This window comes from Ziziphus jujuba, chromosome 9 (assembly GCF_031755915.1).
Source record: "Ziziphus jujuba cultivar Dongzao chromosome 9, ASM3175591v1".
Taxonomy (NCBI): Eukaryota; Viridiplantae; Streptophyta; class Magnoliopsida; order Rosales; family Rhamnaceae; genus Ziziphus; species Ziziphus jujuba.
In genome coordinates this window covers 18,682,674-18,754,762 of record NC_083387.1, presented here as the reverse complement: position 1 = coordinate 18,754,762, position 72,089 = coordinate 18,682,674, and positions in this window count along the sequence as shown.

Sequence of the window (72,089 nt, the reverse complement as noted above, 5' to 3'; positions counted from 1 at the left end):
CGGGTTTAGGAGCAGGTCGTCCTAGGTTTGTATCAAATTCAAGAGGAGGGGTGTAGGCTCACGGTTTGGGGGTGTTTCCAATAGTGGAAGATCAAATCCAAGTGGCAGGACAAACAATCATACCTTTGAAAACAAGCCAAAGCCGAAAGTTGGAGAAGAAAGTTCAAATCTGCCAAAAAGGGAGTCTAAAGCTGAATCTGTCCAAGCACCAAAGAATGAGATAAAATCTGATCCTAAACCTTCAAGATCTAGAGAAATTATTTGTTGTAAATACCAGGGATGAGGACACATTGCTAAGCCAATGCCCTAATAGAAGAATCATGGTGTTGAAGGACAATGGTGAGCTAGAGTCCGATAGTGATGAAGCTGAAATTGAGTCTGAGCAAGAAGACGGAGACTTTGAGGAGGAAGTCGAGACTTTGCACGCATCCAATGCCAAATTAAACTTGGTTTCTAGGAGAGTATTTTCTGTATACGAGGATGAGGACCAAGTTCAATGAGAAAACATCTTCCACACTCGATGTGAAATCCAAGGTAAGATTTGTAGTATGATAATTGATAATTGAAGTTGTACAAATGTAATTAGTAACATTGTGATTGATTACAATGGCTTAATGATAGTGGTGAGATGAAAGTTAATAAACAAGCCAAGGTAAAATTTAGCATAGATAAATATTTGGATGTTGTTTTGTGTGATGTTGTGCCTATGCATGCCCAACATATTCTATTAGGTAGATCATGGCAATTTGATAAAGATGCTACTCATTATGGTCGAGAGAATTGTATTATTTTTAGATTTAAAGATAAGAAGGTTAAGCTGGAGTCATTAACTCCAAAGGAAGTATTTAAAGATCAACTTCAAATGCAACAAAGGAAGGAGGCCGAAAAGCTTAAAGAAAGGACTAGTATGGCACCCACGGTAACAACACCAATCCAAGTAGGCAAGGCCAAACAAAACCAACTAGGTAAGTGTCCTAAACTCAAACTTGAGGGAAAAAAGAGAGAGAAATCTGAGAGAGAGAGAGAGATAGCAAAACCTGAGAGTGAGAGTGGAAAAAGTGACTCCGTGAGTGGGAAAGAAAAAGAAAGAAAAGAACAGAAAAATTAAAATTTTTATCTTAGCTTTGTTGATGTTAATAAAGAACTTTTGAACAAGAAACCATTGCTGGTTATGATTTATAAAGATGCTTATTTAAAAATGCTTTGTTGTATAGAACTTTATCTGCCTTGTTGAGAACTTTACATTGTGGAAATTTGAAAATTTAGAAGAGATTATTTGGTAACTTTAAAAAGTGTAATTTTTGCCATAATGAGCATGTATTTCTAGAAAGTCAAAGCTTATGCTGTGCGTGGATGGACATTTTCAAGTTTTGGAGCGGATTAATGAAAATGCTTAGAAACCTAACTTATCGGGTGAGTATAATGTTAATGCTACATTTACTATTGCTGAATTATCTCCTTTTGCTACAGGTGATGACTTTGATTTGAGGGAAAATCTTTTTCAAGAGGAAGGAAATGATGTGATTTCGCTCGTGCCAGTTCAACCGACTACCCGCTGGGTTACAGGTCTTATACAAATGAAGATGGGGCCAATCAATAGGGCACAAGTTAAGAGATTTAAGGACAACTTGGCTGGCTTTATTCATGGAGTGATTCAATCTCAAGAGGGCATGACAATAACTGAAGATACAAGACCCGTTTTAAGCTTCCAAGTGGTGGAGCTTAATATGGACCTGGCTCGCTATTTTCGTGCAAATTTGGACTCCAGCAGCAAGGAATGGTTATAGCACTTCATGAACTAAACGAATATCATTAAGAAGACATGGAATCCAGCCAATTCATAATGAAAAGAAACTAAAAACGACTTGTACGGACAGCCTCTCAATTTGGCCAAAAATGTGCTGTTTTGCCGCTGGCTTTGACTTTTCTTCTTGTTTGACTTATTCCAACCAAAGGGAAACATATGGGAATTATTATTAATCATATTTGGCATCCTTCATGGCATATGAAAGCTGATTTAAAGCCCAAATAAGCTGGAGATTGATCAAAGATACCTTAGTAGACAAACTAGTCAACTAGTCATTTATTTTGATTTTTATTTATTTATTTGCTGAAAAAATAAGTTTAGGAAAGTTATTATTTTAGTATTTCAATTGTAAATTAATTAATTTCTAATTCAAAATAAAGAAATTAATTAATCCAAATTAGTTTAGGAAGTTAAGAAAAATTAGGCACTTTCCTTTTCTCAACTTTCCTTTTCTCTACTTTCTTTTTCTCAACACTTTGTGTCCCGTTTTGAATTAACTTTTTAGGGATTTTTCTTTGTAATCTAAGCCTATTTAATGGATTATTTTAAATTAGAAATTAAGCTTGAAGTTTATACAGAAAATTATTTGTGAGATTGAATTTTCTTTATTCTTTTGAACACCTAAAACACCATTAGTGAATGAGCATTTTAGGTTGACTTATCAATAGGCCTTCCATCACATATTGTGGCATCTTTATTATATACCAAGGATTCTAATCATAAGTTGATTAGGGATCAAGGTGACCATTACAACTTGAACATAATTATATCCGAGCTAATATAATATGGGTTGAGGCGCAGGTCGTCCTAGGTTCATATCATTTCAACACCATGATTCTCTTATTCGTGCATTGACTAGCAATGTGTCCTAATCCTTGGCACTTAAATCATACAATATCACGAGTTCTAGAAGGTTTAGGATCGATTTTACCTTCAAACTTAGGTGCTTGGACAGATTCGGCTTTTACTTCCTTGGGCCATTAGTACTTTCTTCTCCAATTTTTGGTTTTGGCCTTGTATCATATGTCGGATTGCTTCTCCAAAAACTTGGATTTATCCTCCCACTAGTTAAACCAACTCCAAACTGTGAGCTTGCAGTCCTCCTCTTGAATTGATTTTCAATCTTGATGGCCGCGTGAAACATCTCCTTAAATTCTACATATTGTTGTAACTCCACTTGGTTGGCTATCTCACGACTCAAACCACCCAACAACCATGCCATGGTTGTATCACGATCCTTATTCATGCTCAACCTCATCATGAGCATCTCCATCTCCTTGTAATAGTCCTCCACAGTCTTACTTCCTTGAGTTAATGATTGGAGTATTTGATGCAGCAACCTATAATAGTGGGTCAGTATAAATCTCTTCCTTATGGCTCCTTTCATTTGTCACCTAGTAGTATTCAATTAATCACCAACTCTCTTTCTGGTACTTTGCTCATCTGTCCACCATTGGAGTGTATAATGTCAAATTCTAAAGCAACCAATTTAACCTTCTTAGCCTCTGAATAATTATGACAATCAAAAATCATCTCCATTAGCTCCTCCCACTCTAAGTAAGCCTCCGAATCACTCTTTCACATGAATGGTGGTATGTTGACCTTAATGTTTCTAAGATCATCATCTTCCCCCCTTACCATGCCTCCTATGGGTTGGCCTTCCTTGGTATGCAAAAATATCATCAACTCCCTCTTCAAAATCATCTCCAAAATTACCTCATTCAAATTATTCTCTAGGTCGTCCACAGCTTCCTCAACCTTGACCTCGGCCTCCATGTGCATCAAATCTCGAATTAAACCCACCTTGTGATATTTCTAACCCGTCCATCCTTTGATCTAAATGATCAAAGTGAGCATTCATCCTTTGAAGTTGTTCCAAAATTGCCATCATGTCAGTAGGTTCACCTCCACTTCTTGTTGCACGAGAATCTCCCTCGAACCCAACGGATTACTCTTCATTAATTCTAAATGAACCATCTCCTCTTCTCATACTTGAATCTGCCATGTTAGTATAAATAACATAAAAATTCTCACCAAAATCACTCTCTCACGTGTTTCACTTAAACAAGGTTTCGACACCAGTGTTTACACACCAGTTTCAACTTTTAACCTTCTTTTAAGCTCACACCCTCTTGCCTTTTTCTATTCAAAGAATTATCTCAAAGTTCTAATTAAAACATGCACAAACAGTAACTAGGTCACAAGTATGCCTTAATTTAACTTATCAACAAGACAACAACTAAAACGACCAAATACCAAGTGAATTGGCAAAGCCTAGTCTCAGCCTAACTAATACAAAACAAGGTCAAATATCAATGAAATTTTGGAATCAATAACTACTGGTCCAAAATATAAGGAAACCTAAAATTTAAGGGTAAAATTCAGGAAAAGATTCAAACAATGAACAAGAATAATTTTGAACAAAATATGGAATAGTTGTTGGTTGTAGTTCTTATAATTTAAGTCTTTACATCAACACCTTTATCAATTTAATCCAAACAATTTTAGCACTCAAAATTCAAATTTCTAGTAGTAAAATTGAATTTCCAACAACTCCAAATATCACAATTCAAAATTTCTAGCTTAAACAAATTCAAACTCCAAACTTCAACCAAAACCGGCCTTTTACAAACTTTTTTTTTCGTCTTTTTGGCTTTTTTTTTTTTAATTACTCACGGCATATAAACACAACTCTAGTAGAAAGAATCAACACCAAAAATTGAAATTCCAACACCAAAACATACCAAACCCCGATCCTTCCTTAAATAATAACAAATTGCACAATTTTTATTTTTATTTTTATGCAATATGCTTTCAAAACTTTTTTTTTGAATATATGAATGTAAATAATTTAAGGTTAAAAGAGAAACGAAAAATCAACGATAAACTAAATTAAAAAGAACATTGATGAACAAAAACCAACAAACTAGGAAGCAAAATGTAGTAAAACAAGGAAACCTAATGTGACTAGGAAAAACGATTTTAAATTTATTTTTTTATGCGTAATGTGTATGAACTAAGAACAAGCTTAACCTAATGCTAAAATTTCAAAATAACAAGGAAAAAAAATAAACTAAGATAGATCAAACTTGAATAGAATCTTGGCCCTTATACCAAATGATACAAACCTATATCGACTTACGCCTAAATCCGTATTATATTAGCCCGGATCGAAAAATAAAGTTCAAGTTCTTATGATCACCTCAACTCCTAATCAACTTGTGACTAGAAACCTTGATATATCGGAGATGCCACAATAGGTGATGCATATCCTACTGATAAGTCAATCTAAAACACTTGATTTCTGTTAAGTGTTTTAGGTGTTCAAAGAGAACAAAGAGAATTCTTTCTCACAAATATTTTTTTGAATAATATCTAAGCTGCCTTCTCATTGAAAAATAAGCCTTTAAATAGGTTTGAATCAACAAAATAAAACCCTAAACAATTACGTCAAAACCAGACATTGAGAATAGGAAACTATGCTTGGTCAAATTTCACCTTCCTTTCCTAAACCAAAATAAAGGAATTAATTAATTTACAATCAAAATAATACAATTATAACTTTCCTAAGTTGATTTGTCCAGTAAATAAACAAATAAAAACTAAAATAAAAGATAGTTTCCTAAAACAAAAAGTTAAACTCGAATTAGGAAACTAGTTGACTAGTTTAACAACTAAGCAGCTTTGACCAATTTCAAGCTTGTAAAGCTCCAAATAAGCTTCAATATGCCATGTAGGATGCTAAATATGATTAATTCTGATTCCAATACATTTTCCTTGATTGGAACAAAGAGAAAGAGCTTACTCATTAATATATGTTAATCCCAGCGGCAAAAGGTGCATTTTCGGCCGAAAATGTCCTCCATGTGTAAATGGCCTCTTTAGTTGCTTTTGCTTATGCATTGACTTGATTCCATGATCTCTTAGTGATATCAATTGAGTTCAAGAAGTGTTGAACCAATTCCTTGCTGCCCGGAGTCCACAAATGCACTAAAATATCTTTAGGGATCTATATCGGCCTCCACCAGTTGGATGCTTAAAACAAGCTTTGAATCTTCGGGTATTGATATGCCCTTTTGAGAATTGATAACACCTTGTATGAAACCAGCCAAGTTTTCCTTAAATCTCTTGGCTTGTTCCTAGTTGTTGGCTCGGTCTTCAACTGTATAGAATCAGCACCTTAATAGGTAGTCGGTTGTGCAGGTACGGACGGATTCTCATCACTCCGCTCCTCTTAAAAAGGAGTTGCCCTCAAATCAAAGTCAACTGTAGGGCCCATTTAGTCAACCTTGGTCAACCCTTATCAAACTTATCAAAGAGAGTCAACGAAGACTACATGGAATATTTGGTCACGTTATCCTCGGTACCCTAGATAAGGCTTAATATCGTGGGAAATACTACCAGACCATCGTATAGAAAATCAGATAGCATCTCCCCTAAGGGTTCAACATGCCACAGAATTTTCTACATAGAAAATACACTTCTATACAGTATCACCTTATCCCTCCTACCTTACTACAATCAATCCCACCAGTTTTCAGGACTTCCATAAAAAATAAAAAAATACAGATATGTACTGACAGGAGAAATGACTTAAAAATAACACAAATATCTTTTTATTCGTGTTTGTCTACACCACCCACTTAGTGTTGTACTACATTTCATATCGTTTTACAAACGTACCAATACATAATATAGATAGGAAGGTAATAAGACAAAAATAGTAATATTGATAACAATAATAGCACAACTTGCCCGAAGGCTATAACACTTGCCATAGGGAAAACATACTTGCTCAAAGGCTTTCACACTTGCTTGGAGGCTAACATACTTGCCCAAAGGCTTCCATACTAGTCTGAAGGCTAACACTTGCCCAAAGGCTATCGTACTTGCCCGATAATGATATCCATAGGCTGTGATATTTATTCGAAGGCTACCATATAATAATAATAATTATTATTTATAATAATAATAATAATAATAATAATAATAGTAATAACAAGTAATAATAATGAGAAAAATAATAATGAATAAATAATAATAATAATAATAATAATCTCAATAATTAATAATAACGACTATATACAATTGTCAAAAATTTAATGGTAAATACATTGATGATAAAAATAGTAACAACAATAATTATAATAACGATAATAGTAAATAATGGAAATAACAATAAAAATTATCATAATAAATAATAGTGACACTAACAATAATCATAATAAACAATAACAATAATGATATTAATAATAATGATAATAACAATAAAAAAAATAATATTAACAATAATAATAGTAACAATATTAATAACAACAAATATAAAAAACAACAATATTAAAAAAGGAAAATAAAGGTAATATTAGAAACTTAAGTCCTAAATGGATAAGGTAATATAAAATAAAATAAAATATTAAAATCTATAAATATAGTATGAAATATTCACACTCATATTAGAGGTGTACGATATCATATTACATGCTACGTGATCCATGATATGAACTGTCGTCGGTAACCTACAATCAATATAGCCCATGATGGTTGCCTATAATAGTTGTCCAACCTCATATACTTGTGGGCAACATAGTTATGAGATTAGGCTATTCATGGACCGAATCTGATCGCTACCCCCATAAAGTGTGGTACATACAATATAACATAGTATATCTATATATATGTATACTCTCATATATATATATGAAAAAGATACTTGATGCAGCATACTATACACTAGTGGTGCCAAAAAGTTTCTCGCATCCCGAGTACTACCTAGCATGGAGGTTAAATAAAAGCAAGTTATAAATGGTCACTTTGGCATCCCAATAGCACCGATACTACCAACAGTCATCGTTGCTGTTAGGGGCGTGGCTAATGCTTACTGTTATATACTTGCTGACACTCAGGTCCATGGATCCCATAGGAAGACCCTATATACTTGTGCAATAACAACAGATACAATATAGAATATGAGTACAATATGTTGCATCTAAAACCATAACAACCTAATGTACCACACTATATACCAGTGGTTCCAGGCAGTACCCAGCGTCCCAAATACCACTTTGACAGGGAGGTTAAAGAGAGAAACTTGCAAATGGTCGCCTTGGCATCCCAACGGCGCCAATGCTTATAACAATCATCCTGGCCATGGAAGGGGGAAGCTGATCTCATTGTATAATACTTGCCAACTGATGTGATTCCGCTCGAGCCCGCACAACCGATAACCCGTTGGGGTGCCGACCCGATACAGATGAAGACCGGGCCGATCACTAGAGCTCAAGCTAAGAAGTTTAAGGACAATATTGCTGCTTTTATGCAGGGAATAATTCATACTCAAAAGGGCTTGTCCATATGTGAAGAGCCAAGACCTATCCTAAGCATACAAGTGATGGAGGCTGGTATGGACCCGCGTAGCGGTTTTGGTACACAAATGGAGATCGGGCAGCATGAAATAGTTCCAACTCTTTATGGATTCAATACATATTTCTAAGAGGATATGGAATCAAGTAAAGTGAGCTTCAAAGGCATTCAAAAAGGGGTTGTACGGACAGCTTCAAATTTGGCATGTTTTTACTGTATTTTGTGCTGACTTTATTGTACTTTGCTGAGTTGGCTTTTTCTCTTTCTTCCAAGCAAGGGCAACATGTGGGACTTCATGTTCAGCTTATTTGGCATCCTAAAAAGCATATTGAAGCTAATTTGGAGATCAAATTGGTCAAAGAATGGTCAAAGTCAACTTAGTCAAAAAGCTAGTATTTTAGTTTCCTAATTTGATTCTACTTTTTTGTTTTAGAAAATTACCATTACTTTTTAGTTTTTATTTATTTATTTTCTGGAACAATAAGTTTAGGAAATTTATTATTTTATTATTTTCATTGTAAATTAACTAATTCCTAATTCATAATAAAGGAATTAATTAATCCAAATTAGATTAGGAAAGGAGTGAGAATTTCGGCCACCATACGAAACCACTTTGTATGGTCGGTTTTGCCTTTGTTTTTTAGGGTTTATTTCATGACGTTGTAGCCTATTTAAAGGCTTATTTTTCAATAAGAATGAAGTTCTACAGAAAATTATTTGTGAGATTGAATTCTCTTTGTTCTTTTGAACACCTAAAACACCATTAAATAGTGACTGTTTTAGTTTGGCTTATCAATAGGACTTCCATCACTTATTGTGGCATCTTCCTTATATACTAAGGTTTCTAATCACAGGTTGGTTAGGGGTCAAGGTGACCATTGGAACTTGAACATAATTAGGTCCGGACTAATATAATACAGGTTTAGGAGCAGGTCATCCTAGGTTCGTATCACCAACCCTCAGATCTATCGCATCTAATGGGATGACTGTACAAACTTACGCGCTAATTAACAATATAGTACAGAACATCAATACTATATGATGTATCTTCAAAACTATAAAAATTTTATAATATTATAATTAATACATTTGGATTTATATACTAAATCTGTCAAATTCCATATTTCTCTTCCCATTAAAATAAATCAATCAATTTAAATATATTAGCTTTTAGTACCATAAAACAAATCCATAATTATTTGAATGCATAAATATAATTATTAAGCACGATAATTTAAAACAATATTTTTCTCAAATCTTCAAGATCAATTTATACCAAAAATACATTAAAATCACATGAAATTCATATACAATTAAATTCATATAATTACATTTCAGTATACGTTATAAATTCAACAATAAATTTAACAACAATTTAAAATCCATAATTTCCTTAAACCCAAAGTTATACATCCTATGCAACATATGTTTGATTTGACATAATTATTGGAATCATAAATTTAAATAACAATTTTAATTGAATATCCATATTGTGTTTATGAAATTTATGGAAAATACACATATTCACATATTTACAAAATATATATATGTATGTGTATATCAATCTAACACACATCAATAGTATACACACAAACATACACACACACACACACACACATATATATATATACGAAATGTATATATATATATATACGAAATGCATATATTTACAAACATACACATACATATTTGTTCATATACATGTATATATACATTCAACCTAATTTAAATTTTCCCATTCTTTCACATTTAATTTAATAATTTATTAAAAAAAATGGAAATTTTCCAACTGTCCCACCACAATTCAAAAATAAGGTACCAATAGAAAGCTAAGAGGATGAGGAACATGAAACTAACCTTCATTAGGCTCAACACCACCGACTTTGGATGGAAAATAGCCGGGAAGTTTGGCCAAATTCCCCTCCAATGGATCTCACAAACCATTTGAAATTTGGACCAATGGAGACTGTTTTTGAGATTAGGGAACCCAAAATAGTAGGGATTAGGCATGAAATCAAATTGGAACCATCGAAAAATGGTGAAATCGACCCAAAAAAAAAAAAACTTTACAGTCATCACCGACTTTGTCGGCCAGATTTGGGCTCATCGCTGATAGGCTGCCTGTCAAATTTTGCGATCGAGCTCAGCGATGTCTAGACTATGCTAGTGGCCAATGTGTGTAAGCAATGGGTGGCCAGAAATTCAACAATTCCGGCCAACCCAAGAGAGAGATAGAGGGAGAGAAAGGGAGCCCGTTGAAGGTGGGTTGTGGAAGGAGAAAAAAAGAAAATAATTTTTAATTTTTTATTTAGGATGACATGTGTCCTTATCTTGTAGTGACACATGGAATTTTTGTAACGTGGCACATGCCATTTTTTTCTACAAAATAAAAATTCAACTCTGGACTTATCGATCAGTCTAGACCGCATATTGTTTTGAAAATAAATTTCTATTCTTAGCTCCGATTTTGGTTTACTACAAGTTACGAACTTGTGTTGACGAGTACTTTGACATTGTACCTTGGCTAACATGAAATTCATCCCATAATAAAAAGTCAACCTTGGAGCCCATTTGATCAATCCCAATCAACCATGTTGAAACTTGGTCAAAAATTCAAATTCGAAGCATTTTCTCAGCTCGGGGTGTTACAATCTACCATTTTTATAAAAGTTTCATCCTCAAAGTTTAAAAGACCCAACTAGGAGTAGACTCAACCTTGCACCCTCTGCCAAGACTATTTGGTCACATTATCCCTTGACCTACCATAACTATATGACGATGACTAACCACCCGGTGTACACCACCACACCATATCTCGAAAACTCCCAGGGGCAATGGAACCTAAAGTTTTGATACCATTGTATTATGACCCATCCAGGATCCTTTTCTGGAAGCCTAGATAAGCCTTTATCCCATACAAAATCCTATCGGACTATACTACAGAAAATCCGACAGAATCTCCCTTAAGGGTTGTACCCCAAAATTTTCCTGCAAAAAAAAAAAAAAAAACATTTCATACAGTATCACCTTATCCATCCCACCTTACTACAATCAATACCACAAGTTTTCAGGACTCCATAACAAAATGTACAGATATATATAGGCAGAAAGAATGACTTAATAGTAACACAAATACTTTTTTAATTCACGTTTGTCCACACCACCACTTAGTGTTGTACTACATTTCATATTGTTTTACAAACGTACCAATGCATAATGTAGATAGAAGGCTAACAAAACAACAATACTAATATTAATAACAATAATAGCATAACTTGCCCGAAGGCCACCACACTTGCACAATGGCTAACATACTCGCCTAAAGGCTTCCACACTTGTCCGAAAGCTAACATACTTGCTCAAAGACTTACATACTTTCTTGAAGGCTTCCATACTTGATCAAAGAATAACACTTTCCCATGAGCTATTAATGAGAATCAGCCGTGCCAGCACAACTGACTACCCGTTGGGGTGCCGATTCGATATGGATGAAGACAGGGCCAATCACTAGATCTCAAGCCAAGCGATTTAAGGAAAAACTGGCTGAATTTATATAGGGAGTAATTAATTCTCAAAAGGGCTTGACAATATTCGAAGATACAAAGTCTGTTTTAAGCATGCAAATGGTGGAAGTTGATAAGGACCCGGGTAGCTATTTCAGTGCAAATATGGACTGCAGGCAGTAAGAAATGGTTCCAAAACTTCATGGCTTCAATAAATATCTCTAATATGCCATGGAATCATGACAAGGCAGAATCAAAAGCACCTAAAACCAGCTTGTATGGACAGCATCTCAATTTGGCCGAAATTGTGATGTTTAGCCGCTGACCTTGACTTTTCTTCTTGTTCAAGCAAGTTTGATTTATTTCAATTAAGGCGAGAATCATTATTAATCATATTTGGAATCCTATATGGCATATGAAAACTAATTTGGAGCTTAAACAAGTTGGAGATTGGTCAACGTTAGTGTAGTTGTCAAACAAGTCAACTAGTTTCCTAATTTAAGCATTGTCTTTTGTTTTAGGAAACTAGCTTTTATTTGTTTATTTTTTTGAAAAAATAAACTTAGGAAAGTTATTATTTTATTATTTTCATTTTAAATTAATTAATTCCTAATTCAAAATAAAGGAATTAATTAATACAAATTAGTTTAGGAAAGTAGTGTGAAAATAGGCCAACATGTTTCCTTTTCTCTTTGGTGGTAGGTTTTAACCTAAATTTTTATGGTTTATTATTTTGTGACTCCAACCTATTTAAGGGCTTAATTTTGAGGAAAAACAAACCTTCAATATTATTCAGAAAATTAATTGTGAGATAGAATTTTCTTAATTCCCTTTGAACACCTGAAACATCATTAGAAAATGAGTGTTTTAGTTTTGACTTGTCACTAGGGCTTCCATGACCTATTGTGATGTCTTCATTATACCATGGTCTCTAATCAGATGTTGGTTGGGGTTAAGATTTTTTTCCATAAGAACTTGAATCTGATAGAGATCCGGACTAATATAATACGGGTTTAGGTGCAAGTTGTTCTAGGTTCGTATAAGCTATTGTACTTGCCCAATGGTTATCGTTTGTGCCCGTAAGCTGTGATACTTTTCTGAAGGCTATCATATAATAATAATAATAACCATATTAATAACAATAATTGATAATAATAACAGTAAGAATAATGATAATGATAGTGATAATAGTAATAGTAATAAAAGTAATAATAATGAGAAAATAATAATATTGAATAAAGAACAATAATAATGATAGTCTAACAATTATAATACTCTCAAGAATTAATTGACAACAATTTTAATGGTAAATACCATTGATCATGAAAATAGTAACAACAATAATTACAGTAATGATGATAATAATATTAATAATAATAAATAATGGATATAACAATAAAAATAATCCTAATAAATAATATTGACAATTAGAATAACAGTAAAAAAAAATCATAATAAATAATTGTGACAATTACAATAACAATAATAATAACAGTAACGATATTAATGTTTATGATAATAATAGGAAATAATTGAATAATAATAATAACAATATTAACAACAACAATATATACAAATAATAATAAAGGCAAATAAACGTAATATTTGAAAATCAAGTAATGTAAAATAAAATAAAATTTATAAATTTATAAATATACTACGAAATATGTACACTCATATCGAAGGTGTACGATACCATATAACATGCTATGTAATCCATGATATCACTGTCGTCGGTACCTTGCTACCAATACAGCCTAGGGTGGTTGCCTATGATGACCGTCCAACCCCTTGGACTTGTAGGCAATATAGTTACGAGGTTAGGCTATTCATGGACCGAATCTTATTGTTGGCCCCATATGGTGTGATACATACATCATAATATAGCATATCTATATATATATATATATTGTGTATATATATATATATATGAAATAGATACTTGATGCACCATACTATATACAATGGTGCCAAAATGTTTCTGGCATCTCGAGTACTACCAGAAGTGAAGGCTAAAGGAAAAAGGTTGCAAATCGTTTCCTTGGCATTCCAACAGCACTGATGCCATCAACAATCATCATGGTCGTGGAGGGGGCTCGCTAATGCTCACTGTATAACACTTGTTGGCCCTCAGGTCCATGGCTCCCACAAGAAGACCTTATATTCTTGCGCGCTAACAATAGATATAATGCAAAACACCAGTACTATGTGGTGCATATAAAACCATAACAACCCAATGCACCATACTATATACAAATGGTGCTAGGTGGTCGATACGAATCTAGGACGACCTGCACCTAAATCCGTATTATATTAGCCCGAATCTTATTATGTTCAAGTTCTAATGGTCACCTTGACCCCTAACCAACTTGTGATTAGAAACCTTGGTATATAATGAAGACGCCACAATAAATGATGGAAGGCCTATTGATTAGCCAAACTAAAATACTCGTTCATTAATGGTGTTTTAGGTGTTCAAAAGAACAAAAAGAGATTCAATCTCATAAAATAAATTCTCAATATTCTTAATGGTATGTTCTTCCTTAAAAACAATCCCTTATATAGGCTATGAGAAAACAAAATAAAACCCTAAAAACTAAAGCAAAAACCAGCCATGCCTTGATGTTTCCTAATGTGGCCAAATTTTCTCTGTCATTTCCTAATCTAATTTTGATTAATCAATTCATTTATTTTGAATTAGGAATTAATTAATTTACAATGAAGAGAATAAAATAATAAATTTCCTAAACTTATTTTTCCAGCAAATAAATAAATAAAAACCAAAAGTAAAGGTAATTTTCTAAAAGAAAAAATAGAAATCAAATTAGAAAACCAAAATAGTATTCTTTTGACAAGTTAACTTTGACCAATCTTTGACCAATTTAAGCTCCAAATCAGCTTCCATATGCCTTGTAGGATGAAAAATATGCTGATCATGAAGTCGTACACATTGCCTTTGCTTGGAGGAAAGAGAAAAAGACAACTCAGCAAAATACAGTAAAGCCAGCAAGAAAAAACAGTAAAACGGGCCAAATTTTCATGCCATGCACACAACCCCTTTTTGGTTGCCTTTGAAGCTGCCTTGAATTGATTCCATGACCTCCTAGACATATGTATTGAATCCATGAATCATTGGAACCATTTCATGCTACCTGGACTCCATAAATGCACCAAAACCACTATCGGGTCCGCATCGGCTTCCACCACTTGTATGCTCAAAACAAACTTTGTATCTTTGGGTATGGACAAGCCTTTTTGAGAATGAATTATCCCCTAGATAAAGGCATCAAGTTTTTCCTTAAACCTCTTAGCTTGAGCCCTAGTGATCGGCCATGTCTTCATCCATATCGAGTCAGCACCCCATTGGGTTGTCAGTTGTACTGGTTTAGGTGGATTTGCATCATTCCTCTCCTCTTGTAAAGGATTTGCCCTCAAATCAAAATCATCACCTTCAGCAAAAGAAGATGAATTAGCAACATTAAATGTAGGACTAACACTATATTCACTCGGCAAATCAAGTTTGTAAGCATTGTCATTTATCCGCTCTAAAACTGGAAAAGGTGCATCTCCACTCGGCATAAACTTGGACTTCCTTTGCTCGGTAAACCTTTCCTTTCTTATGTGTAACCGAACCCAACCTCCAGGTTTAAAGTCAACTTGTTTTCGGCCTTGTTTAGCATTCCTTGCATATTGCTCAGTCCCCCTCTCAATATTTGCCTTAGTCTTTTCATGAATCTGCTTCATAAAATAAGCTTTTTGTTTTCCATTTAGATTATCACGCTTACTTAAAGGTAATGGTGTTAAATCTAATGTAGTCAAATGATTAAACCCATAAACAATTTCAAAAGGAGTAAATTTAGTCACTGAATCCAAAGACCTATTATAAGCACATTCAACATGTGGCAAACATTCCTCTAAAGTTCTCAAATTTCTACCAGTTCATGCCCTCAACAATGCAGACAAAGTCTTATTCACTACTTCGGTTTGTCCATCGGTTTGTGGATGACAAGTAGTTGAAAATAAAAGCTTAGTACCTAAATTAGCCCGCAATGTTTTTCAAAAATAACTTAAGAACTTAGCATCCCTATCCAAAGCAATAGTCCTAGGCATTCCATGCAATCTCACAATTTTTTTGAAAAATAAATTAGCAACATTAGATGCATTATCAGTTTTATCACATGCAATAAAATATGCCATCTTAGAAAATCTATCCAGAATAACAAATATTGAATCCTTACCTGTCCTTGACTTAGGCAAACCAAGAATAAAATCCACAGACAAATCTCCCCAAGGATAGGAAGGAATCGACAATGGATGGTACAACACGTGCGTTTCAATCTGGACTTTGTCTCTTGGCATTTCAAGCATCTTTTACATATTCTCTCAATATCTCTCTTCATGATATGCCAATAAAAATGTTCTTGCAGCAAGGATAAAGTTTTAAAAACACCAAAATGACCCATTAAACCACCCCCATGACCTTCCCGAACTAATAACTCTATAATGCTACAATTAGGCACACAAAGTTTGCTTTCTCTAAACAAATACCCCTCAAATATGTAAAATTTATTAAATCCATGTTTTAAACAGGTTCTAGATATTTCTCCAAAGTCACTATCATGCTCATAAAGTTCTTTCAATTTTTGAAATCCAAGTAATCTAGCATCTAAGGTAGAAAAGAGTATATACCTTTGGGATAATGCATCGGCAACCACATTTTCCTTACCGTCCTTGTAGCGGATCACATATGGAAAGGTCTCAATGAATTCAATCCACTTGGCATGCCTTTGGTTAAGCTTTCCTTGACCTTTAATGTGCTTTAAAGATTCATGAACCGTATGAATCACAAATTCCTTTGGCATGAGATAGTGCTGCCACGTTTCCGAAGCCCTCACCAAAGCATACATCTCCTTGTCATATGTCGGGTAGTTTAGTATGGCTCCATTTAATTTCTCACAAAAGTAGGCTATGGGCCTTCCTTGTTGCATTAATACAGCTCCGATACCTACACCCAAAGCATCACATTCAATTTCAAAAGTCTTAGAAAAATTTGGCAAAACTAATAAAGGTGCATTACATAATTTTTCTTTCAACAAATTAAAAGATTTTTCTTGTACTTCCCCCATTTAAAGCCAACATTCTTCTTTACAACTTCATTCAAAGGTGCTGCGATGGTGCTAAAGTCCTTGACAAATCCTCGATAAAAACTTGCCAAATCATGAAAGCTCCTCACTTGAGTGATAGAGGTTGGTGTCGGCTGCTCCTTGATTGCCTTAACTTTTGATTGATTACCTTTGATTCCTGCAGTATTTACTACAAATCCGAGGAAAACAAGCTCATCTTTGCAAAAATCACACTTTTTCATGTTAGCAAACAACCTTTCTTTCCTAAACATATTTAAAAATTGCCTAAGATAGTTTACATGTTCTTCTAAGTTTCGGCTATACACTAAAATGTCATCAAAGTACACAACCACAAATTTACCAATAAATAGACGCATAACAATGTTCATAAGCCTCATAAAAGTACTAGATGCATTAGTTACACCAAAAAGCATGACTAACCATTCATACAGCCCATATTTAGTCTTAAATGCGGTCTTCCATTCATCACCTTCTTTCATCTTAATTTGATGGTATCCACTTCTAAGATCAATTTTAGTAAACATACAAGCACCATATAATTCATCAAGCATATCATCTAATCTAGAAATTGGATGTCTATATTTAATGATGATATTATTTATAGCCCTAAAATCAACACACATTCTGCAAGAACCATCGTTTTTAGGCACTCTTAAAATAGGAACAGTGCATGAACTCATACTCTCACGAATGTAACCTTTATCAACTAACTCACTTACCTGCCTTTGTAGCTTCTTTGTTTCTTCGCGATTACTTTTATATGCATGTTTGTTTGGTATGGCAGCCCCTGGAACAAATTCAATTTGATGTTCAATCCCTCTAATAGGTGGTAATCCATTTGGAATTTCACCGGAAAGACATCTCCAAAATCTTGCAAAAGAGAAAGAATTGAACTTGGCAATTCAAGTTCTTCAAAGTTAGCTTGATCATTAAAATAATTATCTTTATAAATCATGACCAGCAATGGTTTCTTACTCAAGATAGCTTTATTAACATCTCCAAAACTCAAATAAAAATTTTATTATTTTTTTCCATTCTCTCTTTCCCGTTCTCTCTCTCAGCCACCACACATTCTTCCTCTCTCTCAAATTTCTCACTATACCTCTTGGCTTTCTCTATTTTTCTCACTCCACTTTTTCCTTTCTCATGATTTTTCCATTCAAATTGTATTTTAGAATGCTTACCTTTTACAGCAAGCTTAAACTTACCTTATTGGATGGATGGTGAAGCTGTAGGCGCCATACTATCTTTCTCTTTGAGCTTATCGGCCTCCCTCCTTTGTTGTATTTGCAATTGGTCTCTATATACTTTCTTGGAAGTTAATGGCTCCAGCTTGAACTTTTTACCTTTAAATCTAAAAACAATACAATTTTCTTGACCATAATGAGTATCATCTTTATCAAATTGCCATGATCTACCTAATAGAATATGTCTGGCATGCATAGGCACAATATCACACAAAACAACAACCACATATGTATCTATGATAAGTTTTACTTTGGCTTGTTTATTTACTTTTGTCTTACCACTATCATTAAGCCATTGTAATTTATATGGTTCGGGATGTTTAATAGTTGTTAAGCCTAATTTATCAACCACAATGTTACTAATTACATTTGTACAACTTCTACTATCAATTATCATGCTGCAAATCTTACCTTTGAATTCACATCGGTGTAGAATATGTTTTCCCTTTGAACTTTATCCTCATCCTTGTATACAGTAAGCACTCCCCTAGAAACCAAGTTTAATTTGGCATTGGATGCATGCAAGGTTTCGGCTTCATCCTCAAAGTCTTCCTTCTCTTGCTCGGTTACATCTTCACTTTCCTCACTTTCTGATTCTAGCTTACCATTACCCTTTAACATCATGATTCTTCTATTCAGGCATTGGCTAGTGATGTGTCCTCATCCCTGGCACTTAAAACAAACAATTTCTCTAGATTTTGAAGGTTCAAGATCAGATTTTACCTCATTCTTTGGTGCTTGGACAAATTCAGCTTCTAGAACTTTCCTTGGCCAATTGGAGCTCCCTTCACCTAGCTTCGATTTTTGTCTTGCTTCAAAGGTGGGTTTGCTTCTCCAAGCACTTGCATTTGATCTTCTGCTGTTGAAAACACCCCTAGTGAGCCTACACCCCTCCTCTTGAATTGATGTTGTAATTTAATAGCCACATGCAACATCTCTTCTAATTCCACATATTGTTGTAACTCTAGTTGATTGGCTATTTCACGATTCAGACCACCAAGAAATCTTGCCATGGTTGCTTCTTTATCTTCATTCATGTTTATCCTTATCATGAGCATCTCTATCTCCTTGTAATAATCCTCCATTGACCTACTTCCTTGAGATAAAGATTGAAGTCTTTGATGCAGCAACCTTTGATAGTGTGATGGTATGAATCGCTTCCTCATGGTTCCTTTCATTTGTCACCATGTAGTGATCAAGTCATCACCTACTCTCATTCGGGTGTTTTGTTCGTTAGTCCATCATTGGGGTGCATAATGGCCAAATTCCATTGTTTCTAATTTCACCTTCTTAGCCTCCAAATAGTTATGGCAATTGAAGATGATCTCCATATGCTCATCCCACTCCAAGTAAGCCTTCAGGTCACTTTTCCCCCTAAAAGGTGGTATGTTTACCTTGATGTTGCCAAGATCATCATCTACCTTCTCTCTCCTATGCCTCCCATGCCCTAGCCTTTCTTGGACAGCAAAAGTTTCATCCATTCCTTCCTCGAAATCATTTCCAAAATTTCCCTCTTCAACCTCGTCTCTAGGTCATCCACGACTTCCTCGACCTCCATGAATTTAAAATACTTAAACTTCGGCTTTTCTAGGCAAAAATAAGGCAAATTACAAGAAAATTTTGGAATCAATAAGAACAGGACTAGATGTAAGAAATTAAAGATTGAAGAATAAAAATTAGAAAAATAATTTCAAACACGAACAAGAATCAATTCGAACAAAAATATAAGATAGTTGTTGGTTGTTGTTCTTGTAATTCTAGTTTTGTATCGAATCCTTTATCTAATTTTAATCCAAATAATTTAAGCACCCAAAATTCAAATATCTAGCAACAAAAATAATTCTCCAAAAACTCCAAATATTGAATAAATAATCAACTAATCAGCAGCTCTAAGAAATTTCCAGCAACAAATTTCAACAATAAATTCAATAAAAAATTCAACAAACCGAATTTTTTTTTATTCGGCTTTTTCTTCTTCTTTCTTTTTTTACTCATAGAACATAAGAAAACTGCAGTCGCAAGAATCAACACCAAAATTGCAATTCCAACACCAAATAATCACCAAAACTGTGACCTCCAAAACAAAATACAAATTGTGTAGTTTTTTTTTTTTTTTAATATGTTGCTGCAAACACAACTCTTTTTTTTTTTTTAATATATGAATGCAAATATTTAAGACTAAAACAGCAACGAAAAATAAATAAAAACCAAAATTAACAAGAACAATGATGAAGAACAAGCAACAAACTAGGAAACAAAAATACGGTAAAACAAGGAAAACCTAATTTAACATGGAATGAATTTTTATTTTTTTTAATTAGTAGAACCTGTATGATGATAGACGAAACCTTAAACTAATGCTAAAATTGAAAAATAACACAAAAAAAAAAATGAAGCAAATAAAGATAGATCAAACCTTAACAAAATTCGGCTCTAATACCAAATGATATGAACTAAAGACGATCTGCGCCTAAACCTGTATTATATTAGCTAGGATCTAATTATGTTCAAGTTCTAACAGTAACCTTGGTCCCTAACCAACTTGTGATTAGAAACCTTGGTATATAATGAAGACACCACAATAGGTGATGGAAGGCTTATTGATAAGTCAAACTAAAACACTCATTCACTAATGGTGTTTTAAGTGTTCAAAACCACAAAGAGAAATTCTATCTCACAAAATAAATTCTCAATATTATTAATGGTGTGTTCTACCTAAACAAACAAGGCCTCATATAGGCTATGAGAAAACAAAATAAAACCCTAAAACCTAAAGCAAAAACCAGCCATACCTTGATGTTTCCTAATGTGGCCAAATTTTCTCTCTCCTTTCCTAATTTAATTTTGATTAATTAATTCCTTTATTTTGAATTAGGAAGTAATTATTTTACAATGAAGAGAATAAAATAATGACTTTCCTAAACTTATTTTTCCAGCAAATAAATAAATAAAAACCAAAAGCAAAGGTAATTTCCTAAAACAAAAAGTAGAAATCAAATTAGGAAACTAAAATGCTATCTTTTTGACTAAGTTGACTTTGACTGATCTTTGACCAATTTAAACTCCAAATCAGCTTCCATAGGCCTTGTAGGATGCCCAATAGGCTGATCATGAAGTCCCACATTTTTCCCTTGCTTGGAGGAAAGGAAAAAAGCCAACTTAGTAAAATACAGTAAAGCCAGCAAGAAAAAAATAGTAAAACCAGCCAAATTTTCATGCCATGCACATAGCCCCTTTTTGGTTGCCTTTGAAACTGTCTTGACTTGATTCCATGACCTCTTAGACATATGTATTGAATTCATGAAGCATTGGAACCATTTCATTTAGCACGGACTCCATAAATGCACCAAAATCGCTACGCAAGTCCATATCGACTTCCACCACTTGTATGCTCAAAACAGGCCTTGTATCTTTGGGTATGGATAAGTCTTTTTGAGAATGAATTACCCCCTAGATAAAGGCAGCAAGGTTGTCCTTAAACCTCTTAGCATGAGCCCTAGTGATCACTCGGTCTTCATCTGTATTTGGTCAACAACCCAGTCAGTTGTCGGTTGTGCGGGTTTGGACGGATTCACATCAGTAGTACCCAGCATCCCAAGTACCACTCTAATGGGGAGGTTAAAGAAAGAAACTTATAAAGTGATGAGAATCTGCCTGAGTTCGTACAACCGACAACCAGGTGGGGTGTTGACCTAATACAGATGAAGACCGGACCGATCACTAGAGGTTTAAGGACAACCTAGGAGCATTTATACAGGGAGTAGTTAATTCTCAAAAGTGCTTGTCCATACCTGAAGATACAAAGCCTGTTTTAAGCATCTGAGTTGTGGAAGTCGATATGGATCTAGGTAGCTGTTTTCATGCAAATTTGGACTCTGGGAAGCAAGGAATGGTTTCAACACTTCATGACCTCAATGAATATCATTAAGTGGACATGGAATCTAGCCAAGGCAGAATCAAAAGCGTCTAAAAAGGATTTGTACGGATAGCATCTCGGCCGAAAATATGTTGTTTATCCACCGGCTTTAACTTTTCTTCTTGTTTGACTTATTGTAATCAAGGGACAATGTGTGGGAATCATTATTAATCATATTGGAAGCTGATTTGGAGCCCAAACAAGTTGGAGATAGGTCAAAGATGCCTTAGTAGTCAAACTAGTAAACTAATTTCCTAATTTGATTTTGACTTATTATTTTAGGAAATTAGTCTTTTATTTGGTTTCTACTTATTTATTTGCTAGAAAAATCAACTTAGAAAAGTTATTATTTTATTATTTTCATTGTAAATTAACTAATTTCTAATTCAAAATAAAGGATAATAATTAATCCAAATTAGATTAGGAAAGGAGGTGAATTTCGGCCAAGCTAGGTTTCCTATTCTTTAGTGATCGATTTTGCCTAGTTAATTAGGGTTTTATTTTATAACTTTTTAGCCTATTTAAGGGCTTTTTTTATCAATAATATACAGTATATTATTCATATGGAAAATTATTTGTGAGATTGAATTCTCTTTGTTCTCTTTGAACACCTAAAACACCATTAGTGAATTAGTGTTTTAACTTGACTTATCAATAAGGATATCCATCACCTATTATGACGTCTTCATTGTACCAAGGTTTTTAATCACAAGTTGGTTAGGGGTTGAGGTCAATCCATGAAAAATTGAACATAATTAGATTCGGACTAATATAATATGGATTTAGACGCAGGTCATCCTAAGTTCGTATCACAAAAGGTCAATTTTGCGTTCATGGCATCCCATAGGATGACCATACAAACTTGTACACTAATCAACAATAAAGTACAAAATACCAGTACTATATGGTACATCTTAAAAACAATAAAAAATTAATAATATTAAAATGACCAAAATTAGATAAACTACATTTGGATTTATATATTATTACTAAATTCGTTAAATTCAATATTTCTCTTATCGTCAAGATAAATCAATCAATTTAATCTATCAGCTTTTAATACCATAAAGAAAATCCATAATTATTTGAACCCATAAATATAATTGTTGAGCATAATTGATACGAACCTAGGACGACCTACTCCTAAACCCGTATTATATTAGCCCGGATCTAATTATGTTTAAGTTCTGATGGTCACCTCAACCACTAAGTAACCAGTGATTAGAAACCTTGGTATATGATGAAGACGCCACAATAGGTGATGGATGTCCTACTGATAAGTCAAACTAAAACACTCATTCACTAATGGTGTTTTTGGTGTTCAAAGAGGACAAAGAGAATTCACTCTCACAATTAATTTTTTGTATAAAATTCAAGCTTGATTTCTCATTGAAAATAAGCATTTAAATAGGCTAAGATTACAAAGCTAAAACCCTAAAAAAAATTAATTCAAAACCGGAGTCAAAGTGTGGAGAAAAAGAAAGTAGAGAAAAGGAAAGTGCCTAATTTTTCCTAGTTTCCTAAACTAATTTGGATTAATTAATTCCTTTATTTTGAATTAGGAATTAATTAATTTAGAATTGAAATACTAAAATAATAACTTTCCTAAACTTATTTTTCTAGAAAATAAATAAATAAAAATCAAACTAAAAGACTAATTTTCTAAAACAAAAAGTAGAATCAAATTAGGAAACTAAAATACTAGCTTTTTGACTAAGCTGACTTTGACCAATCTTTGACCAACTTGAACTCCAAATCAGCTTCAATATGCTTTTTAGGATGCCAAATAAGCTGAATATGATGTCCCACACGTTACCCATGCTTGGTAGAGGAAGAAAAAGCCAACTCAGCAAAATACAGTAAAGCTAGCACAAAATACAGTAAAAAAAAAAAAGGCCAAATTTGAAGCTGTCCGTACAACCCCTTTTTGAATGCCTTTGAAGCTATGTTGCCGTGATTCCATATCCTTTTAGACATATGTGTTGAATCCATAAAGAGTTGGAACCATTTCATGCTGCCCATTGTCAATATTTGCACAAAAACTGCTACCTGGGTCCTTATCGGCTTCCACCATTTGGATGCTTAGAATAGGCTTTGTATCTTCTAGTATGGACAAGCTCTATTGAGAATTAATTACCCCCTGTATAAATGCTCCCAGGTTGTCCATAAATCTTTTAATTTGAGCTCTTGTGATTGGCCTGATCTTCATGCTTGTCGGGTCAGCACCCCAGCGGGTTATCGGTTGAGCGGGCTCGGGCGGAATCACATCAATAATATTTTAGAATAATATTTTCCTCAAATCCTCCAGATCAATTTATTCCAAAAATAACTTTGAAATCCCATGAAATTCATATAATTACATTTCATTATGCGTTATAAATTCAACAATAGATTTAGCAACAATTTAAAATCCATAATTTCTTTAAACCCAAAGTTATAAACCCTGCGCAATATTTGATTCGATGTAATTATTGGCATCATAAATTTAAATAACTATTTTAATTAAATATAAATACTGTGTTTATGAAATTATGAAAAATACACATATTCATATATTTACAATATATATATATATGTGTGTGTGTGTGTTTTTATCAATCTAACACCTATCGATAGTATACACACAAACTTATACATGCACAAACATATATTTACAAACACACACATACATATGTGTACATGTACATGCATATATACATTCAATATAATTCAATATTTCCCAATCTTAATATTTTTTAAAAAATGGAAATTTTTCAAACAACCTAGCAAAATTCATAAATAAGATACCAATAGAAAGCCAAGAGGATGTGGAACATGAATCTAACCTTCATTAGGCTCAACGCCGTAAGCGTTGGCTGGAAAATGAGCAGGAAGTTTTGACAAAATTTGCCTCCAATGTATCTCACAAATCATTTGAAATTTGGACAAATGAAGGCCATTTTTTAGATCAAATGACCCAAAATAGGGGGGATAGAGTATGTAATCGACTTTAAAACCGACAAAAAATGTGGAATGGACCTGGAAAGGTGGTTTATATAAGTCTTCAGCTAATTAAAATTTTCTCAAGCACTAATATTGATTGAGTCTAGGTGATGCAAACCTGCCCGAGCTTGCACCACCGACAACTCACTGGGGTACTGATCCGATACGGATGAAGACTGAACCGATCACTAGGGCTCAAGCTAAGAGGTTTAAGGACAATCTTGCTGCCTTTATCCAGAAAGTAATTCATTCTCAAAAAGGCTTGTCCATACCTGAAGATAACAGACCTGTTTTAAGTATCCAAGTGGTGGAGGCTGATACATCGGACACCCATCTCTCGGACATCTGATCTCGGACTTCGAACATCGGAGCCTTGCCTCGGACATCTGATCTCGGACTTCGGACATCGGATCGGATGTAACTTAGCTCGGACAGACATCAGTTTGCTTAGACAGACATCAGTTAGCTCGGACAGACACAAGTTAGCTCGGATAGACATCAGTTAGCTCGGACAGACATAAGTTAGCTCGGACAAACATAAGTTAGCTCCGATATCAGGCAGACATAAGTTAGCTTGGTTGAAGACATAATTCAGCCTAGATGTCAAAGTAAACTCGTTAGCTAATTTGCGATTGACTTTATTTCTTTTTGGGGTTTTTATTTATTTATTTTCTAGATAAATAACTTTAGGAAGGTTTTTATTTTATTCTTTCCATTGTAAATTAATTAATTCCTAATTTAATATAAAGGAATTAATTAATCAAACTTAGATTAGGAAAGGAAGTATAGTTTCGGCCAACTAGGTTTCTTTATGTGTGTGGCCGGTTTTACCTAGGGTTTTTAGGGTTTATTTTGTTTCTTCCAAAGCCTATTTAAAGGCTAATTTTTCAATAAGAATACAACTTGGATTTGATGAAGAAAATACTTGTGAGATTAATTATCTCTTTGTTCTTTGAGAACACCTAAAACACCATTAAAGAATTGGTTGTTTTAGCTTGACTTATCAACAGGCTTTCCATCCCCTATTGTGGCGTCTACATTATACCAAAGTTTCTAACCACAGGTTGGTTAGGGGTTGAGGTCCATTCCATTAGAACTTTAACTTAATTGAGATCCGAGCTAATATAGTATGGGTTTAGGAGCAGGTCGTCCTAGGTTCGTATCATTTGGTATCAAAGCCGAATTTTGCTCAAGTTTGATCTATCGTTATTTGCTTTATTTGTTTTTGTGTCATTCTGTAATTTTAGCATTAGGCTAAGGTTGCATGCATCCCATACACATTCTGCATCTTTAAAAAAATAAAAAACAAAAAATTCATTCCTAGTTGAATTAGGATTTCCTAGTTTTATCATATTTTTGTTTCCTAGTTTGTTGGTTGTTTTCCATCATTGTTCATATTAATTTTGGGTTTTGTTGATTTTTCTTTGCTGATTAATTTTAAATATTTGCATTCATCTATTCAGAAAAAAAAAAAAAAAGAGTTTGCGGCAACATTTAAAAAAAAAAAAAAAACTGCACATTTGTGTTTATTTGGAGGTCACGGGTTTGGTGTTTGTTTTGGAGTTGGAATTGCAATTTTGGTAATTATTCTTGCTACTGCAGTTTTTTATGTTCTGTGAGTGAAAAAAGAAAAAAAGAATAAGAAGAAAAAAAGAAAGCCGAATATTAAAAATATATATATATATATATATCGGTTTGTTGAAAATTGGTGTTGAAGTTTGTTGCTGGAAATTTCTTGTAACTGCTGCAGTGTTGATTATTTATTCCATATTTGGAGTTTTTGGAGAGTTGTTTTTGCTGCTGGATACTTGAGTTTGAGTGCTATATTATTTGGATTAAAATTAGTTAAAGGATTTGATATAAAACTTGAATTACAAAGAACAACAACCAACACTTTTCTATATTTTTGTTCTCTTTGATTCTTGTTCGTAATTGAATTTCTTTTTCTAGAAATTTATTCTTGAACTCATAATCTATTACCATCTGGTCCAGTTCTTCAAAATTCCAAAGTTTTTCTCATTATTTTGCTTTATTTTGTCTAGAAAAACCGAAAATAGGTATTTTCATTCCGTTCGATATTTGTTTATTTTTGCTTACTATTTTGTTGATAAGTTTAATTAGAACATACTAGTGATCTAATTACTGTTTTGTGGATATTTTAATAAGAACTTTGAGATAAATCATTGAGTGAAAAAAGGCAAGAGTGTGTGAGCTTAAAAGAGGGTAAAAGCCGAAACAAGTGTGCAAACACGAGTGTCGAGTCCTTATTTAAGTGAAACAACTAAGGGAGTGAAATTGGTAAGGTCCTATTTTATTTCTATTGCATTATTATACTAACATGACAGAATCAAGAATGAGGAGAGGAGATCCACCCTTGAGGATCAATGAGGAGGAGTCCGTAGCATTCCATGGCGATGCCCGAGCTACCGGGAATGGAGACCAAGTGGACATGAGAGCTGTTTTGGAGTCAATACAGCGGGTTAGTGCTCAAGTTGAGCATGTGAATCAAAGAGTGGGAAGACTAGAATCCTCACAAGGAATGCCGAACACAAGAAATAGGCAAGAATTCCATGAAGGATGAGGCCGAGGACGAGGAGGTCGCGAGAGATCGAGAGAGGAATTTAATGACGAGCCATTCGGTGGAGACTTTGAGGAAGGTATGGATGAAACTTTTGCTGTTCAATGTAGAGCCGGCCGTGGATGATATAGGAGGGAAGATACAGATGATGATTTGGGAAATATCAAGGTTAACATCCCACCTTTTATGGGTAAAAGTGATCCCGAAGCTTATTTGGAGTGGGAAGAAAAAAGCAGCAATGGAGTTTGGACAATATGCACTCCAATGGTGGACCAATGAGCAAAATACTCGGTGATGATTTAATCTCGGCATGGCGTCAAATGAAAGGAGCCATAAGGAAACGGTTTGTGCCATCCCGTTACCATAGGTTGCTGCATCAAAGGCTTCAATCTTTGTCTAAAGGAAGTAGGTCCGTGGAGGATTATTACAAATAGATAGAGATGTTAATGATGAGGCTGAATATGAATGAGGATAGGGAGGCAACAATGGCAAGATTTCTTGGAGGGTTAAACCGTGACATTGCCAACCAGCTTGAATTGCAACAATACTTGGAGTTTGAGGAGATGTTGCATGTTGCCATTAAGCTTAAGCACCAATTCAAGAGGAGGGGTACAAGCTTATGGCTTGGAAGGGTTTCATACAGCGAGTGGACGAATTTAACTAGTTGGAGGAATAATCCAATGTTCGAGCCAAAGATCAAACCGAATCAAGATGAAGGATGTGTTACTTGGCCAAAGAAAGATAATCAAGCCGACCTTGTTCAAGCACACAAATCTGAAGGTAAATCTGATCCTAAGCGTTCAAGGGCTAGAGATATTGCTTACTTTAAGTGCCAGGATCAAGGACACATAGCCAGCCAATGCCCAAATAGAAGAATCATGGTATTAAAGGGAGATGGTGAGCTGGAATCTGTAAGTGAAGAAAGTGAAGCTGAAACAGAGCAAGAGGAGGATTGCAATGATGATGAAGCCGAACCTGTAGATACATCTAATGTCGAGTTGAGCTTAGTTTCAAGGAGAGTTCTTGTTGTTTACAAAGATGAAGAGCAGATACAAAGAAAAAACATCTTCCACACTCGCTGCGAAATACAAGGTAAAATTTGTAGCATGATTATAGATAGTGGGAGTTGTACCAATGTGATAAGTAATCTTATAGTTGATAAATTAGGCTTGAAAACAATTAAACATCCAGAACCCTATAGGTTACAATGGTTAAATGATAGTGGTGAGGTGAAGGTAAATAAGCAAGCCAAAGTTAAATTTAATATTGGTAGGCATGAGGATGTTGTCTTGTGTGACATTGTACCAATGCATGCCGGACATATTTTACTAGGTAGACCATGGAAATTTGACAAAGATGTTACTCATTTTGGTCGAGAAAATAGTGTTGTTTTCAGATTTAAAGGGAAGAAAATCAAACAGGAAGCATTATCTCCTTAAGAGGTTTACAAAGACCAATTACAAATGCAACTAAGGAGAGAAGCCGAAAAGCTCAAGGAAAAAGCAAGTATGGCACCAACGGCTTCACCATCTTTTCAAGTAGGTAAGAATGAGGTTGTTGATCAAGGTAAGGTTTCTGAGACTCATATTGAGTGGAAAGATCAAGGAAAAACTAAAAGAGAGGGGAAAGAAAGTGGCAAACCCGAGAGCTTGGAGAAGGAATAGAAATCCGAAGGTTTGCACCAATCCAAGGGGGAAAAAGAAAAAGAAAGAAAAGAAAGGGCAACTAGCAACTTTTATTTGAGTTTAAGGGATATTAATAAGGTTATTGAGAGTAAAAAACCTTTGCTGGTCATGATTTATGAAGAAAATTATTTTAATGATCAAACTAATATTGAAGAACTTGAATTGCCAAGTTCAATGTTTTCTCTTTTGAAGGAATTTGGAGATGTCTTCCCAAATAAAATTCCAAGGGGACTACCATCCAATCAAGAGGGAAAAGGTGAGCTTGCTGTCCAAGGTAAGTCTTCTAATACTCAAGTTGTGTGGAAAAATTTTAATAAAACCAAGAGTGAGAAATTTGGTGCAAAAGCTGAGAGTGAGGAAGGTCAGATGGCCGTGAATGAAAAAGAAAAAGAAAAAAAAAATTTATCTTAGCTCTGGTGATGTTAATAAAGTAACTATGAATATGAAATCACTGCTAGCCATGAATTTTAAAGATACTTATTTAAAGATGTCTTTATTGTGTAGAACTTTATCCGCATTGTTGAAAGCTTTACTTAGTGGAAATTCAAAAATTTGGAAAAGATTATTTGCTAACTTTAAAGAAAGTAATTTTTGCTATAATGAGCATGTATTTTTAGTTGTTGTTGTGATAGTGTTTAATCCAGGAGGTTTGCACCTAAGAAAGGAAAGGTTTCCCGAGCAAGGGAAGTCCAAGCTTATGTTGCGTCGAGATGGAAATTTGATTTGGTTTGATTTGCCGGGTGAGTATAATGTTCGTACTACATTTAACGTTGCTGATTTATCTCCTTTTGCTACAGGTGATGACTTCGATTTGAGGACAAATCCTTTTCAAGAGGAGGGGAATGATGTGAACCCGCCCGAGCTCGCACCACTGACAACTCACTGGGGTACTGATCCGATACGGATGAAGACTGGACCAATCACTAGGGCTAAAGTTAAGAGGTTTAAGGACAATCTTGCTGCCTTTATCCAGAAAGTAATTCATTCTCAAAAGGGCTTATTCATACCTAAAGATAATAGACCTATTTTAAGTATCCAAGTGGTGGAGGCTGATACATCGGACACCCATACATCGGACACCCATGTTTCGGACATCTGATCTCGGACTTCGGACATCGGATGTAACTTAGCTCTGACAGACATCAGTTAGCTCGGACAGACATTCTTAGCTCCGACAGACACAAGTTAGCTCGGACAGACATCAGTTAGCTCGGACAGACACAAGTTAGCTCGGATATCAGGCAGACATAAGTTAGCTCGGTTGAAGACATAATTCAGCCTAGATGTTAAAGTCAACTCGTTACCTAATTTGCAATTGACTTTCTTTTTTTTTTTTTGGGGTTTTTATTTATTTATTTCTGGACAAATAACTTTAGAAAGGTTTTTATTTTATTCTTTCCATTGTAAATTAATTAATTCCTAATTTAATATAAAAGAATTAATTAATCATACTTAGATTAGGAAAGGAAGTATAGTTTCGGCCAACTAAGTTTCTTTATGTGTGTGGCCGGTTTTACCTAGGGTTTTTAGGGTTTATTTTGTTTCTTCCAAAGCCTATTTAAAGGCTAATTTTTCAATAAGAATACAACTTGGATTTGATAAAGAAAATACTTGTGAGATTAATTATCTCTTTGTTCTTTGAGAACACCTAAAACACCATTAGAGAATTGGTTGTTTTAGCTTGACTTATCAACATGTTTTCCATCCCCTATTGTGGCGTCTACATTATACCAAAGTTTCTAACCACAGGTTGGTTAGGGGTTGAGGTCCATTCCATTAGAACTTGAACTTAGTTGAAATCCGGGCTAATATAATACGGGTTTAGGAGCAAGTCGTCCTAGGTTCGTATCACTAGGCCTACTTCATATCATTTCCATGCCCCTAAACCACATTTTATGCATCACACATAATAATATAACATTAAACACTCATCGAGGACTCAATCCTCCCCACACAGAAATACAAACAAAACATACATAATATATATATATATATATAACACACACCGAGGACTTAAGCAATACATGCTGAAATTTAAATGATAGAAAATTAACATATTGCGTATAGATGGGTAAAAATCAAGGTTACTAGTCACCACCTATAACTTAAATCCACTAGGTAAAAGAAAATTAATACAATCACACAATTCTATCTTAAGGTATAGTGACTTTAAGCCTACATCATTGTAGCTACTATTCCTCACAAGGACCCCACATTGCAATTCCATTTTCAAGGTCTCCCTTATAAGAAACTTGATACGAACCTAGAGTCACTTACCTCTAAACCAGTTGATATCAACCTAGGACTACCTGCTCCTAAACCCGTATTATATTAGCCCAGATCTAATTATGTTCAAGTTCTAATGGTCACCTTGATCCCTAACCAACTTGTGATTAGAAACCTTGGTATATAATGAAGACGCCAAAATAGGTGATGGATGTCCTATTGATAAGTCAAAACTAAAACACTCACTCTCTAATGGTGTTTTAGGTGTTCAAAAGAACAAAGAGAATTCAATCTCACAAATAATTTTCTGTATAAAATTCAAGCTTGATTTCTCATTGAAAATAAGCCTTTCAATAGCCTAAGATTACAAAGCAAAAACCCTAAAAAAATTCATTCAAAACCGGACTCAAAGTGTGGAGAAAAAGAAAGTAGAGAAAAGGAATGTGCCTAATTTTTCCTAGTTTCCTAAACTAATTTGGATTAATTAATTCATTTATTTTGAATTAGGAATTAATTAATTTACAATTAAAATACTAAAATATTAACTTTCCTAAACTTATTTTGCCAGAAAATAAATAAATAAAAGTCAAAATAAAAGACTAATTTCCTAAAACAAAAAGTCAAAATCAAATTAGGAAACTAAAATACTAGCTTTTTGACTAAGTTGACTTTAACTAAACTTTGACGAATTTAGGCTCCAAATCATCTTCCATATGCTTTTTAGGATACCAAATAAGCTAACCATGCAGTCCCACACGTTTCCCATGCTTGGAAGAGGACGAAAAAGCCAACTTAGCAAAATACAGTAAAGCCAGCACAAAATACTGTAAAAAACAGGCCAAATTTGAAGCTGTCTGTACAACCCCTTTTTGAATGCCTTTGAAGCTGCCTTGACTTGATTCCATATCCTCTTAGACATATGTATTGAATACATGAAGAGTTGGAACCATTTCATGCTGCCTGTTGTCCATATTTGCACCAAAACTGCTATCCGGGTTCGTATCGGTTTCCACCACTTGTATGCCCAAAACAGGTCTTGGATCTTCGGGTATGGACAAGTGTTCTTGAGAATGAATTACCCCCAAGATAAAAACGGCTAATTTTTCCCTAAACATCTTAGCTTGAGCCCTAGTGATTGGCCCAGTCTTCATCCGTATCGAGTCAGTACCCGAGCGGGTTGTCAGTTGTGCGGGCTCGGGCGGAATCACATCACCCATAACAAAGATTGATTTGGACCGTCTAATTACAACTTATCAATGGAAGACCTCATCCCTTTACCTATATTTGAGGTAAAAACCTTAGTATGCTGAAGACGCCACAATAAGGTGCAAAATAACCTATTGTTAAGTCAAATTTGAACCCACAAACAAAGCTTGAAAAGTTCGATATAGTTTTTAGAAAACCAAGAGAATTATTCTCACTTTTAATCAAAATTGTAATCTCCCTTTATTCATCACTTATGTGCCTTTATATAGGCAAAAATAAATTACAAAGCCTTCCTAAATTTTCTAAACACCATTATGGCCGACATTTAGGTTTAGGAAACCTAATTTGGTTAGGTTTAGGAAATCCGATTTGGTTAGATTTAGGAAACCTGATTTGGTTATGTTTAGGAAACCCAATTTGGTTACATTTAGAAAACCTAATTTAAATGACCTTTAATTATTTGACCAGTCAACTCTAACTAAAATAGGAAAGCAAAACTAGATTAGAAAAGTAAAATAGGCAATGTACCAAAATCCAACCAAGGCATAAATAAAAATTTAATGTTTTCCTAATTATAAGATTCGACCAAGCTTAGTTGAATGCCATGTAGGCGCATATTACCGTCCATGTAGTGAAAGTGCCATGTCACCATATGATGCCACATTACCATCATGTCAACAAAACCTGCCACATCACCATGTTGTAGATTCCATACATTAAGCTCTCTTTCATGTGGGCATCTGCCGTCCCAATCATATGGACTAATTTTGCTTCATCTTCTGTAATGAACTTGCTTTCTTGAGATGTGAATACCTGCTGGATTAAACCATTTAGTGCTTATTTAAGCCTTTTTGCTCTAGCCCTGGTTATTGGTCCCGTAGAGACTTGAAGTGGCTCTGGACTCCATCATGAGGTGCTTCTAATCATGTCCCCATCATTCCCTTTGTATTGAAAATGATTTGTCCTCAAATCATCACCTGCATAAAAAGGAGATAAATCAACAACATTAAAGGTAGCATTTACATTATACTCACCTGGAAAATCTAATTTGTAAGCATTGTCATTAAGTCACTCCAATACTTGGAATGGACCATCTCCATGTGGCATGAGTTTAAACTTTCTTTGTGCTGGAAATATTTCCTTTCTCAAATGCAACCAAACCCAATCCCTAAGCTCAAAAAAACTTGTTGGCACCTTTTATTTGCTTGCTTCATGTATTGTTTGATTCTTTACTAAATGTTAGCTCTAGCCTTCTCATGTAATTGCCTAAAAAAAGCAGTACACTCATTTAAAGGTAAAGGTGTTAAATTCAATGGAGTTAAAGGATTAAAACCATATACAATTTCAAAAGGTGAAAATTTAGTGGCTAAGTGTACAGATCTATTATTAGCAAATTCAACATGAGGTAAACATTCTTTCTAAGTTTTGATACTCTTACTTATCAAAGCACATAACAAAGTAGACAAAGTTCTATTTATTACCTCTGTTTGTCCATCAATTTGTGGATGACAAGTAGTAGAAAACAACAATTTAGTTCCCAACTTAGCCTACAAAGTTTTCTAGAAGTAGTTCAAGAATTTTCCATCTTTGTTAGACACAGTTGTTCTAACCATTCCATGCAACCAAACAATTTCTTTAAAGAGCAAATCAGCAATATGAGATGCATCATCGGTTTTATGACATGCAATAAAATGCACCATTTTAGAGAACCTATCCACAACCACAAAAATTGAATCCCTACCATTCCTTGTTCTAGGCAACCCTAAAACAAAGTCTATAGAAATGTCTATCCAAGGGTGGTTAGGCATAGGAAGTGGCATGTACAATCCATGTGGTTGCAGCTGTGATTTAGATTACTTACACATAACGCATCTTTAACAAATTCTTTCTACATCTCTTTTCATATGTGGCCAATAGAATTGTTCTAATAGAACAGCTAAGGTTTTAGCTATTCCAAAGTTGATACGAACCTAGGACGACCTGCTCCTAAACCCATATTATAATAGCCCGGATCTAATTATGTTCAAGTTTTAGTGGTCATCTCAATCCCTAACCAACTTGTGATTAGAAACCTTGGTATATCAAAAATGCCACAATAGGTGATGGATGTCCTATTGATAAGTCAAAACTAAAACACTCATTCATAATAGCTTAATTCTTATTAAAAATATATGCCTTCAAATAGGCTACAAATTCACAAAATAAAACCCTAAAATAAAAAGGGAAAACTTTCCTAAACTTATTTTTCTAGTAAATAAATAAATAAAAACCAAAAAAGTAATGGTAATTTCCTAAAACAAAAAGTAGAATCAAATTAGGAAACTAAAATACTATTTTTTGACTAAGTTGACTTTGACCTTTCTTTGACCACTTTGAGCTCCAAATCAGCTTCAATATGCTTTTTAGGATGCCAAATAAGCTGACCATGAATTCTCACACGTTTCCCTTGCTTGGAAGAAAGAGAAAAAACCAACTTAGCAAAATATAATAAAGCCAGCAAGAAAACAGCAAAAATTTGGCCAAACTTCTCCGTATGGATGCACCCCTCTTTTGAATGGTTTTGAAGCTGCCTTTACTTGATTCCATATCCTATTAGACATATGAATTGAATCCATGAAGCATTGGGCCCATTTCATGCTGCTTGAACTCCTTAAAAGTACCAAAACTGCTACCCGTGCCCTTATTGGCTTCCACCACTTGTATGGTCAAAACTGGTCTTGGTTCTTCGGGAATAGACACACCCTCTTGAGAATGGATTAGGGATCCCTAAACCTCTGAGCTTGAGCTCTAGTGATGGGATCGGTCTTCATCTGTATCGGGTTGATACACCAGCGGTTTGTCAGTTGTGCGAGCTTGGGTGGATTCGCATCAAAAGTATCCCATTAATCTCCCACCATGAGATTCTCTAACAAGTAAATCATGCAAAGAACAACTTGTCATGAAAATTTTATTTTCCTTAGACAAAAATCCCTAAAAGTTATAAAACTTTCTCTTAGTATGCTTTTCACAAAGTTTGTAAATTTCACCAAAGTCATTATATAAAGAATATAATTCTTTAATTTGATCGACATCATGTAATTTAGCATCCAAAGTAGAAAGTAGCACACACCTGCGGGATAATGCGTCATCTACAAAATTTTTCTTACCTTGTTTGTAGCGAATAACATAGGGAAGAGTCTTAAGGAATTCCATCCACTTGCCATGGTGCCTATTGAGCTTTCCTTGTACCTTTATGTGCTTTAAGGACTCATGATCTGTGTGAGTCACAAACTTTTTTGGCCATAAGTAGTGCTGCCATATCGCCAATGCTCTAACCAATGCGTATAGCTCTTTATCATAAGTTGGATAGTTTAAGGCTGCCCCACTTAGCTTTTTACTGAAATATGCAATTGATTTTCCTTCCTGCATCACATTCAATCTCAAAAGTTTTGGAAAAGTTAGGCAACATCAATAAAGGAGCATTTGTTAGTTTTTCTTTCAATAAATTAAAAGACCTTTGTTGAGCTTCTCTCCATTAGCAATCTACACTCTTCTTAATAACCTCTGTCAAAGGTGCAGCAATAGTACTAAAATCTTTCACAAACCTTCAATAGAAACTGGCCAAACCATGGAAGCTTCTAACTTGAGTGATGCTATTAGGTGCGGATCATCCTTGAATGGCTTTCACCTTCTCTTGATCAATTTTGATACCTACATCACTAATCACAAATCCTAGAAAAACAAGCTCAGATTGACAAAAGTCACACTTTTTAAGATTGGCATAAACTCGTTCTTTCCTAAAAATATTTAATACTAACTTAAGGTGCCCTATATGCTTTATAAACTCCCACTATATACAAGGATGTCACTAAAGTACACAACCATAAATTTTCCAATGTAAGCACTAAAAACATGATTTATAAGTCTCATAAAAGTACTAGGGGCATAACCAACCACTCATACAAACCATGTTTTGTTCTAAATGATGTTTTCCATTCATCACCTTCCTTTATTCGTATTTGATGATAACCATTATTTAGATCAATTTTTGAAAACATGCTTGCACCATACAATTCATCAAGCATGTCATCTAACCTAGGGATAGGATGACAAAATTTGAAAGTTATATTTTTAATAGCCCTACAATCTATACACATTCTCCATGTTCCATCTTTATGAGGGACTAATAACACAGGTACAGCACATGGACTCATGCTTTCTCTAACATATCCCTTTTCAAGCAATTTACTTACCTGCTTTTAAAGCTCCATTGTCTCCTCTAGATTACTCCTATAAGTCGGTTGGTCCGGAATTGTTGATCCTGGAACAAAATTAATTTGATGTTTGATCGCTCTAATTAATGGTAACCCACTTGGAATCTCCTCGGGAAAGACATCATTGAACTCCTGCAAAAGAGAAACAATGGAACTAGACAAAACAAATTCATTAGGGTTAGTTAAATGATTCATATATGCTTCTTTGTACATCATTACAATCATAGGCTTTTTACAATAAAAAACCTCCTTTATTTCACTACGTTTTGTATAAAAGCTCTCTTTTTTTTTTCCACTCTTTTTCTTGCACACTCTTAGCCTTACCACTATTTTTCTTCTCTTGGTTGTTGGACACAGCTTGGTTTTGTTGTTGTTCAGCTTCTCTCTTCCTTTGTAAAGCCAATTGATCATCAAAAACCTATTTAGAAGTCATTAGCATAAGCACCACTTGTTTACCCTTGAACTTGAAGACAATCTTGTTAGTACGATTATGATAGTTAGTATCTCTATCAAATTACCATGGTCGTCCCAAAAGCAAATGACCAGCTTACATTGGCACCACATAACAAATAACCTAATCTTCATAATTACAAATAGAGAATGCAACCTTCACCTACTTGTTCACTTTCAACTCTCCACAATCGTTAAGCCATTGTAGCTTATATGGTTCTAGATGCTTTATAGTGGGTAAAACTAGTTTTTCAACCATAGTCACACTAGCAACATTAGTACATCTTTCACCATCAATAATCATACTACATACCTTATCCTTGACTTTGCACCTAGTATGAAAGATGTTCTCCTGTTGCACTTTCTTCTCATCCTTGTACATAGTTAGAGCTCTCCTAGCAACCAATGACAAGTCCCCACGAACTGGATACTCGTAATCATCTTCATTTGCATCATCAACATCCTCCAATGGTGGCACGGATTCATTATCTGACTCTTCCTCTTCAGATTCAATGTCTCCACTTTCTCGAATCACCATGACCCTCTTGTTTAGACATTAACTTGCAATATGGCCCCTGCCTTGACATTTACAGCACATGATATCTTATGTTCAAGTTCTTATGGACACCTTGACCCCCAACCAATCTATGAGTAGAAACCTTGGTATATAGTGAAGACGCCATAATAAGTGATGGAAGGCCTATTGATAAGTCAAACTAAAACACTCATTCACTAATGGTGTTTTAGGTGTTCAAAGAGAACAAACAGAATTCAATCTCACAAATAATTTTATGTATGAATAAAGTACTGAATGTTATTGATTAAACAAGCCCTTAAATAGGCTAAAAAATTACAAAATAAAACCCTAATTAACTAAATAAAACCGGTCACCAAAAGAAAAGGAAAAAAGTTGGCCAAATTTTACACTAATTTCCTAAAATATTTTGTATTAATTAGTTCTTTTATTTTGAATAAGAAATTAATTAATTTACAATGAATAATAATAAAATAATAACTTTTCTAAGTTGATTTGTCCAGCCAATAAATAAATAAAAACAAATCAAAAAGTCAAACGCATATTAGGTAACGAGTTGACTAGTTTGACAACTAAGCTCAGTTCTGTCTGATGTCTGAGCTAACTTATGTCTGTCTAATGTCTGAGCTAACTTATGTCTGTCTAATGTCTGAGCTAACTTATGTCTAATGTCTGAGCTAACTTATGTCTAATGCCCGAGCTAACTTATGTCTACTTGATGTCCGAACTAAGTTATGTTTGATGTCTGAAGTCCGAAGTCTGATGTCAGATGTCTTATGTATAGGTGTCCGATGTAAAATGTCCAATGTATGATGTCTGATGACAAATGTCTGATGTATAGGTGTCCGATGTATGATGTCTGCTGATAGCTACCAAGGTCCATATCAACCTCCACCACTTGGATGCTTAAAACAGGCTTTTTAGCTTCGGTACGGACAAGCCTTTTTGGGGATGAATTGCTTCATGGATAAAAGCAGCAAGGTTATCCTTAAACCTTTTAGTTTAAGCCCTAATGATCTGCCTGGTCTTCATCCATATTGGGTCGGTACTCCCCTCCTCTTGAAAAGGATTTGCCCTCAAATCAAAGTCATCACCTATAGCAAAAGGAGACAAATCAGCAACATTGAATGTAGCACTAAAATTATACTCATCCGGAAAATCAAGTTTGTAAGCATTGTCATTTATCCACTCCAAAACTTGAAAAGGCCCATCTCCTCTCGGCATTAATTTTGATTTCTGCTGTTCGAGAAACCTCTCCTTCCTTACGTGCAACCAAACCCAATCCCTCGATTTAAAGATAACCTGTTTTCAGCCTTGTTTAGTATTCCTTGCATATTGCTCAGTCCTCCTCTCAATATTTGCTTTAGTCTTTTCATGAATCTGCTTTACAAAATCAGCTTTTTGTTTTCCATATAAATTAGCACGTTCACTTAAAGGTAAAGGTGTTAAATCTAATGGAGTCAAAGGATTAAAACCATAAACAATTTCAAAAGGAGTAAATTTAGTCACCGAATACAAAGATCTATTATAAGAAAATTCAACATTTGGCAAACACTGATACGAACCTAGGACGACCTGCTCCTAAACCCGTATTATATTAGCCCGGATCTTAATTAAGTTCAAGTTCTAATGGAATGGACCTCAACCCCTAACCAACCTGTGGTTAGAAAGCTTGGTATAATGTAGACGCCACAATAGGGGATGGAAAACCTATTGATAAGTCAAGCTAAAACAACCATTCTCTAATGGTGTTTTAGGTGTTCTCAAAGAACAAAGAGATAATTAATCTCACAAGTATTTTCTTAATCAAATCAAAGTTGTATTCATATTGAAAAATAAGCCTTTAAATAGGCTACAAAGCCACGAAATAAAACCCTAAAAACAAAAGAAAACCAGCCACCACACATAAAGAAACCTAGTTGGCTAAAACTATACTTCCTTTCCTAATCTAAGTTTGATTAATTAATTCCTTTATATTAAATTAGGAATTAATTAATTTACAATGGAAAGAATAAAATAAAAACCTTGAAAGAATAAAATAAAAACCTTCCTAAAGTTATTTTTCCAGAAAATAAATAAATAAAAGCCAAAAAGTAATGGTAGTTTCCTAAAACAAAAAGTAAAAACAAATTAGGAAACTAAAAATGCTAGCCTTTTTGATCAAGTTGACTTTGATCAATCTTTGACCTCTTTGAGCTTCAAATCAGCTTCTAGATGCTTTGTAGGATGCCAAATAAGCTGAATATGAAGTCCCACACGTTGCCCATGCTTGGAAAAATAAGAAAAGGCTAAAACAGTAAAATACAGTAAAGCCAGCAAGAAATACAGCAAATTCGGCCAAATTGTTGATGCTGTCCGTACAAGCCCTTTTTGATTGCATTTGAGGCTGCTTTAACTTGATTCCATGACCTCTTAGGCATATGTATTGAACCCATAAAGCATTGGAACCATTTCATGCTTCCCGGACTCTAAAAATGTACTAAAACCGTCATCCGGGTCCATATCGGCTTCCACCACTTGGATGCTTAGAATAGGCTTTGTATCTTCAAGTATGGACAAGCTCTGTTGAGATTGATTACCCCCTGTATAAATACTCCCAGGTTGTCCTTAAATCTCTTAATATGAGCTCTTGTGATTGGCCTAGTCTTCATCCGTGTCGAGTCAGCACCACAGCGGGTTATCGGTGGAGCGGGCTCGGGCGGAATCACATCAAACACTCCTCCCAAGTTCTCAAATTTCGACTAATTAATGCTCTCAATAATGCAGACAAAGTCCTATTTACTACTTCGGTTTGCCCATCAGTTTGTGGATAACAAGTAGTTGAAAATAATAGCTTAATACCTAACTTAGCCCATAAATTTTTCCTCAAATAACTTAAGAACTTAGCATCCTTATCTGAAACAATAGTCCTAGGCATTCCATGCAATCTCACAATTTCTTTGAAAAATAAATTAGCAACATTGGATGCATTGTCAATTTTATTACATGCAATAAAATGTGCCATCTTAGAAAATCTATCCACAACAACAAATATTGAATCCTTACCTGTCCTTGACCTAGGCAAACCAATAATAAAATTCATAGACAAATCTACCCAAGGATGTGAAGGAATCGACAAAGGTTGGTGCAATCCGTGCGGCTTCAATATGGACTTAGTCTTTCAGCATTTCAAGCACTTTTCACATATTTTCTGAACATCTCTCTTCATGTTAGGCCAATAAAAATATTCTTGCAGTAAGGATAAAGTTTTAAAAACACCAAAATGTCCCATTAAACCACCCTCATGGCCTTCCTGAACCAACAATTCCTTAATGCTACAATTAGGCACACAAAATTTGTTTTCCTTAAATAAATACCCCTCAAATATATATAATTTATTAAATCCATGTTTCAAATAGGTTTTAAATATTTCTCCAAAGTCACTGTGATGCTCATAAAGTTTCTTTAATTGTTTAAAACCAAGCAATCTACCATCTAAGGTAGAAAAGAGAACATACCTTCGGAATAATGCATCGGCAACCACATTTTCCTTACCTTATTTGTAGCGGATTACATATGGAAAGATATCAATAAATTCAATCCACTTGGCATGGCTTGGGTTGAGCTTTCCTTGTCCTTTAATGTGCTTCAAAGATTCATGATCCATATAAATCACAAATTCTTTTGACATGAGATAATGCTGCCACGTTTCAAAAGCCCTCACCAAAGCATACATCTCCTTGTCATATGTCGGGTAGTTTAGTGCAGCTCCATTTAATTTCTCACTAAAGTAGGCTATGGGCCTTCCTTGTTGCATTAATACAGCTCCAATACCTACACCCAAAGCATCACATTCAATTTCAAAAGTCTTAGAAAAATTTGACAAAACTAATAAAGGTGCATTACATAATTTTTCTTTCAACAAATTAAAAGATTTTTCTTGTACTTCCCCCCATTTAAAACCAACATTCTTCTTTACAACTTCATTCAAAGGTGCTGCGATGGTGCTAAAGTCCTTGACAAATCTTCAATAAAAACTTGCCAAACCATGAAAGCTCCTCACTTGAGTGATAGAGGTTGGTGTCGGCTGCTCCTTGATTGCTTGAACTTTAGATTGATTAACTTTTATTCCTGCAGCACTTACTACAAATCCTAGGAAAACAAGCTCATCTTTGCAAAAATCACACTTTTTCATGTTAGCAAACAACCTTTCTTTCCTAAACATATTTAAAAATTGCCTAAGATAGTCTATATGTTCATCTAAGTTTCAGCTATACACTAAAATGTCATCAAAGTACACAACCACAAATTTACCAATAAATAGACGCATAACATGATTCATAAGACTCATAAAAGTACTAGATGCATTAGTTACACCAAAACGCATGACTAACCATTCATACAGCCCATATTTAGTCTTAAATGCGGTCTTCCATTCATCACCTTCTTTCATCTTAATTTGATGGTATCCACTCCTAAGATCAATTTTAGTAAACATGCAAGCACCATGCAATTCATCAAGCATATCATCTAATCTAGGAATTGGATGTCTATATTTAATGGTGATATTATTTATAGCCCTACAATCAACACACAATCTCCAAGAACCATCTTTTTTAGGCACAAATAAAACAAGAATAGCGCATGAACTCATACTCTCACGAATGTAGCCTTTATCAAGTTACTCACTTACTTGTTTTTGCAGCTCCTTTGTTGCTTCGGGATTGCTTCTATATGCAGGTCTATTTGGTATGGTAGCCCCTGGAACAAAGTCAATTTGATGTTCAATCCCTCTAATTAGGGGTAATCCCTTTGGAATTTCATCTGGGAAGACATATTCAAAATCTTGTAAAATAGAAAGAATTGAACTTGGAAATTCAAGTTCTTCAAGGTTAGCTTGTTCATTAAAATAATTATCTTTATAAATCATGAACAGCAATGGTTTCTTACTCAAAATAGCTTTATTTACATCCCCAAAACTCAAATAAAAATTTTTATTCTTTCTTTCTTTCCTATCTTTCCCTCTCTCTCTCTCGGCCACCACACAATTTCCCTCACTCTCGGCTTTTCTCACACTCTCAGGTTTCTCTCCTCTTCTCACATCACTTTCGGTTTTCTCTTGGTTTTTCCACTCAAGTTGGGTCTTATAACACTTACCTGGTTGGTCTTGCATGGCTTGGACTCCTAGGATCGATGTTGTTGCCGTGGGGGCCATGCTTGCTCTCTCGTTGAGTTGTTCAGCCACCTTCCTTTGTTGTGTTTGTATTTGATCTTTGTACACCTCTTTAGGAGTTAATGCCTCCAGCTTGACCTTCTTACCTTTAAATCTAAAAAAAATACTATTCTCTCTACCATAATGAATAGCATCTCTATCAAATTGCCAAGGCCTACCAAGTAAAATATGTCCCGCATGCATAGGCATAACATCACACAAAACCACATCCACATATTTATCAATGCTGAATTTTACTTTGGCTTGTTTATTAACTTTCATCTCACCACTATCATTAATCCATTGTAACCTATATGGTTGTGGATGTTTAATTGTTTTCAAGCCTAATTTATCTACCATAAGATTACTAATTACGTTGGTACAACTCCCACTATCAAAATCATGCTATAAATCTTACCTTGGATCTCACATTGAGTGTGGAAGATGTTCTCTCTTTGAATTTCATCCTCATCTTTGTATGCAGCCAGCCCTCTCCTAGAAACATAGCTTAATTCAGCATGGGAAGCATTCAAAGTTTCGGCCTCACCTTCAAGTTCTTCCTCCTCCTCTTGCTCGGTTTCATCACCACTTTCTTCACTTTTTGATTCTAGCTCACCATTACCCTTCAACACCATGATCCTTCTATTTGAACATTGGCTAGCAATGTGTCCATATCCCTGGCACTTAAAACAAATAATTTCTCTTGATCTTGAAGGTTTGGGATCAGATTTTACCTCATTTTCATGTGCTTGGACAAATTCGACTTTAGGCTCCCTTTTTCCCCGATTGGTGCTTTCTTCTCCCACCTTCAGCTTTGGCTTGCTTTCATAGGTAGGATTGTTTCTTCAGCCACTTGGAATTAATCTTCCACTATTAAAAACTCCTCCAAACCGTGAGCCTACACCCCTCCTCTTAAATTGGTACTCCAATTTAATAGCCATATGCAACATCTCCTCCAACTCCACATATTGTTGCAATTCTAGTTGATTGGCTATCTATCGATTAAAACCACCAAGGCATCTTTCCATGGTTGCTTCTCTATCCTCATTCATGTTTAGCCTCATCATTAGCATCTCCATCTCCTTGTAATAATCCTCCATGGACCTACTTCCTTGAGATAGGGATTGAAGCCTTTGATGCAGCAGCCTATGATAATGTGATGGTACTAACCGCTTCCTCATGGCTCCTTTCATTTGTTGCCATGTAGTGATCAAGTCATCACCAACTCTCCTTTGAGTGTTTTTCTCATTGGTCCACCATTGGAGTGCATAATGACCAAATTCCATTGCTGCCAACTTCACTTTCTTGGCCTTCGAATAATTATAACAATCAAAAATCATCTCCATTCTCTCCTCCCATTCCAAATTTGCTTCTGGATCACTTTTTCCCATGAAAGGTGGAATATTTACCTTGATATTTCCTAGATCATTATCTTCATTCCTTGCTGGTCTCCCATGGATTAGCCTTTCTTGATGTTCAGAAATTTCATTAAACCCCTCATCCAAGTAATCTCCAAAGTTACTTCCCCCGAAATGCTCTCTTGGTAGCCCTCGACCTCCTCGACCTCGACCTCGACCTCCATGAGCATCGAACCTTATATTTGGCCTTCTTTGTGATGTTTCTATCATGTCCATCCTTTGAACTATGTTGTCAAATCAGGCATTCATCCACTGTAATTGCTCCAATATAGCCCTCATGTCCATTTGCTCACCACTCCCTGTAGCTCGACAACCTCCATGGAATCCTACGGACTCCTCTTCATTAATTCTCAAAGATGGATCTCCTCTTCTCACCCTTGAATCTACCATGTTAGTATAAATAATGCAAAATAAAATAAATTCTCACCAAATATCACTCCCTCACTGTTTCACTCAATAAAGGTCTCGACACTCGTGTTTTCACACTAGTTTCGGCTTTTACCCTCTTTTAAGCTCACACACTCTTATTTTTTTCCACTCAATGAATTATCTCAAAGTTCTAATTAAAACATTCACAAAACAGCAATTAGATCACAAGTATGTTTTAATTAAACTTATCAACAAAACAGTAGCAAAAAATAAGCAATACCGAATGAATTAAAAATCCTAGTTTACGGCTTTTCTAGGCAAAATAAGGCAAATCAATGAGAAAATGTTGGAATTTTTAAGAATTGGACCAGATGGCTAGAGATTGAGGATTAAAGAATAAAATTTAGGAAAAGAATTTTGAACTCAAACAAGAATCAATTTGAACAAAATTAAAGAGTAGTGTTGGTTATTGTTCTTGTAATTCTAGTTTTGTATCAATTCCTTTAACTAATTTTAATCCAAATAATTTAAGCACCCAAAAGTCAAATATCCAGCAACAAAATAATTCTCCAGCAACTCCAAATAATGAGTAAATATGTAACAATTTAGCAGCTCCAATAATTTCCAGCAAACAAATCAAATTTCAACAAACCGAATTTTTTTTTTATTTGACTTTTCTTCTTCTTCTTTTTTTTCCCCTCACAGAACATAAATAACTGTAGTAGCAAGAATCAACACCTAAATTGCAATTCCAACACTAAATAATCACCAAACCCGAGACCTCCAACAAAATACAAAAGTTCAGTTTTTTTTGTTTTTGTTTTTTTTTTTTTTATATCTATTCGATTTTTTTTTTTGAATATATGAATGCAAATATTGAAGACTAAAATAGTGAAGAAAAATAGAAGACTAAAATAACAAAAATACAGTAAAACTAGGAAATCCTAATTCAACTAGGAATGAAATTTATTTTTTTAATAAGATGCAGAACGTGTATGCTGATAGAAGTAACCTTAACCTAATGCTAAAAATGCAGATTAATACAAAATGAAATAAAGCAAATAAAGATAGATCAGACCTAAACAAAATTCGGCTCTAATACGAAATGATATGAACCTAGGATGACCTGCTCCTAAACCCGTATTATATTAGCCCGGATCTAATTATGTTCAAGTTCTAATGGTCACCTTGACCCCTAACCAACCTGTGATTTAGAAACCTTGGGTATATAGTGAAGATGCTACAATAGGTGATGGAAGGCCTATTGATAATTCAAACTAAACCACTCATTCACTAATGGTGTTTTAGGTGTTCAAAAAGAACAAAAAGAATTCAATCTTATAAATAATTTTCTGTATGAATAAAGTACTGAATGTTATTGATAAAACAACCCCTTAAATAGGCTAAAAAGTTATAAAATAGAACCCTAATTAACTAAGTAAAACGGGCCACCAAAAGAAAAGAAACAAGTTTGCTGAATTTTACACTAATTTCCTAAACTAATTTGTATTAATTAATTCCTTTATTTTGTATAAGGAATTAATTAATTTACAATGAAAAATAATAAAATAATAACATTCCTAAGTTGATTTGTCCAGCCAATAAATAAATAAAAACAAAACAAAAAGTTTAAACGCAAATTAGGTAACGAGTTGACTAGTTTGACACCTCAACTGAGTTCCGAGCTAACTTATGTCTAATGTCTGAGTTTGCCTGATGTCCAAATTAAGTTATGTCTGATGTTCGAAGTCTGAAGTTCGATGTCAGATCTTTGATGTATAGGTGTCTGATATAAAACGTTCGATGTATAATGTCCGGTGTTAGCTACCAGGGTCCATATCAACCTCTACCACTTAGATGCTTAAAATAGGCCTTGTATCTTTGGGTATGGACGAGCCCTTTTGAGAATGAATTGCTCCATGGATAAAAGCAGCAAGATTATCCTTAAACCTTTTAGCTTGAGCCCTAGTGGTTGGCCCAGTCTTCATACGTATCGGATCGATACTCCAGCAGGTTGTCGGTTGTGAAAGCTCGGGCGGATTCTCATCAACATTTGCACATAAAGGGATTAGTTGGCCGGTTTTGCTGAATTTATTGCTGGCTTTATTGTATTTTGTTGAATTGAGCTTTTCTCTTCGTTACAAGAAAGGGCAACATGTGGGATCCATAAATAATCCTATTTGACATCCTACATGGCATATGGGAGCTAATTTGGATCCTTTACAAGCTGGAATTTGGTTAAAGCTAACTTACTGGACAAACTAGTCAACTAGTTTCCTAATTTTTTTTGACTTTTCGTTTTAGGAAATTAGTCTTATATTTGGTTTCTATTTATTTTTTTGCTGGAAAAATCAACCTAGAAAAGTTATTATTTTATTAATTCCGTTGTAAATTAATTAATTCATAATTCAAAATAAGGGAATTAATCAATTAGTTTAGGAAAGCATCAATTTTGGCCACACTATACTTGTTAACTTATGGCCAAATTTTACATGTTTGTTTTAGGGTTTTTGTTTTCTACTCTTAGCCTATATAAAGACCTATTTTTCAAGGAGAACACACTTTGAATAATATTCAGAAAATTAATTATGAGATAGAATTCTCTTAGTTCTCTTTGAACACCCAAAACACCATTAGAAAGTGAGTGTTTTAGTTTTGACTTATCAATAGGGCTTCCATAACCTATTGTGGCATCTTCATTATACCAAAGTTTCTAATCATAGGTTGATTAGGGGTTAAGTTTTTTCCATAAGAACTTGACCTTAATTGAGATTCAGTATAATATAATACGGGTTTAGGTGCGAGTCGACCTAGGTTAGTATCATTTGGTATCAGAGCCAAGATTTTGTTTGGGTTAGATCTATCTTATTTTCTTTCTTTATTTTGGTGTTATTCTAAATTTTTAGCATTAGATTAAGGTTGCATCCATCTTATACTCGTTCTGCATTTAAAAAAAAATAAATCTCATTCCTAGTCAAATTAGGTTTTGCTTGTTTTACCGTAATTTTGTTCCTTAGTTTATTGGTTGCCTTTCGTTATTATTCTTTGTAATTTATTTTATTGTTGATTTTTATTTGCTGCTTTTGATCTTATTTATTTGCATTCATATATTCAAAACAAAAAAAAGTGGATTTGCAGCAACAAATTACAAATTCACAAAATTTGCAAATTGTTGGCCACGGGTTTGGATTTTTTTTTCATTGAAGCTTGCGGCTTGAGTTGATTTTGATACTACTGGAAGTTGTGTTTTCCATACTTTATTTTTGATAAAAAAAAGAAGATAAAAAATAAAATAAAAAAGCCGAGTATTAAAAAAAAAAAATGCACAAAAGGCCGGTTTGTGGAATTAGCAGTTTGAAAATTGTTTGCTGGAACATTGTGATATTTGGAGTTGCTAGAATTTATATTGCTGCTGGAAATTTGAATTTTTGAGTGCTAAAATTAATTGGATTAAAATTAGTTAAAGGATTTGATAAAAAACATGAATTACAAAGAACAACTATCCTATATTTTTGTTCAATTTGATTCTTGTTCGTGTATGAATTTATTTCTCTATATTTATTCCTTGAGTTATTACTTCATTAATATTGTGGGAAGCTTTTAATTCATTCTCAAAATTTGCTTGTTAATTTACCTTCTTTGTGCTTAGAAAAGCCAAGAATAGGTATTTTCATTCCACTTGGTATTTGTTTGATTTAGTTGTTGTTTTATTGATAAGTTTAAATTAAGGTACACTTGTAATCTAGCTGCTGTTTAAGTATATTTTAATTAGAACTTTGAGATAATTATTTAAGTGGAAAAAGGCAAGAGTGTGTTAGCTTAAAAGTGGGTAAAAGCCAAAATTAATGTGTAAACACGACTGTCGAGACCTTACTTGAGTGAAACCCGTGAGCGAGTGAATTTGGTAAGGATTTATTTTATTTTTGCAATACATTTACTAAAACGGCAGATTCGAAGATGAGAAGAGGAGTAAGAGATGGCTCATTGAGAATTAATGAAGAGGAATACATAGGATTCAAAGATGATTCTCGAGCCACGGGGAGTGGAAATGAGCACACGGACATGATGGCGGTCTTGGAGCAATTACAGTCGATGAATGCTCGATTTAAAGGAGGTAATTATGGAGACAATTTAAAGGAGGATTTTGAAGACATCTATGCTCTCCAAGGGAGGCAACACTGTGGAAGACTAGAAAGGGATGAGGATGATGATCTTAGGAATATTGAGGTCAACATACCACCTTTCATGGGAAAAAGTGATCTGGAGGCATACTTATAATGGGAGGAGCATATGGAGATGATCTTCGATTGTCACAACTATTCGGAGGCTAAGAAAGTTAGATTGGCAGGTTTGGAATTTGGTCACTATGCATTTCAGTGGTGAACAAATGAGCAAAGTACTTAAAGAAGAGTTGGAGATGAACCCATCACTACTTGGCGACAAATGAGAGGAGCCATGAGAAAGAGGTTTGTACCAAGTCATTATCATAGGTTGCTGCATTAAAGACTCCAATCATTATCACAAGGTAGTAGATCCATGGAGGATTATTACAAGGAGATGGAGATGCTCATGATGGGATTGAGCATGAATGAGGATAGAGAACCAACCATGGCACGGTTTCTAGGTGGGTTGAAGCGTGAGATAGTTAATCAATTGGAATGGCAACAATATGTGGAATTGGAAGAGATGTTCCATGTGGCTATCAAACTTGAGAATTAATTCAAGAGGAGGGGCATAAGTACATGGCTTGGAAGAGTATCCAATAGTGGGAGGTTGAATCCAAGTGCTTCGAGAAGCAATCCCACATATGATTACAAGCCAAAACCGAAATTAGGTGAAGAAAGCTCCAATCGGCCAAAAAGGGAAGCCAGGGCTGACTCTATCCAAGCACCAAAGAATGAAGGTGAATCTGATCCTAAACCTTCTAGAACTCATGACATTGTTTGTTTTAATTGCAAGGAACTAGGACACATTACTATTCAATGTCCGAATATGATACGAACCTAAGACGACCTGCTCCTAAACCCGTATTATATTAGCCCGGATCTTAATTAAGTTCAGGTTCTAATGGAATTGACCTCAAACCCTAACCAACCTGTGGTTAGAAACCTTGGTATAATGTAGACGCCACAATAGGGGATGGAAAACCTATTGATAAGTCAAGCTAAAACAACCAATTCTCTAATGGTGTTTTAGGTGTTCTCAAAGAACAAAGAGATAATTAATCTCACAAGTATTTTCTTTATCAAATCAAAGTTGTATTGTTATTGATCACTAAGCCTTTAAATAGGCTATAAAGCCACGAAATAATACCCTAGAAGATAAAGAAAACCAGCCACCACACATAAAGAAACCTAGTTGGCTGAAACTATACTTCCTTTCCTAATCTAAGTTTGATTAATTAATTCCTTTATATTAAATTAGGAATTAATTAATTTACAATGGAAAGAATAAAATAAAAACCTTCCTAAATTTATTTTTCCAAAAAATAAATAAATAAAAGCCAAAAAGTAATGGTAGTTTCCTAAAACAAAAAGTAAAAACAAATTAGGAAACTAAAAATGCTAGCCTTTTTGATCAAGTTGACTTTGATCAATCTTTGACCTCTTTGAGCTTCAAATCAGCTTCTAGATGATTTTTAGGATGCCAAATAAGCTGAATATGAAGTCCCACACGTTTCCCATGCTTGGAAAAATAAGAAAAGGCTAATACAGTAAAGCCAGCAAGCAATACAGCAAATTCGGCCAAATTGTTGATGCTGTCCGTACAAGCCCTTTTTGATTGCATTTGAGGCTGCTTTAACTTGATTCCATGACCTCTTAGGCATATGTATTGAACCCATAAAGCATTGGAACCATTTCATGCTTCCTGGACTCCAAAAATGTACCAAAACCGTCACCTGGGTAGGTATCGGCTTCCACCACTTGGATGCTTCGAATAGGCTTTGTATCTTCAAGTATGGACAAGCTCTGTTGAGATTGATTACCCTCTGTATAAATACTCCCAGGGTGCCCTTAATTCTCTTAATTTGAGCTCTTGTGATTGGCCTAGTCTTCATCCGTGTCGAGTCAGCACCCCAGCGGGTTATCGCTTGAGCGGCCTCGGGCGGAATCACATCATTCCCCTCCTCTTGAAAAGGATTTGTCCTCAAATCAAGATCATCACCTGCAGAAAAAGGAGTTAAATCAGCAACATTAAATGCAGCACTCATGTTATACTCACCCGGTAAATCAAGCTTGTAGGCATTCTTGTTATTCGGCTCCAAAACTTGAAAAAGTCCATCCATAGGCGGCATGAGCTTTGACTTTCTTTGTTTAGGAAACCTTTCCTTTCGTAAGTGCAACCAAACCAATTCTCCTGGGTCAAACACTATTACAATAAAATCTAGAAATACATGCTCATTATGGTAAAAATTACACTTTTTAAAGTTAGCAAACAATATTTCCCAAATTTTCAAATTACCACTAAGTAAAGCTCTCAACAATGAAGATAAAGTTCTATGCAATAAAGACATCTTTAAATAAGTATCTTTAAAATTCATGGTCAGCAATGATTTCTTATTCATAATTACTTTATTAACATCAGCAAAGCTAAGATAAAAATTTATATTTTTCCTTTCTTGTCTCCCTTTTCCTTTCTCACTCACGACCATCTCACCTTCCTCACTCTCGGCTTTTGCACCAAATTTCTCACTCTTGGTTTTATTAAAATTTTTCCACACAACCTGAGTATTAGAAGACTTACCTTGGATAGCAAGCTCACCTTTTCCCTCTTGATTGGATGGTAATCCATTTGGAATTTCATTTGGGAAGACATCTCCAAATTCCTTCAAAAGAGAAATCATTGAACTTGGCAATTCAAGTTCTTCAAAGTTAGTTTGATCATTAAAATAATTTTCTTTATAAGTCATGACCAGCAAAGGTTTCTTACACTCAATAATCTTATTAATATCCCCTAAACTCAAATAAAAGTTGCTACTTGACCTTTCTTTTCTTTCTTTTTCTTTTTCCCCTTTGGATTGGGGCAAACCTTCGGATTTCCCTTCCTTCTCCAAGCTCTCGGGTTTGCCACTTTCTTTCCCCTCTCTTTCAGTTTTTCCTTGATCTTTCCACTCACTATGAGTCTTAGAAACCTTACCTTGATTAGCAACCTCATTCTTACCTAATTGAAAGGGTGGTGAAGCCGTTGGTGCCATACTTGCTTTTTCCTTGAGCTTTTCGGCTTCTCTCCTTTGTTGCATTTGTAATTGGTCTTTGTAAACCTCTTTAGGAGATAATGGTTCCAGCTTGACCTTCTTCCCTTTAAACCTGAAAACAATACTATTTTCTCGACCAAAATGAGTAGCATCTTTATCAAATTGCCATGGCCTACCTAATAGTATATGTCCAGCAATCATGGGTACAATATCACATAAAACTACATCCTCATATCTACCTATATTAAATTTTACTTTGGCTTGTTTATTCACTTTTATTTCACCACCATCATTAAGCCATTGTAATCTATAAGGTTCTGGATGTTTAATAGTTTTTAAGCCCAATTTATCAACTACAAGGTTACTTATTACATTAGTACAACTTCTACTATCAATAATCATACTACAAATCTTACCTTGAATTTCACATCGGGTGTGGAAGATGTTCTCTCTTTGAATTTCATCCTCATCTTTGTATGCAGCAAGTACTCTCCTAGAAAGCAAGTTTAATTCAGCATTGGATGCTTGCAAGGTTTCGGGTTCATCCTCTAAGTCCTCCTCCTCTTGCTTGGCTTCATCCTCACTTTCTTCACTTTTCGATTCTAGCTCGTCATTGCCCTTTAACACCATGATTCTTCTATTCGGGCATTGGCTACCAATGTGTCCTCCTCCCTGGCACTTAAAACACACAACATCATGAGTTCTAGAAGGTTTAGGATCTAATTTTACCTCATTCTTTGGTGCTTGGACAGATTCGGTTCTAGTCTCCTTCCTTGGCCAATTTGAGCTTTCTTCTTTGACTTTCAGCTTTGGCTTGCTCTCATAGATGGGATTGTTCCTCCAGCCACTTGAATTGGACCTTCCACTGTTGGAAACACCTCCAAACCATGATCTTACACCCCGTCTCTTGAATTGATGCTCTAATTTAATAGCCACATGCAACAGCTCCTCCAATTCCACATATTGTTGCAATTCTAGTTGATTGGCTATTTCACGATTCAAACCACCAAGAAACCTTGCCATAGTTGCTTCCCTATCTTCATTCAAGTTCAATCTCATCATAAGCATCTCCATCTCCTTGTAATAATCCTCCACGGATCCATGTCCTTGAGATAAAGATTGAAGTCTTTGATGCAGCAACCTATGATAGTGTAATGGTACGAATCGCTTCCGCATGGCTCCTTTCATTTGTCGCCATGTAGTAATCAAGTCATCACCAACTCTCCTTCGGGTATTTTGCTCATTGGTCCACCATTGGAGTGCATAATGGCCAAACTCCATTGCTGCCAATTTCACCTTCTTAGCCTCTGAATAATTATGGCGGTCAAATATCATCTCCATCTTTTCTTCCCACTCCAAATATGCTTCGGGGTCACTTTTTCCCATGAATGGTGGGATGTTGATCTTGATATTGCTAAGATTGTCATCTGTTTCTTCCCTCCTATATCTTCCATGGCCAGCTCTATCTTGGACAGCAAAAGTTTTGTTCATACCTTCCTCAAGGTCTCCACCGAATGGCTCCTCATTAAATTCCTCTCTCGGTCTCTCGCGACCTCCTCGTCCTCGGCCTCGTCCTCCATGGAATTCTTGCCTATTTCTTGTGTTCGGAATTCCTTGGGAAACTTCTAGCCTTCCCATCCTTTGATTCACATGCTCAACTTGAGCACTAACCCGCTGTATTGACTCCAAAACAGCTCTCATGTCCACTTGGTCTCCGCTCCCGGTAGCTCGGGCATTGCCATGGAATGCTACGGACTCTTCCTCATTGATCCTCAAGGGTGGATCTCCTCTTCTTATTCTAGAATCTGCCATGTTAGTATAATACTGTAAAAAATAAAATATACCCTCACAATATTCACTCCCTCACGTGTTTCACTCAAACAAGGTCTCGACACTCGTGTTTGCACACTAGTTTCGGCTTTTACCCTCTTTTAAGCTCACACACTCTTGCCTTTTTCCACTCAATGAATTATCTCAAAGTTCTAATTAAAATACCCACAAAACAGCAATTAGATCACTAGTATATTTTAATTAAACTTATCAACAAAACAGTAGCAAAAAGTAGGCAATACCGAAAGAATCCAACAAATCCTAATTTTTCGGCTTTCTAGACAAGAAAATGCAAAATAATGGGAAAATGTTGGAATTTTTGAAAACTACACCAGATGGTAGTAGATTATGAGTTCAAGAATCAAATTCCAGGAAAAGAAATTCAAATACGATCAAGAATCAAAGAGAACAAAAATATAGAAAAGTTGTTGGTTGTTGTTCTTTGTAATTCGAGTTTTTGTATCAAATCCTTTAACTGATTTTAATCCAAATAATTTAAGCACCCAAAATCCAAATATCCAGCAGCAAAAAATAATTTCCCAGCAATTCAAATATTAAATAAATAAACAAAAAACCAGCAGCTCCAACAAATTCCCAGCAAACAAATCAAACTCCAACAAGCCGAAATATTTTTTTTTCTTTTTTTTTTTTTTTTATCCGGCTTTGCCTCTTCTTTTTTTTTTTTTTTTTTTTTTTACTCACAGAACATAAACAACTGCAGTAGCAAGAATAATTACCAAAATTGCAATTCCAACTCCAAAACAAACACCAAACCCGTGACCTCCAAATAAACAAAATGTGCAGTTTTTTTTTTTTTTTTTTTAATTTTGCCGCAAACTTTTTTTTTTTTTTTTGAATATATGAATGCAAATATTTAGGACTAAAACAGCAAAGGAAAATCAACAAAAACAAAAATTAACAAGAACAATGATGAAAGACAACCAACAAACTAGGAAACCAAAAATACGGTAAAACTAGGAAATCCTAATTCAACTAGGAATGAATTTTTGTTTTTTTTTTTTTTTTTTAAGATGCAGAACGTGGATAGGATGGATGCAACCTTAACCTAATGCTAAAATTGCAGAATAACACAAAAACAAATAAAGCAAATAAAGATAGATCAAACCTGAACAAAATTTAGCTCTCATACCAAATGATACGAACCTAGGACGACCTGCTCCTAAACCCGTATTATATTAGCCCGGATCTTAATTAAGTTCAGGTTCTAATGGAATTGACCTCAAACCCTAACCAACCTGTGGTTAGAAACCTTGGTATAATGTAGACGCCACAATAGGGGATGGAAAACCTATTGATAAGTCAAGCTAAATCAACCAATTCTCTAATGGTGTTTTAGGTGTTCTCAAAGAACAAAGAGATAATTAATCTCACAAGTATTTTCTTTATCAAATCAAAGTTGTATTGTTATTGATCACTAAGCCTTTAAATAGGCTATAAAGCCACGAAATAAAACCCTAGAAGATAAAGAAAACCAGCCACCACACATAAAGAAACCTAGTTGGCTGAAACTATACTTCCTTTCCTAATCTAAGTTTGATTAATTAATTCCTTTATATTAAATTAGGAATTAATTAATTTACAATGGAAAGAATAAAATAAAAACCTTCCTAAATTTATTTTTCCAAAAAATAAATAAATAAAAGCCAAAAAGTAATGGTAGTTTCCTAAAACAAAAAGTAAAAACAAATTAGGAAACTAAAAATGCTAGCCTTTTTGATCAAGTTGACTTTGATCAATCTTTGACCTCTTTGAGCTTCAAATCAGCTTCTACATGATTTTTAGGATGCCAAATAAGCTGAATATGAAGTCCCACACGTTTCCCATGCTTGGAAAAATAAGAAAAGGCTAATACAGTAAAGCCAGCAAGCAATACAGCAAATTCGGCCAAATTGTTGATGCTGTCCGTACAAGCCCTTTTTGATTGCATTTGAGGCTGCTTTAACTTGATTCCATGACCTCTTAGGCATATGTATTGAACCCATAAAGCATTGGAACCATTTCATGCTTCCTGGACTCCAAAAATGTACCAAAACCGTCACCTGGGTAGGTATCGGCTTCCACCACTTGGATGCTTCGAATAGGCTTTGTATCTTCAAGTATGGACAAGCTCTGTTGAGATTGATTACCCTCTGTATAAATACTCCCAGGGTGCCCTTAATTCTCTTAATTTGAGCTCTTGTGATTGGCCTAGTCTTCATCCGTGTCGAGTCAGCACCCCAGCGGGTTATCGCTTGAGCGGCCTCGGGCGGAATCACATCATTCCCCTCCTCTTGAAAAGGATTTGTCCTCAAATCAAGATCATCACCTGCAGAAAAAGGAGTTAAATCAGCAACATTAAATGCAGCACTCATGTTATACTCACCCGGTAAATCAAGCTTGTAGGCATTCTTGTTATTCGGCTCCAAAACTTGAAAAAGTCCATCCATAGGCGGCATGAGCTTTGACTTTCTTTGTTTAGGAAACCTTTCCTTTCGTAAGTGCAACCAAACCAATTCTCCTGGGTCAAACACTATTACAATAAAATCTAGAAATACATGCTCATTATGGTAAAAATTACACTTTTTAAAGTTAGCAAACAATATTTCCCAAATTTTCAAATTACCACTAAGTAAAGCTCTCAACAATGAAGATAAAGTTCTATGCAATAAAGACATCTTTAAATAAGTATCTTTAAAATTCATGGTCAGCAATGATTTCTTATTCATAATTACTTTATTAACATCAGCAAAGCTAAGATAAAAATTTATATTTTTCCTTTCTTGTCTCCCTTTTCCTTTCTCACTCACGACCATCTCACCTTCCTCACTCTCGGCTTTTGCACCAAATTTCTCACTCTTGGTTTTATTAAAATTTTTCCACACAACCTGAGTATTAGAAGACTTACCTTGGATAGCAAGCTCACCTTTTCCCTCTTGATTGGATGGTAATCCATTTGGAATTTCATTTGGGAAGACATCTCCAAATTCCTTCAAAAGAGAAATCATTGAACTTGGCAATTCAAGTTCTTCAAAGTTAGTTTGATCATTAAAATAATTTTCTTTATAAGTCATGACCAGCAAAGGTTTCTTACACTCAATAATCTTATTAATATCCCCTAAACTCAAATAAAAGTTGCTACTTGACCTTTCTTTTCTTTCTTTTTCTTTTTCCCCTTTGGATTGGGGCAAACCTTCGGATTTCCCTTCCTTCTCCAAGCTCTCGGGTTTGCCACTTTCTTTCCCCTCTCTTTCAGTTTTTCCTTGATCTTTCCACTCACTATGAGTCTTAGAAACCTTACCTTGATTAGCAACCTCATTCTTACCTAATTGAAAGGGTGGTGAAGCCGTTGGTGCCATACTTGCTTTTTCCTTGAGCTTTTCGGCTTCTCTCCTTTGTTGCATTTGTAATTGGTCTTTGTAAACCTCTTTAGGAGATAATGGTTCCAGCTTGACCTTCTTCCCTTTAAACCTGAAAACAATACTATTTTCTCGACCAAAATGAGTAGCATCTTTATCAAATTGCCATGGCCTACCTAATAGTATATGTCCAGCAATCATGGGTACAATATCACATAAAACTACATCCTCATATCTACCTATATTAAATTTTACTTTGGCTTGTTTATTCACTTTTATTTCACCACCATCATTAAGCCATTGTAATCTATAAGGTTCTGGATGTTTAATAGTTTTTAAGCCCAATTTATCAACTACAAGGTTACTTATTACATTAGTACAACTTCTACTATCAATAATCATACTACAAATCTTACCTTGAATTTCACATCGGGTGTGGAAGATGTTCTCTCTTTGAATTTCATCCTCATCTTTGTATGCAGCAAGTACTCTCCTAGAAAGCAAGTTTAATTCAGCATTGGATGCTTGCAAGGTTTCGGGTTCATCCTCTAAGTCCTCCTCCTCTTGCTTGGCTTCATCCTCACTTTCTTCACTTTTCGATTCTAGCTCGTCATTGCCCTTTAACACCATGATTCTTCTATTCGGGCATTGGCTACCAATGTGTCCTCCTCCCTGGCACTTAAAACACACAACATCATGAGTTCTAGAAGGTTTAGGATCTAATTTTACCTCATTCTTTGGTGCTTGGACAGATTCGGTTCTAGTCTCCTTCCTTGGCCAATTTGAGCTTTCTTCTTTGACTTTCAGCTTTGGCTTGCTCTCATAGATGGGATTGTTCCTCCAGCCACTTGAATTGGACCTTCCACTGTTGGAAACACCTCCAAACCATGATCTTACACCCCGTCTCTTGAATTGATGCTCTAATTTAATAGCCACATGCAACAGCTCCTCCAATTCCACATATTGTTGCAATTCTAGTTGATTGGCTATTTCACGATTCAAACCACCAAGAAACCTTGCCATAGTTGCTTCCCTATCTTCATTCAAGTTCAATCTCATCATAAGCATCTCCATCTCCTTGTAATAATCCTCCACGGATCCATGTCCTTGAGATAAAGATTGAAGTCTTTGATGCAGCAACCTATGATAGTGTAATGGTACGAATCGCTTCCGCATGGCTCCTTTCATTTGTCGCCATGTAGTAATCAAGTCATCACCAACTCTCCTTCGGGTATTTTGCTCATTGGTCCACCATTGGAGTGCATAATGGCCAAACTCCATTGCTGCCAATTTCACCTTCTTAGCCTCTGAATAATTATGGCGGTCAAATATCATCTCCATCTTTTCTTCCCACTCCAAATATGCTTCGGGGTCACTTTTTCCCATGAATGGTGGGATGTTGATCTTGATATTGCTAAGATTGTCATCTGTTTCTTCCCTCCTATATCTTCCATGGCCAGCTCTATCTTGGACAGCAAAAGTTTTGTTCATACCTTCCTCAAGGTCTCCACCGAATGGCTCCTCATTAAATTCCTCTCTCGGTCTCTCGCGACCTCCTCGTCCTCGGCCTCGTCCTCCATGGAATTCTTGCCTATTTCTTGTGTTCGGAATTCCTTGGGAAACTTCTAGCCTTCCCATCCTTTGATTCACATGCTCAACTTGAGCACTAACCCGCTGTATTGACTCCAAAACAGCTCTCATGTCCACTTGGTCTCCGCTCCCGGTAGCTCGGGCATTGCCATGGAATGCTACGGACTCTTCCTCATTGATCCTCAAGGGTGGATCTCCTCTTCTTATTCTAGAATCTGCCATGTTAGTATAATACTGCAAAAAATAAAATAAACCCTCACAATATTCACTCCCTCACGTGTTTCACTCAAACAAGGTCTCGACACTCCTAAAAACAAATTAGGAAACTAAAAATGCTAGCCTTTTGATCAAGTTGGCTTTGATCAATCTTTGACCTCTTTGAGCTTCAAATCAGCTTCTAGATTCTTTTTAGGATGCCAAATTAGCAGAATATGAAGTCCCACATGTTGCTCATGCTTGGAAAAATAAGAAAAGGCTAATACAGTAAAATACAGTAAAGTCAGCAAGCAATACAGCAAATTCGGCCAAATTGTTGATGCTGTCCGTACAAACCCTTTTTGATTGCATTTGAGGCTGCTTTAACTTGATTCCATGACCTAGTAGGCATATGTATTGAACCCATAAAGCATTGGAACCATTTCATGCTTCCCGGACTCCAAAAATGTACCAAAACCGTCACCCGGGTCCATATCAGCTTCCACCAGTTGGATGCTTATAATAGGCTTTGTATCTTCAAGTATGGACAAGCTCTGTTGAGATTGATTACCCCCTGTATAAATACTCCCAGGTTGTCCTTAAATCTCTTAATTTGAGCTCTTGTGATTGGCCTAGTCTTCATCCGTGTCGAGTCAGCACCCCAGCGGGTTATCGGTGGAGCGGGCTCGAGCGAAATCACATCATTCCCCTCCTCTTGAAAAGGATTTGTCCTCAAATCAAGATCATCACCTGCAGAAAAAGGATTTAAATCAGCAACATTAAATGCAGCACTCATGTTATACTCACCCGGTAAATTAAGCTTGTAGGCATTCTTGTTATTCGGCTCCAAAACTTGAAAAGGTCCATCCATAGGCGGCATGACCTTTCGCTTTCTTTGATTAGGAAACCTTTCCTTTCGTAATTTCAACCAAACCAATTCTCCTGGGTCAAACACTATTACAAAAAAATCTAGAAATACATGCTCATTATGGTAAAAATTACACTTTTTTAAGTTAGCAAACAATATTTGCCAAATTTTCAAATTGCCACTAAGTAAAGCTCTCAACAATGCAGATAAAGTTCGATGAAATAAAGATATCTTTAAATAAGTATCTTTAAAATTCATGGTCAGCAATGATTTCTTATTCATAATTACTTTATTAACATCACCAAAGCTAAGATAAAATTTATATTTTTCCTTTCTTGTCTTCCTTTTCCTTTCTCACTCACGGCCATCTCACCTTCCTCACTCTCGGCTTTTGCACCAAATTTCTCACTGTTGGTTTTATTAAAATTTTTCCACATAACCTGAGTATTAGAAGACTTACCTTGGACAACAAGCTCACCTTTTCCCTCTTGATTGGATGGTAGTCCACTTGGAATTTCATTTGGGAAGAGATCTCCAAATTCCTTCAAAAGAGAAATCATTGAACTTGGCAATTCAAGTTCTTGTTGGGGTGAGAAGGTTATGACCAAGAGCAAGCTAGCTTGAAGTGTTAGCAACAAGCAAGCTTTTGGTGATGCTCTTGGGAATGGTTGTGTGTGAGTTGTGTTTTTAGGTTTTGGTTATGGTGTTTTCTGGTTTTTAGGGTTCCTAAAGTGTTCTAAGGTGTTGAAGAAGAGATAAGAAGAAGAGGAACACGTTGGCTTTTGAAAATAAGGCTTCGATGTGTAGCCATTTCATTCATTTTACAATATAAGCTTGAAATTACAACTAGTTCACACATGCCAAGCATGTGAGCTTACAAAATGAGTAAAGTATTTGAAATTTAAAAAGTAAAATGGTCAACACCTAACTTTTCATACACAAAAGAGTCAAAAACCAGCTGCAACATGTCTATTCCAAATATAGTAAAAAGTGGCACATGGTTTGAACTAAGTTCCTATTGTTTAACTAGTTTGGGTAAACAACCAAACTAGCTTCACCTACTTAGTTCCCCTTTGTATCTTCTTATGAAACTTGGTTTGAAGCATCCTTGGTCATCAATAAATATTGTTCCAAGAGCTAGGAAAGTTCTGGAACCGGATCATGGGCCAAACAGCTCCAAAACTGGCCCATACTCTGCATACTGGGCCCATCAGATACAGCAATCTGTTTGGAATAGAAAATGGACTTTCCCATGTCATTTTGACCTGAAATTTAAACCATAGTCTTCTATATATGTTTGTAGACATCCCTCAAAATTTCAGCCCAAAAATCCATTTGCAACCTGAGATATAAGATAAATAGTGGAACTATGTTGCTAGAAATTATGAATCCAGCACCATAGGCATTTCAAGCATAACATTCCTACTCTTTTGTGCATAATCTTGCCTATAATTTTGCATACATAACTTAGGCACAAAACATTATCAAAATATACCTTGCATCAATTAAAAAACATACAAAGAAATATAAACTCATAAAAAGGAAAGGATTTGATACCAAGGTGTGCATGCTAGCCGGTGACATGCACCATCAAGTGGCAAAATTGCCACACTTCAACACTCCTCCTTGGAAATTTTGTATGAGACATTGAGAAGTCCTCTCAATATCTCAAATCTCTTCTTTCCCAATGGCTTGGTGAAGATATCCGCCAAGTTCTCCTCGGAAGTCACATACTCCAACTTCACTTCACCACTTGCTTCAAATTCCCTTAAGGAATGATACTTGACCGGTATATGCTTGGTCCTCCCATGTTGGACTGGATTTTGTGCAATTGCTATTGCTGAAGTATTGTCACACAATATTACCGTGGCTTCCTCTTGCTTCAAGCTCAAGTCCTCCAATAATTTCCTAAGCCAAACACCTTGATTAGCACAACTTGAGCAAGCAATATACTCGGCTTCCGCGGTGCTTTGTGCAACGGTTTGTTGCTTCTTGGAATTCCATGAGAAAGGACCATTTCCAAGAGTGTAAATGTAGCCCGATGTGCTCTTGCTATCATCCAAAGAACCAGCCCAATCACTATCACTATAACCAAGCAAAGCTTCATTCATGCCATCCTTGTACCATATACCAAAATCACTAGTACCTTTCAAATACCTTAGGATTCTTTTTGCACAACTAAGATGATTTTGTGATGGACTATGCATAAATCTTGACAAAACAGCCACACTAAACATGATATCCGGTCTAGTAGAGCATACATATAAAAGGCTACCAATTAAACTTCTATAGATGGAAGGATTTACCTTTGGAGAATCATCATCCTTCACCAACTTGGTGCCTTCATTCATAGGTGTGGCAACGCTATTACAATCTTCCATGTCAAACTTCTTGAGCAACTCCTTCACATAACTTTCTTGAGATATGAAGATGCCCTTGGATGATTGGACAACTTTAATTCCAAGAAAGTATTTCATCTCTCCAAGGCTAGACATCTCAAAGTTCAATTCTAGCTCACTTTTGAAATTGCTCACTTCTTTCTCATTACCACCGGTCACTAGAAGGTCATCAACATAAAGAGACACCAACACCATGCAACCATGAGTCCTAATATACAATGTAGGCTCATTAGGACTCCTCCTAAATCCATGCTTTGTCAAAAAAGCATCTATCTTGGCATACCATGCCCTAGGAGCTTGTTTAAGGCCATACAAGGCCTTGTGTAGCTTGTATACCTTCTCTTCACTTCCTTTCTTCACAAAACCTTCGGGTTGCACAACATAGACCTCCTCCTTCAATATCCCATTCAAGAAGGCTGACTTCACATCAAGGTGATATACTTTCCAAGACTTTTATGCTGAAATTGCAAGAAGAAGTCTTATGGTTTCCATCCTTGCAACCGGTGCAAAAGTCTCTCCATAATCCACACCGGCTTGTTGTGCATATCCTTTGACAACAAGCCTTGCCTTGTGCTTATTTATGGACCCATCCGGATTGTACTTGGTCCTAAAGATCCACTTCACCCCAATAGCATTCTTTCCCTTCGGTTTTGTTACCAAGCTCCAAGTGTCATTCTTGTTTATCACATCGATTTCATCTTGCATGGCTTGTCTCCACTCTTTTCTTACCATAGCCTCATGGACATTGATTGGATCACTCAATGCCACATTACACCTTTCATAAATCCCATTAAGAGGTCTTGTGCCTCTCACACCATCACCAATCTCCAAATCAGCCCCTATGGAGATTTCTAGCTCATTCTCATCATATTCATCATCATGGGCAGCACCTTCATCATTTCCTTGTTCCTCATCATTATCATGAGCTTCAAGCCGATTGTCTTCATCCATACTAGCCAACTCCTCCTTACTACAAACCCATTTAGCTTCCTCATCAACTTTCACATCTCTACTTATCACAAGTTTCTTGGTTTCCAAGTTATACACTCTATATCCCTTGGTCACATCACTATAGCCAACCAAAACACCAACTTGTGACCTTTCATCAAGCTTTCCTCTCTTCTCTTGTGGTACTAGGATGTAACAAATGCTTCCAAATACCCTTAGATGATCAAGAGAAGGCTTATATCCAAACCAAAGCTCAAATGGGGTTTTACTCCTCAAAGACTTGGAGTAAAGCCTATTTTGGATGTAGATGGATGTATTAACTCCTTCGGCCCAAAACTTCTTTGGCAAGCCACTTTCAAACAACAAACATCTAGCCATCTCCATGATGGTACGGTTTTTCCTTTCACATACACCATTTTGTTGTGGTGTGTATGGTGTAGTGAATTGATGAACTATACCATGATCCTTACAAAGTTGTTTGAAAGCCTCACTTGTGTATTCCCCACCATTGTCCGTCCTCAACACCTTTATAGTGCAACCGGATTGATTTTGCACTAACTTCATAAATTCTACAAACTTCTCCAAAGCTTGTGATTTTCTTTCAAGGAAATACACCCAACACATTCTTGAGTAATCATCAATGAACGTTATGAAATACTTGCTGCCATTTAAGGATGGAAAACTCATAGGACCACAAATATCCGAATGTATAAGTCCTAGCTTCTCCTTTGATCTCCAAGAACAAGATTGAAATGCTAGCCTAGTATGCTTTCCTTTTTGACACACTTCACACACATGTTCTTGCTTCTCCACCAATGGCATGTCTCTAACAAGTTCATGTGTGCCTACCAATGACTTAAAGCTAGCATGGCCTAGTCTTTTATGCCAAAGTTGAGAGGTGTTCTCAACTTTGGTGTTCAATGCAACCGATGCACCATTTTCATCCATATTCAACCTAAAATTCTTGTTCTTCATTCCAACACACATTAATTCATTTCCATGTGGATCAACTATAGTGCATGTCATGTTTGAGAAGTGTAATGCATATTTGTTCTCAAGCATTTGACCTACACTAAGTAAGTTCTCACATAAGGAAGGTACATAGAGAACATCATGGATAGTTTTGATACCTTTGGTGGTGTGTATCACCACATCTCCTTTGCCTTTCACCTCCATCAAAGCTCCATTTCCAATTTTGACTTTGTTGTGGCTGCTCCTATCCAAGTTTTTGAACCACTCATGCTTGTGAGACATATGGTGTGTTGCTCCACTATCAATGATCCATCCTTCATCATTCTTGATGCTACTAAAACAAGTAGCAACAAACAACTCTTCGGATTCACTATCACTTGCATTATCTTTAGCAACATTTGCTTGTTGCTTATCTTTCTTGTTTGCCTTGCATACTCTCTCCACATGACCCTTTTGTTGGCATTTATGGCAAAATGCATCGGGCCTCCACCAACACCTTCTTGGATGATGACCTTTCTTCTTGCAATGGTGACAAGGTTCATAGGACTTCCTCTCGGGTTTGCTAGTTTCACCTTTCTCCTTTATGACCTTAAGCTTGTTCTTCTTTTGATTTTGTGTCTTTTGATGTTGTTTAGACACAAATGCAGCCTCCATTGATTCTTCATGTCTAATCCTCCTCCTTTGCTCCGTAGCTTGCAAGGCATTCACCAACTCGGTCAAGGAAATTTCATTTAGGTTCCTTGACTCCTCCAAAGAAGATATCTTAGCTTCAAACCTCTCGGGCAAGGAGACCAACACCTTCTCCACAGTCCTTTGGTCACTTAATCTTTCACCTAGCACCCTAATTTGATTCACCACATTAAGAAGCCTTGTGGTGAACTCCTTAACCGTTTCTTTGTCTTTCATCTTGATAGTCTCAAACTCCCTCCTTAGGTTAAGGATTTGCATTTGCCTTGTCCTTGCACTCCCTTGGAACTCATCTTGAAGTTTGTCCCAAGCTTCTTTGGCACTCTCACATGCCATTATCCTTGTGAAAATGGTATCACTAATACAAGAATGAATGGCGGTGAGAGCCTTGAAACCTTTAGCCAATTCCTCCTCATGGTGCTTGATTTGGTTGACCGTTGCCCCTTGTCTCAAAAGCTCCGATTCTTGGGGATTTATGTTGACCTCTCAAAGACCATAAGCCTTCAAGTAGGCTTGCATCTTGATACTCCAAATGTTGTAGTTCTCCCCATTGAAGATAGGAGGAGAAGGAGTTGAAAAACTTGAAGAAGCCATGTGAATGTTGCTTTCTAGTATGAAGGAATATGAAAATAAATTTGTGCTTTCAAGTATCTCTTCACTCTCAAGGAACGAACCAGCCCAAAAACCTCACAAATCTCACAAAAATGTGCCTTGCTCTGATACCACTTTGTTGGGGTGAGAAGGTTATGACCAAGAGCAAGCTAGCTTGAAGTGTTAGCAACAAGCAAGGTTTTGGTGATGCTCTTGGGAATGGTTGTGTGTGAGTTGTGTTTTTAGGTTTTGGTTATGGTGTTTTCTGGTTTTTAGGGTTCCTAAAGTGTTCTAAGGTGTTGAATAAGAGTTAAGAAGAAGAGGAACACGTTGGCTTTTGAAAATAAGGCTTCGATGTGTAGCCATTTCATTCATTTTACAATATAAGCTTGAAATTACAACTAGTTCACACATGCCAAGCATGTGAGCTTACAAAATGAGTAAAGTATTTGAAATTTAAAAAGTAAAATGGTCAACACCTAACTTTTCATACATAAAAGAGTCAAAAACCAGCTGCAACATGTCTATTTCAAATATAGTAAAAAGTGGCACATGGTTTGAACTAAGTTCCTATTGTTTAACTAGTTTGGGTAAACAACCAAACTAGCTTCACCTACTTAGTTCCCCTTTGTATCTGCTTATGAAACTTGGTTTGAAGCATCCTTGGTCATCAATAAATATTGTTCCAAGAGCTAGGAAAGTTCTGGAACCGGATCATGGGCCAAACAACTCCAAAACTGGCCCATACTCTGCATACTGGGCCCATCAGATACAGCAATCTGTTTGGAATAGAAAATGGACTTTCCCATGTCATTTTGACCTGCAATTTAAACCATAGTCTTCTATATATGTTTGTAGACATCCCTCCAAATTTCAGCCTAAAACTCCATTTGCAACCTGAGATATAAGATAAATAGTGGAACTATGTTGCTGGAAATTATGAATCCAGCACCATAGGCATTTCAAGCATAACATTCCTACTCTTTTGTGCATAATCTTGCCTATAATTTTGCATACATAACTTAGGCACAAAACATTATCAAAATATACCTTGCATCAATTAAAAAACATACAAAGAAATATAAACTCATAAAAAGGAAAGGATTTGATACCAAGGTGTGCATGCTAGCTGGTGACATGCACCATCAAGTGGCAAAATTGCCACACTTCAACAGTTCTTCAACGTTAGTTTGATCATTAAAATAATTTTCTTTATAAATCATGACCAGCAAAGGTTTCTTACACTCAATAACCTTATTAAAATCCCCTAAACCCAAATAAAAATTGCTACTTAACCTTTCTTTTCTTTCTTTTTCTTTTTTTCCCTTGGATTGGCGCAAACCTTCGAATTTCTCTTCCTTCTCCAAGCTCTCGGGTTTGCCACTTTCTTTCCCCTCTCTTTTGGCTTTTCCTTGATCTTTCCACTCAATATGAGTCTTAGAAACCTTACCTTGATCAGCAACCTCATTCTTACCTTCTTGAAAGGATGGGGAAGCCGTTGGTGCCATACTTGCTTTTTCCTTGAGCTTTTCGGCTTCTCTCCTTTGTTGCATTTGTAATTGGTCTTTATCAAATTGCCATGGTCTACCTAATAGTATATGTCCAGAAATCATGAGTACAATATCACATAAAACTACATCCTCATATCTACCTATATGAAATTTTACTTTGGCTTGTTTATTCACTTTTATTTCACCACTATCATTAAGCCATTGTAATCTATAAGGTTCTGGATGTTTAATAGTTATTAAGCCTAATTTATCAACTACAATGTTACTAATTACATTTGTACAACTTCCACTATCAATAATCATACTACAAATCTTACCTTGAATTTCACATCGGGTGTGGAAGATGTTCTCTCTTTGAATTTCATCCTCATCTTTGTATGCAGCAAGTACTCTCCTAGAAAGCAAGTTTAATTCAGCATTGGATGCTTGCAAGGTTTCGGGTTCAACGTCCAAGTCCTCCTCTTGCTTGGCTTCATCCTCATTTTCTTCACTTTCCGATTCTAGCTCGTCAGTGCCTTTTAACACCATGATTCTTCTATTCGGGCATTGGCTAGCGATGTGTCCTCCTCCCTGGTACTTAAAACACACAACATCATGAGTTCTAGAAGGTTTATGATCTAATTTTACCTCATTCTTTGGTGCTTGGACAGATTTGATTCTAGTCTCCTTCCTTGGCCAATTTGAACTTTCTTCTTTGACTTTCGGCTTTGGCTTGCTTTCATAGATGGGATTGTTCTTCCAGCCACTTGAATTGGACCTTCCACTGTTGGAAACACCTCCAAACCATGATCTTACACCCCTCCTCTTGAATTGATGCTCTAATTTAATAGCCACATGCAACATCTCCTCCAATTCCACATATTGTTGCAATTCTAGTTGATTGGCTATTTCACGATTCAAACCACCAAGAAACCTTGCCATGTTTGCTTCCCTATCTTCATTCAAGTTCAATCTCATCATAAGCATCTCCATCTCCTTGTAATAATCCTCCACGAATCCATGTCCTTGAGATAAAGATTGAAGTCTTTGATGCAGCAACCTATGATAGTGTGATTGTACGAATCGCTTCCGCATGGCTCCTTTCATTTGTCGCCATGTAGTAATCAAGTTATAACCAACTCTCCTTCAGGTGTTTTGCTCATTGGTCCACCATTGGAGTGCATAATGGCCAAACTCCATTGCTGCCAATTTCCCCTTCTTAGACTCCAAATAATTATGGCGGTCAAATATCATCTCCATCTTTTCTTCCCACTCCAAATATGCTTCGGGGTCACTTTTTCCCATGAATGGTGGGCTGTTGATCTTGATATTGCTAAGATTGTCATCTGTTTCTTCCCTCCTATATCTTCCACTGCCAGCTCTATCTTGGACAGCAAAAGTTTCATCCATACCTTCCTTAAAGTCTCCATCGAATGGCTCCTCATCAAATTCCTCTCTCGGTCTCTCGCCACCTCCTTGTCCACGGCCTCGTCCTCCATGGAATTCTTGATGGAATTTGGTGTAGGTTTATGTTGTTGTACCCTAGAGCACAATCGTTCAAGGTGTTAGTCAAGAATGATTGTTGTTGGTTCTTGGTTCTTGGTTCTTGATTTTTTTTTTTTTTTTTGGGTTTGTTTAGGTTTTGTTTCTGGTTTTAATGAAGTTTTAGGGTTCTTGAGAAGGTTGTTAGCTTTTGGGAAGAAGAAGAAACCAAAATGTAGTAGATGAGAGAAAGAGAGCCAAAACTGTTGTTTTTCAAAATCTGTTTTTTGAATATTTTCTTTCTCAACGTTTTTCATTTCAATTTTCATACTTTTAAATACATCAAAAAGACAATAAGGCATGCTGCCATATTGAGCAATAAATACAAAAGCATTAAAAGTAACCAACCAAGCCAAACTACCTCAACTAACTCTAATCAATGTGCTGGGCATGCAAGAAACCTTCTTTAATGGGCAGTTCAGCTTGTCTAAGGCATTTGAATTTTAAAACCAGCTCCATTTTACTTGAAAATTGGAGGGAAGCCTTTTTGAATATTAAAATATGTTCTACCCAAAAACCAGATAAAACAAAGTCCATTTACCCATTCAAAAGTAATCAAACCCGAGGCAGTTTTGCCCAGTTTTCTGGGCAACAACACTGCACAAGGGTCAGATTGTTTTGGGCTTAACTCAGCCTTCCCAGCTCCAAATTGGGCCATTCTTTTTGCTGCTGCTTCCTCTGCATAGCTAGTTTATCATATCCAAAATTCAGGTCCAAATACCAAACCTAATTCAAACGGCATCCAAGGAAGTGGACTTATGTTGCTGGAAATACAATTCCAGCAACTAGACAAAAAAGGTCTTAAGCTAGATAATGAGCTTAGGGCATTACAAAAAGGATATTGTTCTTAAACATTACAAGATAAAATAAAATGCATAAACATAAATAATGTTTGGTCTTTGATGTTGGAAAACAAAGAGTGCAAGTGTAACCGAACTACCTTGCACATTGTGGCAAGATCACCACATTTCAACACTCCTCCTTGGTGTTCATGCTTGAAATATTTAAAAGCTTCCTCAAGGTCTCCAATCTTGCTTTTGGAAGTGGCTTGGCGAAGAAATCTGCAAGGTTATCTTCGGTCTTGATATATTCCAAGCTTACTTCTCCATTTTCTTCAAACTCCCTCAAAGAGTGATACTTCACCGGTATGTGTTTTGTCCTTCCATGTTGAACGGGGTTCTTGGCTATTGATATGGCTGAAGTGTTGTCACATTTGATGATGGTTGAACCCTCTTGAGGATAACCAAGGTCCTCCAATAATTTCCTAAGCCAAATGCATTGATTTGCACATGAAGAGCAAGCAATGTACTCGGCTTCGACGGTGCTTTGAGCGGTTGTTGCTTGCTTCTTTGCATTCCATGAGAATGGTCCACTACCAAGTGAGAAAAGATACCCCAAAGTGCTCTTTATATCATCCAGGCATCCAGCCCAATCACTATCCGAGTAGGCCATTAATCTCATCACATCTTGCCTATCATACCAAACTCCAAAGTCTTGTGTTCCTTTTAAGTATCTAAGAATTCTATTGGCACCTACAAAATGGTTTTGGGATGGTGCTTGCATATATCTAGACAAAACACATGTGGCATGCATAATATCCAGTCTTGATGAACATACATAGAGCAAACTTCCTATCATGCTTCTATATAGGGTCGGGTTTACCTTTGGTGTGCCATCCTCCTTCTTGTATTTGTCTCCTTGGCTCATTGGTGTTGACATTGGCTTGCATTCATCAAGGTTGAACTTTTTCCTCTCACAAACACCATTTTGTTGTGGTGTGTATGGTGTTGTGAATTGATGCACCATTCCATTTTCTTTGTAAAAATCCTCCATAGCCAAGCTTGTATATTCTCCACCATTGTCGGTTCTCAAGCACTTCATCTTTGCATTGCTTTGGGTTTCCACCATCTTCTTGAATTCCGTGAACTTCTCAAGCACTTGTGACTTGGTTGTTATAAAATATACCCAACACATCCTTGAGTAGTCATCAATGAAGGTTAGGAAGTACTTACATCCTCCAATTGATGACAAACTCATTGGTCCACACACATCCGAATGGACTAGCTCAAGCTTCTCTTTAGCTCTCCATGAACCGGCTTTAGGGAATGGAAGCCGTGTGGATTTCCCTAGTTGGCATACATCACATAGGCTTTTCATCTTCTCAATCTTTGGCATGTCCTTCACAATGGCATTGGTGTTTTTCATGGCACCATAGCTAGAATGCCCAAGCCTTTTATGATGGAATTTGGTGTAGGTTTATGTTGTTGTACCTTAGACCACAATCATTCAAGGTGTTAGTCAAGAATGATTGTTGTTGGTTCTTGATTTTGTTTTGTTTTTTTTGGGTTTGTTTAGGTTTTGTTTCTGGTTTTAATGGAGGTTTAGGGTTCTTGAGAAGGTTGTTAGCTTTTGGGAAGAAGAAGAAACCAAAAATGTAGTAGTTGAGAGAGAGAGAGCAAAAAATGTTGTTTTTCAAAATCTGTTTTTTGAATATTTTCTTTCTCAACGTTTTTCATTACAATTTTCATACTTTTAAATACATCAAAAAGACAATAAGGCATGCTGCCATATTGAGCAATAAATACAAAAGCATTAAAAGTAACCAACCAAGCCAAACTACCTCAACTAACTCTAATCAATGTGCTGGGCATGCAAGAAACCTTCTTTAATGGGCAGTTCAGCTTGTCTAAGGCATTTGAATTTGAAAACCAGCTCCATTTTACTTGAAAATTGGAGGGAAGCCTTTTTGAATATTAAAATATGTTCTACCCAAAAACCAGATAAAACAAAGTCCATTTACCCATTCAAAAGTAATCAAACCCGAGGCAGTTTTGCCCAGTTTTCTGGGCAACAACACTGCACAAGGGTCAGATTGTTTTGGGCGTAACTCAGCCTTCCCAGCTCCAAATTGGGCCATTATTTTTGGTGCTGCTTCCTCTGCATATCTCGTTTAGTATATCCAAAATTCAGGTCCAAATACCAAACCTACTTCAATCAGCATCCAAGGAAGTGGACTTATGTTGCTGGAAATACAATTCCAGCAACTAGACAAAAAAGGTCTTAAGCTAGATAATGAGCTTAGGGCATTACAAAAAGGATATTATTCTTGAACATTACAAGATAAAATAAAATGCATAAACATAAACAATGTTTGGTCTTTGATGTTGCAAAACAAAGAGTGCAAGTGTAACCGAACTACCTTGCACATTGTGGCAAGATCACCACATTTCAACACTCCTCCTTGGTGTTCTTGCTTGAAATATTTAGAAGCTTCCTCAAGGTCTCAAATCTTGCTTTTGGAAGTGGCATGGTGAAGAAATCTGCAAGGTTATCTTCGGTCTTGATATATTCCAAGCTTACTTCTCCATTTTCTTCAAACTCCCTCAAAGAGTTGATACTTCACCGGTATGTGTTTTGTCCTTCCATGTTGAACGGGGTTCTTGGCTATTTATATGGCTGAAGTGCTGTCACATTTGATGATGGTTGAACCCTCTTGAGGATAACCAAGGTCCTCCAATAATTTCCTAAGCCAAATGCATTGATTTGCACATGAAGA